The following is a 58047-nucleotide window of genomic DNA, read 5'->3' on the forward strand; positions in this document are numbered from 1 at the left end:
ACCCCTTCAGTCCAGGCTTTCAAGACTCATAATGCTTCATCTCCGAGGCTCAGGTCTATGGGGCTGAGAGGGTTGTTTGTTGGCAGGCAGGATGTCTCTTATCTGCGGCTCCCATGGGCTTACAGAGCATTCTGCTTGCATCAAGAGTTGCTTCTACTTGTCTACATATACTGGCTTTTTCACTAAGAAACAGCTGCATAATATGGAGTTCACTGTGGCTAAAATTGCAAAGAAAAGCTCAGTGCTTTGGTGTTGGGTTTTAAATGTTGCAATAAAAGCTTAGAGTTTAGTCCCTCTCCCAATGAATTCCATTGCCACAAGCTATATCAAAGCAGTTCTCATCCTGCATATGGCTTGATTTAGAGACTCAATTAAGAGGAAACATTAAACAGATAGGGAGAAGGGGGGAAGAGGGGATCTGTGTGAGCAGCTAATTATTCACTTCAATAATTCAGTGGTTTTTACACTAATAGGTTGGAAAGTAAATACCACTTCACAGAGATGTAGTATTCCATTATTTATACACTCATGAAATTGGGGTTTAATTAAGACTAAAGCCTAAGACTTTAAACCCTTAATGAAACTTGTTGCTGTGTATAGTCAGTAAGTACCACTGTCTGGTATTCCTTAACACAGAGGTGGGTTACACTGCTGTTACACAGAGCAGCATTTTAATGTCTGGAAGAAGATAATGACAGCTTTATAACTGTCATTTTTCTCTTTGTTTAGAACTTTTGTTTCGGGTATTAACTTTGCTGATTAATTGCATGTATGTAATTGTTTGTGCTGAGAAGAGGCAGGGATTGATGTTCTCTGTTCAGTGATATGTCAAGAACTGGTAGTGATCTATGATTGGCCTTTTGAACTCTCCCATAATGATTACGATGCTTGTGATTTAGTTGCTTTGTCAGCACACATCCATGTAATGGAGTATAAATGCCATCCGTGTTGGAATGTGAATACAGTACAGTAGAAGCATTCCTGGAGGATGTGATTTTTACCTCTCCATAGTGCTGGGGGGACACACAAAACCAAATGTCAAAAGGACATATTTTCACAATGTCTTCAACTCCCCAAAAGAACTCTGTTTTTTCTGGCCAGCAAATGGACTCGGTGCCTTCTCCACACAGATTCCCCTATAGTTTAGCTGAGATTTATTTAAAGCTCACATAGACGGGTGCTCAGTGAAAACCCCATAGTTTGGTCCTTGACTGCTTGTAGAATGTAGTCTGATTCGTCTGGGACATGTGAATATGTTTGTTTTTAAAAATCCCTATTTTAGCAAAATCTCAGGGATTCCATGGGAAGAAATGGAGAGTGGTCCTTTGGAACTACGCCAGTACCTTCAGGCCAGGATTAAGGCATGCTTTTTTAATAGCAAAATTAATTAACTCTTAGAATAATTTACATATGGATGGAGTGAATTTTTTGAAAGTATGGGTGTCTTCTTCCAGCCTAGCCATTACAGGCCTGGTAATGAAGTTACTGGATGTGGCTCTGCAATCTGCATTTTGTTAGAAAGTTGGCTGGGTAGTAATCAGTCCATTCTGGATTCATAACCTCTAAGCTGGGGGAAAAGAAAACAACTGTCATTTGCACAGAGCGAGTTGTTGCCTGGTTTGAGATGCTGTTGTATTAGTTTCATCTGTGTGTGTAGCACAGTGATTTATGCAAGTCCAGAAATGCAGGGATAACTAGAAAATCTCTGAAAATAGTGCATTTCTTTGTGTTAATACTTTTAAAACTCTTGATTTGTGCTGTTGACAAAAACTGGCATGTGGCTCGCCTGTTATGTGGGTATGTAATCAGGAACAAACTTCCTGATCCCTTACAGAATGAAGGGGAGTAAAAAACCTCCCTGATACCTGTTAATGCAGGATTCTCTTTATGTCTATCTCAGTATTTTTTTCTATGTCTATTTATGAATTTCCAGGAAGCCTGGAGAACAGAAACATGCAAAAGAGCCTTCATCTTTGCAATGCATGCATCTGGCAGTTGTGGCATGTGGGGACCGGCTGGAAGAGACGCTGATCATGCTGAAATCAGCACTTCTCTTCAGCAACCGGAGGCTTTGTTTTCACATTTTTGCTGAGGATTCCCTTAAGCCTGAATTTGAGAAGAAGGTGAGTTTCTTTGTCATTTGGTAAATAAATAAATGAGTCACAAGTCACAAATCTCTGAGGAAAATTAGTCTGACATCAACAGGTAGCAACTAAACACTTTCTGTGCTGTGCGCGGTTTATAAACTCCTTACAGATGCATATGTTTTGTTTTTAAAAAGCTATATAAATGTAGTGTCTAATTCCTCCCCCCATGTCTTCCAGCTGAAGGAATGGCCTGCCTCATACACAAAGAAGTTTGAATACAACATTTACCCAATAACCTTCTCAGTAGGAAATGCTCAGGAATGGAAAAAGTTATTTAAACCATGTGCTGCCCAGCGCCTTTTTCTTCCGGTAAGGCACCTGGATTCTGAGTGGGTTGCTTCAGGAAAAGGTTAATTCCACCAAAAGGAAGCTTTGCTAATGCAATATTAAAACCATTTTCAGTCTAAAACATCTGCTTAGAGATATTTTAGTCCTGTGCTTTAGCCACTTAAAAGCAAAACAAAACAGGAATCCAGCCTCACTTTTTCTCCTGCTAACAAAGGATGTGTGTTTCTTATTTGTCTCTAGTTCCATTAGGCTCTCAGACTTTTAAGACTCAGTGCAAGAACTCTTTCAGGGCAGATACTTTCAGGGTAGATGCTGCATACCTTCCATAAATAACATTACTTTCAGTGTGCAGGCATCATATCCTCTTTACCCACTATCTCCCTTTCCATATGTTAGTCCTTAGGCTGATGCTTTTGGCAATCCCTTTTCCTTGAGTTTTATTTCTTTTTCCAAGACTGTCAGATTTGCCCTTAAGGTACTAATTCCAATGTGTTCCAAGTCAGATTTCATGCAAAAGCATTGTGTATCCTGGGATCTTCAGGCTCAGTGGAAAGCTGTATTTTTGCTGTATAATACGTGTCATAAACTTGGAAAACATATAATGTTGCTGGAGAGAAGGGGGGTGTTGATAACAATTTCGCATACTCAGAAAATCAGAATGGAAAGAACTTTTGCATAAAGCGATTTCTGTGGAATTGAGAACATCTGTCAAAAATATCTTGTGCATTGCTGTTGATTGGGGTGACTCTAGTAAGTGACAGGCTATTCACATGATCCAGATTTCATTGCTGCCTTACCAGAAATGGGGGAGGATGACAAAGAAATCTCTACTTTCTCAGATGGAAACAATCAGGAGACAGCTGTGGGTCCAGAGACGTAGGCTATGAATGCATATGTGAGAAAATGTGTGCTGTCAGCAGTTCTGTTTATCTGCCATTTAGGGGTAGACTATCAAACGCACATAGGCCAGATGGGCTGAAAGTAACTCCAGCTTCAGCAGGAATCCTGTCTTCCCTCAGTAAATATTTACATCACCTGGAAAATAATCCCCAAGAGTTAGCTTGTTCAGTACAGATTGTTTGTAGGGATATACTCAAATGGGACACCTTTCTGTGCACAAACACAATTCTCTGTTCTTTCTGCGGTGATAATTTTTGGCATTTTGGTAGACTCTTGTCACAGAAACAATTTCACTTTTATTTGCCACCACGCTCCTGATGACAGAAAAGGGTTATGTATCCATTCTGATTCCTTTAGCCTGAGCAGTGCTTTTTTGGTTCCTTTTTTGCCACTCACATGTTGCCATAGTTCACCAGTAATGTTCTGTAAAGGAGTATTAGAGTGTTGCATATTGTCTTATCAAAGCTAGGAGGCAGCCTGAACTGTAAATGTTTGTTTTTCTTGGGGCAGTTGCAAAATGTTGTGTGTTCAGGGTGAGATTTATGGCTTCAAATGGGGGGGTTTGTCTGAGAGTAGTTGCAGCTGACACTTAAGTTGATGTGAATATAGTAAAGAAAACAAGTTGTAGTAATAGCTGTGGTGGCAAGAGGCCAGTTAGACTTTGGTATTGAAGTTCACAGGGTGACAGAACCTTGGGATGTTTCTGGGTGATTTCAGCCAGTTATTATTTACTTTGGTGCTTGATAAGGAGGTTCTGATATTGCATTTGAACGAGCCAATGCTGTAGAAATGCTGTCTGCGCACAGTGGGAGCAGAGGGTTGCTGGTGGTATTGCTTACAGAACTATTTTGCCTTAGATTTTAAATAAATACCAGCAGGATGTCAGCATCCTTTTTTTTTCTTAGCCTTCCCTGCAATAAGCATTTTCCCCTGCAGTGGTGGCATAAAATGTGCCTGGATTTAGGGAGGACCCCAGGAGAGCAGTAGTTATCAGCTGTTTAGCTCTCAGTTGTGCAAATTGTCTTTCTCCTGATAATGCTAAGCCTGAGTGGAATGTGCGTCTTTGATTCACAAGTGGCTCTCCTGCCAAAGCAATCTCTTCTGCAGCACCAGCAGGCATGTGAAAGTGGACTGGAGGGTGTGAGGAATGTGTTAAGAGAAAATTGCTCAAGAATCTTTCAATGGTTTTACTCACTGACAAAACTAGAGCTCTGGGATGTGATCCTGCAGCTTGTAGTAATGAACTGGTTTGTCCTGGAGAACAGGTTGATGTTGATGAAACCATTCTCAGTTTGTTGAATCTACTGGGCTTGCTAAAGTATTAAGATCATACAGCATCCTGCATTTTATAGAGGTGTTCTGTGTCATCTGATTATGTTTGCCACTTACACTCAGGGAAAGCAGATTGAGCCTCCACATAAGCTTAGAAGTCTAAATCTCTTGCAGGAGTCTACTGCAATAGAACAATCAATGAGATATGCAAAAACAGAAGAAGGAAGATGTGGATCTTAACATGAGCACAAAAGGAAACTTCAAAAATTAACTAGGAGGGTAATGCTCTCAGCAATCACCTGAAACTGTTTTGTATACTGATGTGGATGTTAAGACACCAGGTGAAAAACTGTGTTCTGGTCTCACAAATGTCACACACCACAGAGCTGCCTTACAGTTGCCTATGTCGCTGGTTTGAAGCTACCAAAACAATCAGTTAAAGTATCATGAAATGCTTAAGGGATTTTTGGATGATTTTAGCTCTCATAGTAACTAACATTTAGAACCCTTCTCATAACACTTAATCTACTTAGGAGCTTTTAAGGTAGATTAGCAATATCCCTGTATTACAATTGTCCTCTTGAGTACACTAAAGGATCCAACCCAGTGGATCAGTGGCAGCACTGGGAATTAGTGGCAGCACTAGGTAAGATACCCGGATCTTATCTAGACGAAAGTTTCTGCATCTGACTTAATTTCTTAATACAATTAAGTTTAGTAACTCAACTTTGTGGTACTGCTCCATTAGCAGCAAGATTTGTGATTTGTCCCTAATTCTGGTTAAAGTTCTGATAAACTGCCATGCTGGCCATTGCAAACCATTAGGTAGCACAGCTTCACAGTACACCAATATGTGTGTTATTACTTGCCCACCTTGCTGACACAGGGAGAATCCATGGAAACAGAAGTTGTGAAATCAAACTACAGGTAACTGAGTGTTTAAGTGAAGTGTTAGGCTAAATATAGGCAGTTCTGTGCAGAACTTTTTGACAGATTACTAAGATATTTTATGTAGCTGCAAGAAAATCACACCTCTCTTAAACTGTCCATGCCGGTAGCATGAGGAGGAAGACAGGCCCAGTCGAGCCATGTTTCTGACCAGTCGTTTCAAAAATCACAGTCTGTCAGGTATGTCTGCATGCTTTGAGCTAGCAAGTGTGAATCTGGGCTACCAGACAGTCTCATGTGGCTTATACTCCAGGTCAGATGCATGTCATTTTTAAGCTGCAGTCACGTCGCTCTGGTTGGCTGTCCTGGCAGGCTTGGAGCCTAGTCCTAGCTGTGCAGCATGTGGAGCAGGCAGAACAAGCTGGAGCTAAGTCTCTTGCACCATAGGGTTACCTTGTGGTACTCAACTGCTTTTGACATTGAAAAGCAGCAGGGTCAAAATTCATTGTCTTCTTTGCTTCTGAGTAAGTAAATGCTCGGTATTATTCTGAGGGCTGAGTAAAGCCTAAAATATTTTTTTTTCAAAACCTTCAATTTGGAAACAAAAGCTGTGGGTCACTGGGAATGCTGGAGTTACTGAAATGGAGTGTGTCCCCAGTGTAACTCCATTGAAATCCTGGGAGCTATGGGAGGAACTCTTAGAGCCGCAATTTCTGCAGTTAAATTCCCCTAAGCAAGGTGAAGTTAAATGCGCAGCCAGAAGGAGATGGGATCAATTCAAACTGACACCACAGGTTTTAAATAAGTCTTAACACTTCACATGTGAAAAAGTGTGAAGGGCTTAAAGGAAGTAGCACAGATTTTTTCATTAGCCTGTTGGGTGTCACTGCAGGGCAACACCTTGAACACAGGAGAGGGAAGAATCTTCTGAAAGAGCATGTGAATCCTGAGTGGAGGAATACAAGGTGCAAAACCTTAGGTCAGATGCTGCTGGGCACCTGCTTCTCTAAGAGCTGGAATACCTGCTTGGACCTGTCTGTGTGTAGGAAAATTATTACAGACCACTGACTTCCACAGTCTTAAATGAATGTGTAGATTTAAGGTTGCTGAAAGAACAGTTTTCTGCTGGAAGAAGCAGTGTCCAGGCTTCCCCCTTAACCCTCTGCTGGAAAATGCCCAAACTTGTCTCCCTACCAGGACAACCTTAGAAGAAACCTTTCATGGTATACAGTGTGCCATGGATCCCTCAGGCAAAGCCCAGTACTCCTCATGTGTTATCTTCTGTCTTGGACTAAATTTTGGGGTGATTTTTTTTCTTAATATATTTTAATTTTCTATGACTTCATATGGTAGGTCACTATGAACAGGACTTCTAGATGCTGTGGAATAGTACAGTATATCTAGGATACCCTTAAGTTGAAAAACCCATTCTTCTTTTCAACCGTCTGACTTCTATTCATTTACTCTTAAAGTAGGTGTCTTTTTTTACTTGGTTGTTTTTAGTACTGGATTCCAGGATACAGAACGTTTGCAAATCTTTACCTCTGAGCTCCTGGTGTGTTATTGAACTGTGTCACTCGTTTATTTATACCTGCACATGCTGGTTTGTATGGTTTTTGTGGAAAAATGGTGTATTGCTATAACCTTGCATCTAGCAAAGTGATGGGCATTGTATTGGATTGTTTTCTTGGAGTTTCTTGTCAGCATAACTTGTGTTTAATATGTAGAGACACTTGCCTTCTCCTTCTTGTTCCGATATGCAGGAAGATGATGTAGTTACTATGTCAGGAATACAGGTCAGGGATTTGTTAAACTTGGCTAAATGTCAGTCTGAATCCCAAAGTGTGCAGTCAGGTGAAAAATCCCCTTTAAGTCCATGCTCAGGGATTTGGCATCTAGTGAGTGCCTATTGAGCATGATTAAAGGTAATTTTTTCCCCACACTTGTTCAAAATCTTTGTTGCTCGCTCTGTTGCACAGGTAATTGTCAGTCACAATGCACTTCAAGTTATGTAAAATTCAATTGATGTAGTAGCATTTACTGTTACCTGCTTGAATAGAGTTTGTCATTAGTATTATTGCTTCATGGAGGAGAGAGTGATTGTCCTGTTCACTAAGTGGTGAAAATCAATAGCCTTTTGGATTTGCTTTTAAAGACAGAAAGAGAGAGAAATGAGGCTTTTGTCTGAGACCAATGTGAGAAATTTTTAGTCCTTTGGGAATTTCTGAATTTTAGCAAATAATGAAGAGCAACAACAATGCAGTTGGAACTGATGGTCAACTTTAGCTAATGATATTTATTACTTAACAACCATCCTTACAAACAGCTGGTGCAAACATGGAGGGAGTTTTCTTGGAATGTTGAAGCACTGTATCAGTTGCCTTACTCCAGTTAAGGAAGAATGAGCATGTAAGGATATGGATAGCCACAAGGGGGAACATTGTAAGCAAGACTAGGTGAAATATCCTGCATCTAATTGACAGTTTACGCCCTTCTGACTTGACTAACTCCACTGTGGTTATTTCTGATAGAGAGTCTGATAACAGAAATCAGAATCTGACCTGGTGAGTTTTCAATTTACCAAGCAAATTTTGGTCTTCAGGAGATTGCATGTACATTTTGGTGATCAGTGAGGTTTCTTAATTAATAGAGAACATTTGTATATATTAATACTGCACGTAAGTCTCCCAGGAGCACAGGGTTGTAATAGGAAAAACAGTCATCAGAAAGGCATAAGGAAATGTGATACCAAATGGAGATGAAAAGTCTTCTGTTCTGCCAGCTTACCCTTTCTGTCGGTGGAGCAAGCTGTATGTTTCACCACTTACAGATCTTGAACAGAGCTAATAAAGCTATCTAAATAAATACCATATGCATTTTATTTCTGAACTGAGACTAAATGGTCCTTGCAGGTACTTTTGAGAGCTCAGTGGATTACTGTTTCATATGAAGGTTAGAATCCAACTTCTGTGATCTGGTAGCTGTTTGCTGTGCAGTTCGAAAAACCCCACTAAACAAACAACAAGCCAATAACCTGATAACTGTTATTCCTGTGTGTAATTACATTTAGCTGATAAATCAATAACCTCTTTCAAATTATCCTTTTAAAATAAAAGTACCTTCTGCCAATAATCTTCCTGTTTGTTGTCTATTTTTTTCTTCATCTATTCCTCTCCTTGCTGTGCAAACCCTAAAGGTCATTTTGAAGGATGTGGATTCTCTCCTTTATGTGGACACTGATGTCCTCTTCCTGAGGCCCATTGATGACATCTGGCACATCCTGACAGAGTTCAACTCCACACAGCTAGCTGCTATGGCCCCAGAGCATGAGATACCAAAGATTGGCTGGTACAGTCGCTTTGCACGTCATCCTTATTATGGGACAACTGGAGTCAATTCCGGAGTGATGCTAATGAATTTGACACGGATACGCAACACTCAGTTCAAGGTGAGAAGAAATACAGCTGTTGCAGGAACGAATGAGCTCTGTATCTTTCACAGCTTGTAAAGCTTAGTATAAAATTACATAAAGTTTGTAATATAAGGAATCTGAAAAATAGAGAATATATATATAATGGGAACTAAAATAAATTATAGGGAAAATGATTATTGAAACAAGTGAAGCTTCCTCAAGAGACCAAAGCACAGAAAACTGCAGATGCGGTCTGTTAGCAGTAGTGAAACTGGCTTCTTTAACATTCCATTTTCGCTTGAAAGACCCATGAAAGAATGAACTCCAGGATCTCCAGTGCAGTCACTGTGTTGTTGTTGAAATTGGAAAGCTTGATGTCAGTACCCAGAGAAAACGGTAATGTTTTGCATCTGCTGTAAATAGAATTTTGAATCCTGCTGCAGATCAAGTGGCTTCATGAATTGATATAAATGAGAGGGGAACATTTTCACTGACACCTGACATGTCCCCTCTTTTGTGAAAGGCCTGACTTGTAGAATCTGTGTCTTTCATTGAGCATGTATTCTCTAGATCTTCTTTAAAACTTTATTTGCCCCAAGTAGTTTTGTTCCCCAGCCAAAGCCGGGGGTTTCCTGTATTGTTACAGGAACAGCTTGAGCCCTTGGTCTTGATACCATTATATCCAGGGAATATAACTTTTAGCCTGCATTTTTCCTCACTCAGTTTTCACCTTGTCCCTGCATTTTTGCATTTTTCCACTTTTTCTCCCTCCTGTTGCTCAGAATAGGAAGACTGAATAGCAGGAGCTGACATCAGAGCTAGACCCAGGAGACCTTGCTTTCCTGTTTAAATAAACAGGAGCACCATCAGCTCTGCTGTTTCAAACCTATCCAGGTCGAACACTTCCTGGCAGTTCTTCATTTTTTACCTGGGGATCTGAGGGGGTTCAGCAGACTTATAAGTAAGTGGTGCCACAGTCTGATTTATACATCACATCATGTCCCTCTACTAAACTATTGCTTCTGGTTTCTGCCCTGCAGAACAGCATGATACCGAGTGGTTTGACTTGGGAGGAAATGTTATATCCATTATACCAAAAGTACAAAAACTACATTACATGGGGAGACCAGGATTTACTAAATATAATTTTTTACTTTAACCCAGGTAAGTAATGACTCTTGGAGTCATCATCAGATTTGTTGAGAACATTTCTTGAACTTGATATTTTTTTCTTAAATGCTATTTGTTATTTATATGTATAATGTACTTGGGCATGAAGTTAATGAGTGAGCGCACTAGCATTTACAGCCTATGAAACTACTTCTGAATGTGGTGCTGGTAGTGGGGCTCAGACTTGGTTCTGTTGAATATGTAAATCTGTTTTCTGGAGATTCTGAGAAAATAGGAAAGTGTAACACTAATGATCAGATGCAGCAATGAAGTTCAAGTTTCATGTGTGCTTAAAAAGCACCACTGGACCAGGGCCTGGCTGAAGAAATATTTTTGTTTCAGATGTTTATCTGAATGTGAAATTGCCAAACATTCTCCAAAGCTGTGCTTTATTTTCCTGCAGTACAGCTGAATTCTGATATTTATGCAATGAGTAACAAAGTGAACACAAATGGACACAGCCATTGGAATATCTCTTCTAAGCTGACCTCTCTACTCTTGCTCCTTCACTAACAGTTATTTCTTGAGAAAGATGCTTCCAGCCTCTCAGCTGAGTGACCCTGCCTCAGCAGGCACCAGGGTCATGTCATCTATATTCTGCTCCTTACATTTATGCATTTTTTACTCTTCTGTGTTCTGCTTGCTCTGAGACTAAGAGCAGCTCTCTCCAGTCCTTGTTCTCAGAGAACAGATGGCATAACCCACCTATCCTAGTGTGGACCAGCATGACCAACACATATGTACTTGTCAGCCCAGCAAAAATGTAATCTTTGATTCCTGCCTGTCAGTCTTGCACAATGCCTCTGAAAACAGCACATAGCATTTCAGTTTGTCCCTTTCCCCTTGAACTGGGGTTGTACTCCCATGAGTGCATTACCAGGGAACTGACAAGTTTGGGCATCTGTGTTTTAAAAGGGTATGACTTTCTACAGGTGCTGAGACAGTTTCTGGGAATTCAGCCCCTTTTAAATATGTTGCACTGATGACACTGAAGTGACTTCAAGCACTTCCAAACCCAGGAATATCTGAGACATGCAAGGATTTCAAAACTGCAACATAGTACATGCTTCCCAAAGAAGCTAAGGACCTTATTTCATGCTTCTGAATGGATGCTGAGTATCCATTCTTACTTGCTTTTTCTGGTTTCCCATGTGACCTCATATTCACTCAAGTGATCTTAGGAACAGAATAAGTTTGGATTTATATTTATTTATTCTGTTCCCTTTTCTTTTTCTCTAAGGAGTCACAGGCTGGGTAACTGGATATACCCAAATCCAGGCAAATAAAAGGAGAAAGCAAAAGTAAAGCGATAAGCTAGCATCTGTTTGCTGCAGACAGGTGTCAAGCATCAGATGTACATCACTTATTACCCTCAATCCTAGGGAAAAAATAAAGTGGAAGAAATCTGCATTGTGAAATCGTAAATGAATTTCCCAGAAGAAATGAGTGATATGGGAATAGGGCCTACTGGAGGAAGAAGCAGCTGAAGCCAGGTTGGTTGTGAGGTTAAAGCCAAGCTGATAACTTCAGTGTGGAGGAAAAAGCAAAGATGACAAAAGTATTTGAATTCTCTATCGGATCCACATGTTGGGACTTTCCTGCACCACAATCTCTGGCCTTCCCTTGTAACTGGTAAATAATTTTTTATGAATGACGTAACATCAGACTGCACAAGGAAGCAAAAGAGCTGGATACAATTTAACCAGAAAACAAGACTTGCCCTAGGTTTTAAGCTGCTGAGTTGTTGAGACCAGTCTGGGAAAGGATCAGTTGAGATCCTGCAGGTGGCTTTTCGTAGATGCAGTGCATTAGCTTAAAAATGCCCAGCACTGTATAACATGGGGTCTGGAGAAATGTGCCCTTCTTCCCGTCTCTGAAGGCTGCTGTGATGATTGATGGGTCTGAAGGCTCCCAGAGCAGCTGGAGCCTGAGTCTGGCTGCACGAACACGTCATGGTGAGAAGGTCACGAACACTCGGATGACGTGTGAAAGCTCATGAGCACCTGGTGACATCCTTTCCCCACAGTGACCTGCTGTTGACTGTACTGGGAAACATCTGCTCAGGGTTACCAAAAGGATCCCTGTTACCTGTAGCAGGGTTTGGATCAGACATTACTGCTCTTTCAGCCCTTCCAGCAACACCAGGGAGCAGTTCTGGATGTGTGATGGATCAGACAGAATGGACACCATTTACAATCTTCCCTTTCTGGAGAAGTCTCCGGCTCTATAGAGGCAGATATCGTCCCCTCAAGGGAAGAAATGTTTCAGAAACTTTATCTCCTACGTCTTTAAGAACCACACAGGACCAGCTGCAGACTTCCTGGGAAGCTAGGAAAGGCCAAGTGAAGAATTCAGTCTTCAATGTGTCTGGCATGACCTGCCAGCATCATGCAATGATTCATTGTGCTCCATTTCTGAAGCAGAAAGGTCACAGGGACTGGTGTAATTTATTATAAGCAGATTGCAAATCCTGTGGGTGCACAGAGAGTTTAAAAAAGGAAAAAGAATTGGTAGGAGAAAGGAAGTTGTAAGCCCTTTTGAGAAATTCAGCTCATCTTTAAATAACCTAGACCTGTGAAACTAATGGGTGGCCATTTTTAGAAGGACTGCGGATAAAATACCTTTTACACTCTGCTGTATCTCAGTATAACAGATTGCTGTAGCCTCAGTGAAAGCTTCAGCAGCCAACCCCAGATATACTCTGCAAGTTTTCCCATGCTGTTTCCAGAAGGATTGAGGATTTTGCATAGCCCTGCTGTCTGTGTGTGCCTCCCTAGTCATTTGTGTAGCTCCAGAAACTTCTTATGGGCAGAGGGCACTGCATGGTGCCACCTGGTGCACACTCTCTGGGTTTGAGTGTCATTTCTAGCTTTGCAAAATGCTGCCTTGGTTTGTGTTTGCACCCAGTCTGTGTGTTGGCCTCTCATTCTGTTAGCTCAGGTCTAACAGTGCTGAGGTTTGTATAGTCATCCCTGAGGCAAGGAAGCTTCTCTGTGTAGCTGCTGTTTGGGGTATTTGCAGAAGAACTAACTGAATTTTTCCTGATATCAGTGGCTGCATTTCCACAGAATCATGGTTTAATTGGTTGTAACTCTTGTTTGATGTGTCTTTTTCTTTCCTTCGCCCCGTCTTCCTTCACCGACATGGGCAGAGTGTCTCTATGTGTTTCCCTGTCAGTGGAATTACCGGCCTGATCACTGTATGTATGGAAGCAACTGCAAAGGTGCAGAAGAAGAAGGTGTCTCTATTCTACATGGAAATAGGGGTGTCTACCATGATGACAAACAACCTACGTTCAAGGCACTCTATGAAGTGATACGTGATGTAAGTCTTCTGTCTCGACAGAGGCAGTCCTTTTACTTCAGTGTAATTATGGATTTAACCAGGTCACTCAGACTGCTCTTCCAGCAGATCAGGCTGAGCAGAGCTGTGCTGTGTGTGTACCCATCAGACACAAGACGTCAAGGTTGCTTTGGCCTCTCCTGTTTCACTGCATGCATGTATTGGAGGTGGTTTAAATAATCTTCATATTATAGTAAAATTCTAGTAAAAAAGGCTGATAAATTGCTTTTCTGTAATAATGGAGGTAGGAAAAAGAATTGTTTAGATGGAGTTATTCCTGCTAGTTCTGCAGCTCTGGTCCATAAATACCCAAAGCAGGCTTGTCCTCCCTGAGCACCTAGAGCCTCGGGGCACACAGAAGGCAAAAGCTTGCATATAGACACAGGTCCATATTCCCACCCTGGATGTTGTATGAGTACACCTGCACTCTCTAAAAGCTGTGTCATTACAGTATCCCTGTGTTAGCAAATCTCCTTTCAATGCAGACTCCAGAAGTACAGCTTCTGGGCAGTTGGCTGTTTCAGGTAATACACCTTTTCTGAAAGCAGGTGCCCTCAAGCAGAGCAGTGTTTGAAGCTGACAGGCTTTGCTGACACTGTGGGAATGTGGGGGACAAGTTACTGCCTACCTGCAGCAGGTTCTATCTTAAAGAAACTTCTAAAATGCCATTTTGTAACTGGTGAAAACTAATAATTCTTCTTTTCTTGTCTTTAGTTTCCATTTGAAGACAATCTCTTCCAGTCTCTGTACTACCCTCTGCAGTCCAAGTTTCTGGATACAGTGCACACTTTATGTGGGAGAATTCCACAAGTATTTTTGAAGCAAATTGAGAAAACTATGAAGAAGGTGTATGAAAATCGTGTCATTGTCTACTTGGGTGCTAACCACAGATACTAAATGTAGCTATATATTTTTAAGCAGAGTTTTTAAGTCTCGCACCCCATCTCATGAAGCATAAAAATGAAGAGTATGAACTCCTTTTCTGAAACTCAGAATTAAAATAGTTCCCTTACCCAATTTCCTAATAACCCCTGAAATTACAAAACTAGAGGAAATCCTAGGACTTAAACTGTCTTTTGTTCTCTTACGATGTTTACTTTTGGTTGTAACAGGGAGAGGTGAGGATTCTCACTTTCACTTGATGAGTTTAGTTTGCTTGTTTAAGAACAGCTGTATTCACTGTAGCCTGTACTGATCTTCGGCTTGACAAACTATGGTTTGAACTATGTCCCATCAGGAATATCTGAAATGACAGGGCAAATATTCTTGACTCATGAGAGCACTGAATTACAGAGCAGATCACTTGTGTGATAGGATCAGTTAAAATTTACTGTAGTAAAGGGAAAGAATTTGCTTAAAATTGCACTTCTGTCTCGAGGAGTATTATCTGCTGTTCTTCACATGTAGGACCTAAGATTTCTCTTACTTTAAAAGATTAGAGGAATAGAAGTGCCTCTTTGTATTTTACAGCACTTTTTGTCTGGTGATTGTAATTTTTTCCCTTCTGCTCTTCAGTAGTTTTGTGAGGGCATCTCATGAAGGAATTACAAGGAAAATAATTGCAGCATCAATAGGAAGACTCTGTACAAGAAATGTGAGGGAGATGCAGTGGAAGCTGTGGCACCTGCACAACTAGTGGAGAACAGCAACAGAATCCTTTCTTGTGGTGTATGCTCATGGTCTTCCCCTCCAGTGTCTTACAGTTTTAAGAATGTATCTATAACTTGATAATACTAATTGCATTAGACACAGCCCAAGAATATTGTGAATGAAGAGAACAAAACCAGGTACTGTTGATCTGGTTTCCTCTTTAATTAATCCTCTCTAATTGCTGTTGACTGCACAGTAACAGTAGTATGCAACTGACAACCAGGGATACTGAGACTGCTGCCTCTGACTTGCCTTTTCTGCTTCACCAGAAACTTGGGGTATAGACATATATTTCTGCCTGGCACTTTTGTTCGTGAAAGTTGAGGGTTTTATGCTAGGATCATAATGAAGAGCCTCAAAGTGAAAGACAATACAGGATGGCTTTGATGCTTATTTAAAATACTTCATGTAGTTTAGGTTTCACAAGTACGATGATCAACTGATGAGATTCACAGACAGCAGCTTATTAAAACTAGCAGTAGCTGAAAGGTGCTTGGCACAAGTCACTGGGAAAGTGAGGATGCTCTTAAAGAGTGGTGATACAAGAGCAGACTCCCAGGGGGCGTTTGCTAAGTGTAAGCCCCGAGGGGTGTGTGTAGGTCAGTGCTTGAGGAAGACAGCAGTGAAAATGATCTTACTTTTCAGGTCTGTTCAGCAGGTAAAATTAGCCATTGCTTGGAACTACTCATTTTAATAGGCAAAGTAGGAGAGGGGTGAGAAGGGTGAGATACATGGAGCTTTCTTGTACTGAAAGGCAAACTAATAGAGATTGTATATCCTGTACATGTAACATGCATTTATTAGTGATAACCATCCCGGGGGGTGTGAATGAGGGAAAAGGATACGTGTCCTAAGTTAAAACGTAGGATTTCCGAAAAATTGCAGTTTTGGGGGTTTCTGCCCTGTCCAGTCAGGACTGATGCACAATTTCATAAGAAAAGAGACTCCAAGAGAAAGTCCTTTTGGTTTGCACATTCCTCTATCCCTGTGTGGCAGCTCCTGAGCGGAGGGAAAGGCAGGCCCTACTGGCATCTTCAGCTGCAGTGAACAGCCTGTACACAGGATGAAGCGCCGGCAAACACTAGAGTGTGAAAATGCCTGTGACACATCCGTAAGTGCTGGGTAAATGACACAAGGTGGCTAACGGCATCACAAGAGTCATCTGAGTAGAGGAGGTGTTAAGATAGAGGCTTGGAATAAGGGACATACTATCTTGGTCCTAACAGTCTCACTGCTGCTCTCTGCTAGTCCTCACAGGCAGGACAGACAGACAGAAACTGTTGTTCGCAGGCTGTGTGCTGCAAATTCTAATCAGTGATTTGTGTGATTTTGGCTCAGATCCCTTCTCTTGCAGTTTGCCACTAATGTGTAAATTGACATGCAAAGGAGACTGGCAGCTCTGCATCTATTTTGATTGAAAGCATGGGACTCAGAAAGATACTTAAAGTGTAGGTGTTACTGTGTCTCCAACTTAGTATTGTCTGGTTTAACTGAAGTTTTAGTCGCCACTTAAAAAGAACAGAACACTTCTAGTTACAGAGAGGAATCTGAATATGTGACCCAAACGAACACTGAAGACTTCAGAATTGGAAGGCAATGAAAGGAAAATTCAGCGTGCTGTTTTAAAAAGTTTAAGATCATCTAAGCCTAACATAGGACAGGTAAACCTTTCAGGATAGCAATACTGAGTACTTGTAAAAAATAATAGCTTATATTAGCTTGCTTTTTGATCTTTGTTTTCAAGTATCAGGGTAAAGCTGACTGTGGGTCAGACAAGGCCAGATGAGGCGCATGCTGGGCACTCTGAATTCCGCATTTCTATGGTAGCTACAAGCCATGGAAAGTTGCATAGCAAAAGTCCTGTTGCCCAGACAGTTGTAACTCTGGTGCTAAGCCTCTGAAGTTTGGGAGGCTGGGATTGTGTAAGCTGTGATTCAGCAGAACCCAGCAACTACGGGCACATTAAAAGGAAGGAATGGAATTCATTACAAAACAAAAGCATTTTTGCATTTAAAATTATTAGAGATGAAACCAGTGCTTTTTATGTTTACAGGAGGTGCTACATTATGTTTAGAAGGAATTGTGTTATATTCTCAACAGCTATTAAAATATATGAAGTATATGCTTTAACATGAAGACTTTTTTTAATGTAATATCAACTTGCAGGAAGAAAAGGGGAGGCTCCCCCCTGCTGAGCTGCTTCTGAGCTCCCCAAAGTGGCTTAAAACAATTCTGTAACTTCATTTTTGTTGCTGTTAGAGTTATTAATATATGTTTTATTACCGCTTCCAAAACCATGTTATATTTTTGTTTTAACAGTAGTTGATTCTAGTATTAATCTTATTTAGAAGTCAGTTTTAATTCCTTTCCTATTTCATACTTGTGGCTAATTCCTTGTTAATTAGCCTTCATTTATTTTAATAATGGGATATGTAAATACGTATATAGACTTTATATCCTCACTCCACCTTCCTCTCATGTATGTTAGTTATTTCCAATGACACAGTGTAATGAAACCACCTTTGCTAATGTAACACCCTCAGCAGTGTCAGGCTAACGTAGGGGGGAAACAAAACCAGTTTCCTTTACACTCCAGCACATGGAATGTATGGGTAACAAAGGGAAAGAATCCCCTTGCACACTGAGAAGGAAGCAGCAGGGTACGGCAGAGAACTGTGCCTGCTTCATCTGAACTTAAGCCCCAACCCAGCAAATGTTGGATACTCTGAATTTTGCCCATGTATTCGGGGGCTTATGTGCTAACGCTGAGCATGTAACCAAGTCCTTGCTGTATCAGCGCCAGATATTCAGAGTTTAAAGTTGCTATATTATACTTGAACTTGCTGAAGACAGATAAATAGGGGCTTTGTAGTAAGTGCCGCTGAGCACCTTCTTTTAGCTCAAAGCCATTTAAAAGGCATCAGGCTACCAGTGCACGTTGTACAACAAAGAGCTGCCGGAGCAGGAAGCATTTGGTCGCATCATTTCTCTAATGTGAGAGTTTCTCCAGGCTATTTGCCTGCATGTTACAAAGCGGGCTTAGATAGCTCCACTGTCCTGTCACTTACAGGAGGAAACTGGAAACTGCTCTGTGTGTGTGTGTGTGCGCGTGTGTAACAGGAGCATGTGCATAAAGAATTCTGTACCTTTTCTCTGTCGTTTAGTTGCTCATGTATTTTTGTTTGACGAGTGCACCAATTGTTTATAGCTCCCAAGGAGGCCTAGCAGTGCATTTCTTTGTTAAGATCCTTCGGCTTACAGTACAAATAAATGAAGTTTTAAGCAAGCTCTGTATTTTGATAGTTTCCTTTTAAATACAAGATTTTGTGTCTCTGTGTGTCAGGGCGTGATGGGTTTGGTTGGGATGGAGTTTTGTGTTGGTGATCATACAGGGTGTGTATACAAAGTATGTCTGCATTGAGCAGAGAACAGTGTTCCCCTTTTACAATTTCACTGTAGCAAGAGACCATTATATTGGATATGTTACTGAAAGAGACAAATCCATACCTTTAACTTGCCTCAAAGTGCCTATGTGTTGTGCTACGACTCCGATTGCATTACGGTGGCCATAGATCAGAACCTGATCTCAAAGGAGACCAAAGTTTTGCCTTTTTAACATTTCTCCATTATGGTTTGCTCCCTGGAGGATTTGGCCGTTTAGCACCATTTCCCTTCCCTTCTTCTGGTATTAAATCTTAACTTTTGACACTGTTGTATGGTCACTGCTGCAATCTCCTTGGTTGTGCCACAACATCTCTGTGTGACAGAAGCTCGTGAGGTGTCTGTTCAGCCAAAGCAGTTGTCAGCCTGGTGATGAAATTGATTCCTCACTTGCTCAACTGTTTGGTATTTTGGGCTCAGCCACGCTTGCTTTGAAGTCGGGAATAAAACTCCCATTGATACTCACAAGAAAAGGTAAGGGTAGCTGTAAAACAACAGTTCTCTGTCCAGTGCTGCTCTGTCCATGCCCAGGTGTGTACTTGTGTGATGTTTTGGTTACATACTCCATGATCAGACTGGTCGGTGATGTCCTGATCCAAGGTTTTTCACTCGCAAGCATGGCTTCAGTCAGTTTTGCTGTGGGCACGAGGCACAGTTTTTGTGAGGTAGGGGCTCTGCAGAAGTATCCCAGGCACAACAGCAAACAGGATGGGCACTTCCCTGCTGCTGCTGAGCTGTGATTTTCCCTGTCCCCACAGCTGTACTGCTGGGTGTGTTACATCAGTCTAAGTCTCAGTGGCTGCAGCTCTCCTTGGAACAAACACACTTGGTTCACTGAGGCAATGCCTTGGAGCTCAGTTACCCACAGCTGAGGGACATGGATACTGGAATCATTTCCTTCTTCCCTGCCCTCACTACTGCACACACATTGATGGCCATGGCTTGGACTCCAGGATACATCAGTGGAGCATTGACTCTAAACAGAGCTCAGCTGTGATTTTACATTCATCCTGTAAGTAGGTTCCTAGCAGAGGTAACTTCTCTGTGTGTTCTGTGACATTAAGAGCTGGGAATAAAGTACAATTGACTGAAGAAAAATGGAAGACTTTTAATACTGTGATAAATCTTGACATATTACCAACTTCAGCACAATCTGTCGATCATTTGATTTCAAATAATTTCCTTCCCACTGCTTCAAGAAGAGATTCCTCTCCCAAGAATGTAACCATAAAGGAGCCAACTGTCAGAGAATGTTCTGCTCCTCTCCATTAGATACAAACATGATGCCATTAAAGGGACACCAACTACCCCCCCAGAGGTGGTATGGCACAGGTACATGGGCTGTCCCCAGCAGAGGCTGGACTGTTCTCCCACTGCGCTTAATGAGGCCAGTGCACATCTACACTGGGATCCATGCAGAGCACCGGCTCCCATTGGCATGAGATAAGGAATTGCTGTTTGTGCTTCAAAAGAAATAGCAATGTTTGGAAATTTTGCTTTCATCTCTGCTCAGACTAAAAACCAAACTGTCAACACTTCCTTTGAAATGAAAATGAAAATTGAAGACAAAACACCAAGATGAGAATGTCCATTTAAGATTAACAAAGCACTTGGTTGTGTTTTCTTTTGAAGTAAGATGTTTTGTTTTGATTTCTACATTTCTATAAATAAATTGTAATTGCTTTTATTTGAAAATACAGTATAGTCTGAAAATGTGTAATGGAGTCTTAGAACTAACCCGTTTTGGTCATACTGAAATAATGATGCTGAAATGACACGGCCCTTTTTCTACAGAATAAAGTGGCATCAGTTGACCTGTTCCTGCAGAAACGTCCTTCCCAAACCTTTCTGGAAGTGGTTAATTCCCCACTGTGGTGGTTAGACCAGTGCAAGGCAGGTGCCCTCACACAGTACACACCTTTAAACAAAGCTCTCCCACCTCTTCAGCTCAGAGCTGCTAAAAGGCAGCTTGTTTTGGATATTGGCTTCCTCACACCTGGGGCTCCGGGAGGGAAAACAAGTCTGGTTTTAATCTGAATGATCCTGCAGTTTGTCAAGCAGTCGACATGAAGCTTTCTGTCCTGGGGATGCACGGGAGGAAGGTGTGAGAAAACAGCTTGGGAAGGAAACTGCAAACCTGGCTTGCCATGGGCTCAGATTGATGCAAGAAAACATGGGGACTTGACTTGAGCTGGACTCATGTTGTACATGTGACCTGGACCTGCTCTCTTTGAAAAGTCTCAAAGTGTCTTGCAAAGGCTTGAAAACAAATACAAAATGTAAACCTGAACAAGGCTTTGTGTAAGTTCAGTGCAAGAAGAAAAACTCAATCTGGATTGTCAGACAATTTCTCCTTGTTCTTTAGTTAAATGTTCAAACCCACCACATCTCCTCTCCAAACAAGGTGATTGTTTTCACTGTTGATTCTCAGTAAATACCAGCAGCATTATGAATTGACACCAAATGAAATCGTACTCTCTGTGCATGTTATTACAAGGTGTGCCAAATACCTTATGAAAAAGAGTAATTATTATTCCCGTTTCATTAATGAAGAAAGACAAGATGACTGCCTAACCCATTTGCTGGAGATCACACAACACATCAATGAAGATACCTATGAGCTTTTTTGTATTCTAGGGTTGTATTTAAATGTTTCTCCTTTGAAAATGGAAGGAAAAGCTCATTTGCTGTGAATTGAAATATGATTCAGTTAGTTAAGGGGATGTGGGTTTCAAAATATGCAAACCTCCCGCAAGCTGACTCCATCCTGAAATGCATGTGAAATAATCCTTGCTACCACAAAAATACACAAGTCATTCATGCGCTTTCTTTGCTTTATTTCCATAGAAATAATTATGGGTTTTATTTTGTTCCTGCTCCAGAGGATATGGTTCTCGTTTCCTCAGAAACAGGTAGATATTATTTGTGTATCTCTCAACATTTTCCCTGAAATAAAAAAACAAACAAAAGACAACAACACACCCAAATGAACAGTGTTTTCATTAAATCTACCTCTGTCATTGAATTCCCAGGACCTCTTCATGTTCAATGTTTGTCTCGCCCCCCCAAGAATAATGCAATTTAAAATGTCTTTCCTATAGAAAACAAAAAGCTTTCAGAGGTCTGTTATTTGGTCTTTTTTCCTCTAATAGGAAGAGGAAGAGAGAGAGGGGGCTGGAAAATGGAAAGTGCTTTCTCTTACTGCTCCTCCTGTGCTAGGAGGGCGGGAGATCAGAAGATAGGGAATGTGGCTTTAGTGTGTATTTTCTGTAAGTTGGGAAATTACATTTTTTATAATGGAAGATTCTTGTCTCCCTGAAATACTTTTTCAGTGCAAACAGAGTGGCTGGTAGATGCATGTGCACATTCTCTCTCAGTGACCAGTATCAAAAAGAAGACTTCAAGAAAGAGAAGGAAATAAGAGTTTCTGGTGTGTCAGTGCCCACGTGGATGTGAAGGCACATCAAACTAAAACTGATCAGAAGCATTGCTTTCCACAGTCTGCTACTACTTGCAAAACACAGTCATATTACTGTCTTTTGTTTTTAATGGTTGTCAGTGTTTTGTCATTTGAATTAAAAGGTACTTGTAACCAGCACATTAACATTTTGTCTGTCCCAGATGTTTTGCCTTTGGCTGGCTAATAATAAGGAAGCCGGCATGAGCCCACGGCAAGCAAGGGTTGAATTAAGCTTATGGCTGAGTGGTAGATTGTAACCCAGTTGTTTCTTATGCATCACTCATGTACCTGTGTGAACTATAAAATGCCGTCATCTTTTAGATGTAGAAAAGATTTGCCACCTAGTCTTACTAGATGGGAAGAATTAGAAAAGCTTCTCAGCAATGAAAAGTCAATATTAACATACAGTTGGTTCACTTCTTGTGGATTCTGCCAAAATATGAAACAAAGATCTTCCTTCAGCCCCAACGTAGCATAGTGATAATTTATTTGATGTATGACAGCTGTGTGATAAATGCTACTTTTCAGAAAATAAAAGTTCACTTTTAATAAGAAATAAAAGGGTTGGAATGAAACCAGAGGCATTTCGTACCAGGTAAATCCTGTAGAAACTGCCCTGTTAGCTGATATCTCACTTTTAGAGACCAGCCGTGTCCTCCAGTGGCTTTACCCACCCTTGGAGCAGGGTCTGTGTGACTGAGCAGCGCCAGGGAAATGTGGAACTTGTCAATAGCAAAGGTGCAGAAAGTCAGAGGGCTGCAAGCACACACACTGCACTATGTAGCATTAGCATCAAACCTCACCTGCAACTTGTGGAGTGCAAAGAAGCGGCTCTGAAGCACTTAATGAAACGGTTGAGTTTCTTTTAGTCAATTACAAACTGTGGCATTAGTTTTCTATTTCTCCATAGAATGTAGTACAAGAATTTAGAAAGAGTGTATTTCTTATTTCTTTCTCCTGCCACTTGCCTTTTTAATGAAGCAATGCTTTGTTGTCCCAGTTTTCAATTGTAACTCCAGGTATCTTAGAAACAACTGCATTTGTTTTTTCTGTTTTAAAGGAACAGGCTAACAATACAACTTTTCAAATTGATAAGTATGAGCTTTATTTAGTTGTTGGTGACACCTGTAAATGGAATGGGATATTGTTAAGGATGATTGAACTTGCTCTCCTAGGGTTTTTAGAGTGAGTTGTGTAACTATACTAGACATGAATATGCATGTTTCTGCCTCTCTAAGCTTGTTTTGGCTGGTGGGATTCTTTAAGACCAGTCACGCTGGGAAATGCAGTTCAGGAGGAGCTGAAAATTGAGAGCATGTGACCAGCTCTGAGAATTATTACAAAGAGCAAGCTGGGCTAGGATATCCCCTTGCTGCCAGGGAAATGCGGTCAGCTGGGCTATAGAAGTCATATAAGAGAAGCTCTGCTCTAGGAAAGGTATGGTCTCTGCTCCTCTGTTTTGCTGAGGGTTGCAAAGGTAAGCGAGTATTTTTGTTACTTCAAATGGAATTTGATACCTCCTTTAAAACAATAAAGTGGACTTCAAGGAAAAGGGTGTAGACTAACCTGTAGTCCAAATTGCACTGCCCTTTTCAATTGCTGGTATATATGCATACAGGCCTCAGTGCTTCTGTTTTCAGCCCAGTATACACTGCTTGCTTTGAAACCCTGTCCCATCCTCTTCCAGCTCTTCTCATAACGCAGGTTTTTTTCTGTGTTGAAGAGATTTTTCACTTGCTCTCCATGTAGAGTGTTATTGTCTCATTATAAAAGCAGACTAGTGTAGCTTCAGTTAAGAGAAATGTCTATTACTGTAAAGGTACATGTGCTACAGAGGGCTTCAGGCAGGGAGAGCACAGCTGCAAGGGCAAGATGGCCAGTAATGACCACTGGTAACAGTGTCCATTTCTCTATGATGAACAAAGTGGTCAGAAGCAAAACAGCAGCTAAATTCACCATGGTTTTAATGCCATCTCATGCACAAGAGTTTGCTGGGTTTTGTTTTGTTCCTTCCCTACAGGTTTGGGCAAGTTGTACCTTTGCCTCTCTCCCATAACGTCAGTTTGTTAACTCGTGCTGATGCTTTTCCCTCCTCTTGTTGACCCGCAGAGGGGCTGGAGGAGGTTCATTAGCTCCCCTCTGCCTGACCACAGCCCTCATAGAGAACAGAGAAATTTCCTTGTAAAATCTGCTTATTGTAACAAATGTTTTCATAACAGTATAAAACAAACATTTTGTATGGGCATCTGTAGATATGAAACCTTAAATATCCCTAATAGGACAATGTAGTCCTCAAGCTGTCAGAGACTTGAAAGGTTCTTTATAAGCCATACATTTTCTTAAATACAAATTCTTCCCTGTGAGGGTGCTGAGGCGCTGGCACAGGCTGCCCAGAGAAGCTGTGGCTGCCCCATCCCTGGCAGTGTTCAAGGCCAGGTTGGACATAGGGGCTCAGAGCAACCTGCTCCAGTGGAAGGTGTCCCTGCCTGTGGCAGGGGGTTGGAACTGGTAAGGTCTCTTCCATCCCAAACCATCCTATGATTCTATGGAAAGTCAGTGTTTCTATGTGATGCAGTTGCCAGTGAAGACCATTACTTGTACAACTTCTGGATTATCTCCTGCATGATAAAATCATCACCAGGGGTCAAAGAAAGCAGCTTGCAGCACAGGACCACTTGCTATGGGTGCCAAGTTGGTCTCAGCTATTTGGGATGGTCCACAAACTGTGTCACTGACATTAGGCAGCATTTCTAAGAAACAGAGCCATGTTGGAGGTTCTCTGTTGTCAAGGTGGCACCTGGAAAGTGTAGTACAGCTGCTAATATTATGACCATCTCTTTGTACGCTCCCCTGTAATGGTAGGGCTGAGTCTGTTCCTGCTGTGCACAGCTGACCACTTTTGCCTGCCATCAACTTTGTGCTCTGCCAGGCCAGCCCCAGCCCTGAGCACAGCAGGATGTGCCCGCAGGGGAGCATGGACAAATCTGGGCGCAGGGCTGCTTGCAAGTGCAGGCCTCGGGAAGAGACCAGGACATGATCCAGTGCTATATCAGCATTTTACCTAATAGTGAATCACCCCAGATGTGCCAGCTCACATATGCCTGGAGTAACAGTTGGCACCGGTATCTGGCTACCTTATTTACAACTTCTTTTTTGTGTGTTAAATCACCATTTCCCTCTCCTTCCAGCAACAGCCACCGCATGTCCCTCAGCCCTACTGGAGCGTGTGGGGTGGACAAGATGTATGTGTTCGGCTGGCTTCTGCTTACCTGCTTTGTGCCGGGCTCCCCGCATGCTGAGGTGGTGACAAGAAGCTGCTTGGACTTCACCTCCTCTTCGCTAGGAGGGCACAGGGTGGTAGAAGGGCTCATCCCCTGAGCACAGGTACGGAGCACAGCTGGGGGGCTTGAAGAGCGAGAGGTAGGAAGAGTGAAGAAGGGGCAAAAAAAGCTCATTCTTGACAGTAAAAGGGAGTCGGGCGTTATCTGTGCGCTGGCTTCGAGGGTGGGGTAGAGCAGCCGCCTCAGCCTGAGGCGGGAGGAGGAGGAAGGCGCAGGAGCTCCCTGAGGGGCCGCCGCCCGCCAGGTGGCAGCTCCTCGTCGCCGTCGCCGTCCCCTTCACCCAGGACCCGCACGGCTGGGCCCGCGTGAGGAGGACGAGAGCCGCCGGCCCGAGGAGATGAAGAAGGAACGAGAGGCCGACGAACGTGAGACCAGCAGCTGGAGCCCGCCCAGCGGAGCCGCCCTCGGCTCCTCCCTCCCGGTTCCTCCCTCGGAGCCGCCCCGCGGCCCCGCCCTCCCGCGCGCCCCCGCCCCCCGGCGAGAGGGAGGGAGGGCTGTCGGGGCCGCGCACGGGGACGGCCCGGGCGCCATGTTGGAGGGTTGCTGAGCCCGGGGTCTCTGTCTGTGCGCGGCGGCTGCAGCCCGGTTCCTGCGTGGGGCGGGGGGGGGGGGCTGGAGGAGGGGAGCAGCGCGCAGCGGGGGGGAGACACCCAGGCGGATCATGGACATCGAGAGGCTGCAGGAGGCTCTGAAAGGTGGTGCCGGGGTTTGCGGGGGGTGGGGGGAGCCGTGTCCCCAAGCTGAGGGAGGCAGGGGCTCCTCGCAGCCCGGATCCTCTTGTGGGCAGGGAGCCGCAGCTCCTCTCCACCGGCGGACGAGGGTCGGGGTGCTCGTGCTGTGGGGAAGGGGCTGCTCGCGTAAGAGGGAAACGGGTCCCGCAGAGCGGGGAAAGGCCCGGGGGGTTCCCGGTGGGGCAGCGGAGCGGTGAACCCCTCGTCCGCGCTGCCCTGGTACTCTCCCCGGGCTTGCTCTGGGCTGCGTGAAGGGGAGCAGCGCAGGGAGGTTGGTGACCCCACTGGCTGCCCCCCTCTTGCAGGCCCGGGGCTCCTCTCGGCTGCTGCCCTCTTGGCCCCTGCAAACCTGCCTGCCTTCCGTCCCTGGCCCTCGCCCCAACCTGCTCTTCTCCTGCCTCCCCAGCACACTTCTGTGCTAGCTTGCCTTGTTGGATGCAGCCTGAGGACACCAGCCTCCTTCTCTGTTGTAGCTGCTCAGAAGAAGTTGCAAATCAACTTTTGCTAGTCAGATGCATGTTTCTCCACATGACAATATTAAGTGTTTTACAGGGCTGGGGAGCTGGTGAAGCTCTTGGGAACAACTGAAGTACTGTGAAAGCATGGAAATAATTTTGTGGGAACTGTACTGATCACTTGGATAACTATTTTTAATTTTTGTTCTATTTTCTTTTACCATTCTTTTGTGTCATTCTCATACCAACAGATTTTGAGAAGAGAGGGAAGAAGGAAGTGTGTCCAATACTGGATCAGTTTCTTTGTCATGTTGCTAAGACTGGAGAGACGATGTAAGTGAGACTCTTGGCAATCTTCAGTTGTACCTTAGAACATTTCTGCATTCTAAGTCAATGGGATGCTACCTGGGTTCTCTTTTTGCCTGTATATGGCTTCCATGAGCTGAACAAGCTTGCCTTAGTTCCCCTTTAATTTTGGATGGAGTAGTTTTGTTTGCTGGTAGCTTTATCTGACAGGGTTTGTATAGCTTTGTTCAGGGGGTTCTCTCAGGTCGTCTTGTCCTACTCAGTGCAGGAAGCCTGTTGCTCTTTGTACATTTTATGTGACATCTGGGGGGTTTTAAGTGGAAAGTTTAGCTCACTGTGGTAGTGTCTGTTGTATACTGTTGCAGTATCTGTTGTATACAGTATCTAATAGTATTATTTACATAAAGATACGAATGGTTTAGATTATTTCTTTCCAGGCTTTGTACACCACGCTGTGTGGTGACTGCATCTAAGTGCTCCTGATGAGGAGGGGACAGCCAGTAGCTGCCTTCTGCAGAGGAGATCTGTGGGAACTGCTCTGTGTTTCCGTAGTCTTCCGTTTTCCAGCTCGCAGGAGTTTCGCTTTTCCCGGGCTTCCTTTCGCAGCTCACGCTGGCGGGTTCTCGTCCGGAGGTGCGCTGTGGCTGGAAGCAGCCGTGCTCCTTGTCAAGGATGAGCGCTGGTGCTGCGCTGGGTGACTTCCTTGGTGGATCACTATTTGGCAGGAAGGGGAAAGGCTTCCCTGGGTGCGTTGCTATAGATTTGCTCACTTTCTGGCTCCCGAGCTGTCTCCTTGTTTTTGAGGCCTAGTGCCAGACTACAGGCTTCTGCAGGAGATACGTGCTTTTACCAGTGTTTTGTTAGTAACCAGTGACTGCAGGGGCTTTGTCTGAGTTTCTAGAATCCCTCTGACTGGTTTGTAGCTTTTGGTGTGTGTGGTTTTCCTTTTTATTAATCTTTCTGCAGCTTGCTGGTACTGCTTGAATTAATGGTTTTGAAAGAAAAACAAGTTCTGAAATGTTCTTTGCTCTTTGAAGAGAAGGCATTGGCTAAGCAGAAACACATAATGTTTAATATTTTGATGTAGTACTTATTTTAGAATGGGCTCACTATGATGTATTTGTGTTGTATAACACGTTTAAAGTATTTTCCTTGTTCTAAAATATTTCTTCAGGCTGTTTGTATTGTTCTTGCCACTATTACAACATGTATTTCAAAGTAATTTAAAAAAGTGATTGTATAGGGGCAGGTTCTTGGGAAGATGTAAAACTTGGAGAATGAGCAGACTCCTGACTTTTTTTCCATTTAGGAAATATAGATTATTATTTATTGATTATTACAAACTATTGCTTAAACCTAAACTGGCAGCTCTTACCTGGAACCTCATGCAGACCCTGGTTGCCATGGATTTCTTTGTTTTTTTTTTTTTTTTCTCCCAAGTCTGTGGCTTGGAAAGAACACTCTTCTACAGCGTTCTTCAGCCTTTCTGTTATATTACATAGTTTAAGAACTGTAATAAACTGATTGCTTTGGAATGAGAAGATGAAATCTAAAGTAATACTTTGTAGAGACATTTCTTAGGATTTTTATGCAGTTCAGAGCTCAGTTTCTTAAAATTATGCTGAAGTTGGGGGTTGTGCAAACACAAATGGTTTGCAGACTTATTTATTGAAAAACAATGGATCATACTCAGTCACAGCTTGTTCCTGAAGTAACAAACAAAAAGTACCCATTTGAGGACCAAGGCAAATAAGGACAAGTGAGATGCGAAGTATTTTTTGCTTTGAGCTGTTGTTGTTTCTAGCAGTTGCACAGTGTTTTTCAGCTCTTGAACTTAGTCAATGACAAATGCTGATTTTATTTATTTTAAAGATCATAGAATCATAGAATGGTTAGGGTTGGAAGAGACCTTAAAGATCATCTAGTTCCAACTCCCTGCCATGGGCAGGGACACCCTCAGTAAGGCAGGTTGCTCAAAGACCCATTCAACCTGGCCTTGAACATTTCTACTGCAGTTCATGTGTTAAATGTAGATTGTTCTCACTCCCCCTCCCCATTTCTTCTGCACATAGTTGCAGCAGGTCTTGTAAGCAATTAGTAAGCTTAGTTTGAAAGGGTGTAATGGACTAAATTAAAATTACTTTTAAGGTTCTCATCAAAGCATGACCATGGCATTCTTAGGTTGCTTAACAGATTGAAAGCAGAGGCTCATCTGAGGCTATTGGGTACCTCCCTGCCCCCATTTGTTTCAATGTGCTTATTCATCCGAGTGAGTTATGAACAGGTAGATGCAGGTTTAGGTTAGGCTGTAATTTTACTAGTATTTATTTCTCTTGGCAGCAGTCTTGGCTAATGCAGCTTTTGTGTCACTATTTCACTGGGGCTTGTTGAACTGTTTATGTAGCTGCTTGGTAACTAAGTGTAGGGAACTGCTCACAGTTGAAACTAACTTTCTTTTTGGCAGTGCTTGTTTTTAACAAGGTTCAGTTCATTGATCCAGCTTGTTTTGTCCCTGTAAACTGGTATGTCAAAGCTCAGCGTAGCTGCAGAGGTGGTGTGGGGGAGGAACAAAGGGTTAGAGTTGTATGAGCCAGCACTGCAACTATGATAAGGCTCTTCAGAGTATGTCTTTATTGTAATTAAAAGTCTTCTTCATTTACAAGGAAGGTCTTGAATAAAAATGTTGCTAAATTTGGATATATTGTGAGCATAAATGTAATTGTGTTATCAGTACATTGCAGTAAAAGCCTGATCATGCAATCACATGTGTTAACTTCATCTATTTGAAGTTTAAACTATCTTATAAAAAGTTAACCATTCACTTAATGGTTTGCAAGATTATGGCTGTGTTTGCAAGAGCCAGTCTAAACTTCCCTTATTATCGGGGAACAGAAGCACAAGTTTGTTTGCTTGGCTACTTCCAAGTGTTTTTGTTTCTTAACAGTTGCTATGGTAAGACTTAGCCTTAGGTGAAATATAGAGTTTATGGTTCAACCTCTTTTAATGTTGTGTTGAGTCTTAGGACTTTCACAAGTGATGTACTACTTAAGTGACTTGATGTTTTACTAAGAAGCTAACATGGAATTTCATTAGTGAGACCAAGTGTAGTTAGGGAGAATTGTTATAATCTCCTTTTCTCTAGTTTGTGAAAGATCAGTGTGACTGGGTAAAGTGAAGAGATATAAAATTTGTTAGTCTTAATACTTAACAGTGGCTGAAAGACCTTTTTAAAATAGGGTATGTTTTTGCATTTTTTTGCATAAGAAATCCACTTATCTGTTTTTTTCTGAAGTAGAAATGGCTTTAAGAGACAGTACAAAAGTCACAGCACTGCAGCACTAGAGGTGAAATGCAAAAATGAAATACTTTTTCTTCCAAAGAAAAATTATAGGATATGAGGATCACTTATCAATTGTGATCTTGTATTTAAAATCTGTTTTCTCTTATCTGTTAGGAAATTCTCTTAGATTTAAAATCACTCTGCCCTTTCAATAGCAACAGTGTTTCTAAACCATTTATTTAGGTACTCCACCAAGAAAATATAATTTATTGGACTAGAAGGGAAAACTGTAATTTTTCTTTGGTTCTAAAGCTGAAAATAAAACTTTGTGTGTGGGGGAAGTAAAAAAAAAATTTATGTCATTTTTTTTTCCTGTGTTTTCCCCACTCCTGCCCTGGGGCTGGCAATCTATAAAGCACAGTTTTGATGGCTTACTATAGTGGCAAGTGTCATATAGATGCTTACTGACAATGAAGGAGTCCAGAAATAAGTAGTGGAGTACCAAAATCTGGAGAAATACAATTTATAGGCAGAAGTGATTAGCTGTAAAATAGTTCTAGGTTTAAGTAGAGAACAGTGCCCTGGCCAGGATGTAATGTAGTTCTACCAGTTCTTGCCCTGAATGCAGTATAAACAGCCATTAAAATACATTTTGTTTTTATTTCTTCTAGTAGTCGGATTCTTTCCTCAGAGTTTCCCTGGAAGATCTGAAATACTAATTTGTGCCTCATCTAAGCCTGAAGACAGAAGTTGTCTTTTTGCTGCTTTCCTTGAGGACCAACTTAAATACTTTTCTGTGTAGTTTCTTGACTCAAGTTTAATACGTGTCATTATAAAGCAAATGTAATAGCTATAGCATCATCATGACTCTGAGCAACGCTGTCTGTAACTGATTGCAGTTACAACCACAAAGGCTGCTGTGTTGGACGGATGGTCCACTGAGTCTGCAGCTACCTAGCTGAGCTGCAGAGATGCTAGGGGAGATGGTGCTGTATGTCTTGCTTCAGTTAAGTGCCCCCAGGCCTGTCAGGTAGATCAGGGACAGTTGTTGTTGGTAAATTATATAGTTGTAAACCTAAGTTACGTAACTGTACTTCTACCAAAGATAATGGCAAGAAATATTTTTAACCCTTTGATACTGTTTCATGTACCCTATGTACCAGTGAACTTTCTTTTTTAACTGCATTTTTTGAGCACTTGTTTGGATTAGCTTAGCTTTTATATTATTTTGTTACAGCAATGAAATAGTTTGTCAGCTGGAGGAAAGATGTGAGGGGAGATATCTTGGCAATGAACATGAATGAGAATATGTTCCTGTTCTTGGCTTTAGTGCTTTAATGGTGTATTCTGAACTCCTGTATAGCAGTTTCCTTATGTCACAAATAGGCAGCAGTTTTGTTGCTTGCCATGTGTATGCTAGTATTTTTTGACTAGTTTGAAAACTTTGTTCTGATTTGGAGGCGCATCATTATTTGGAATTCTGCAGAACTATTGGGGGAATGTAATTCCATAGGATTTTTAAAAAACCCTCTAAATCCTCAAGTTGCTGCAAGAAGAAGCAGGATAATACTTGCTGAAGCAGTCTGTGTGCCTTTGTTAGTGTAGGCCTCTTCCACTTCCATGTTCTCAGTGAAGCAAGAGATGTGAGTAAACTTCCTTGCATTGTTTCCTGCTATTATTCCTCACTAACTCCATTCTACTAAGCGGCTGGAATTATTCCCCACTAATTCCCATTCCACTGACACTGTGCTTTCTGTCTCATAATCCTCTAATGTCTCCAGAGGACAGGAGACATTTGAAAAGCCTGCTGATATATTTTTGTCAAAGATGGTTTAGCTTTCTTGCTCTTTTTACTGATATTTCAAAAAAATATATATACTCAAATGTACAGTTGTAGTATTTGAGGAGAGTTAGTTGTGATACAGGTGAGATCATTTGCTACTTTAGGAAACATGCATTGTCGTAGTGTTTCATTTTAAATGCTGCCACTTCATATCTGTTGGGAGTGGGGTTTACAGTATAAAGGTCAAGCTTTAACTGCCATCATAAAATATGCATCATGAACCGGTCCTAATAAACTTTACTCTCTCTCTAGAATACACATGTAAGCAAAGACAAAAGACCAGCTTCTCATAGAAATGATAACTTTTCAGTGTCATTGGACTATTATAACTGCAAATGTAATGTATGCACATGCGGACTTGCAGTAGTAAGTACATTTCTTCCCTGTTGCTATATAGTCTGATCTTATAAGCATGCTCCCTGCTAGTCTTTCTGCAGACAGTTCACTGTTACGTTGCACAGAAAACCACCCTGCCACTTACTTCATAGCAGTTGGTACAGCTGCATGTGTTTCTGATTACGAACTTCGATAGTATTCTTTTGGCATCCTAATAGTCTTAAAGCTCAGTTCTCCTTCATTGTTCAACTGGATTTGTTCTCATCCTCAGAATTTCGCTCAGTTCTTACCTTTAGCTCTTCGTAATGTTTCTTCACAGCTGTGGTGGCTGCTTCAGTATTACCTCTGTCTTTTCCAGTGGGTCTCAAGCCTCCTGTTCCATGGTGGCCTTGCTTGTGGCTATTTCATTTGAAGTACTTTCGCAAACATTTGGGGGATGTTCCACTCTGTATTACACTTTACAACAGCAAGGATGTTTTTGTGTTTTGACCTTGCAATTGATGAGCCTTGGTACTTCTTCCATCTGCAGATTTTGGAAAGGTTCATGCTCAGTGGTGTATGCTGGGGCGAAGGAACAAGGTACATGCAGAAGGGAGGATAGAAGCAGTCTGGTTGTCTTGGGGGTGATGGAGTATCAGGTTTTTGGATAAACAAGACTTGCCCTTCTTTTCCACAAAGCTGGTGTGTGTCTGGCAGGTCTCAGTTCTAGAAATACTACTACCTGAAGACAGTTACAAGCTTTTCATGTTGGCTATACCTAATGAGACTTTGCTCAGGAGTGGTAAGGGGGTGTGATGACGCAGAAACACCTAATGCCTGTGCATTAGGCCACTGAGGTAGGGTACACCTTCTGAGCCCAAGCTTAGTGTCTGTCACCTGAACTGTCTTGTGTAGAAGTCAATTGTGTGGTGCTTTTGTCCTGGTTTGGAAGGAATTAGTAATAGAAGTGCAATTTACCTGATCCTAGTAGTGCTGCTTTCAGACCTGAGTGAAGCCTGGGTTATTGAGGACATGCATGAACTGGCAGGCAGAGGAATACAGGGCAAAGTAAGTTCAGATTCAGAAGAAGCTGCACAGGGTACATTTTCCTTAATCTGGTTTCTCAGCTTAATTTTTCAATATAGAAAAGATCTGATAGCATTATCTCAGTGTGGTCTGCTGCTCTTCTGTGATAACCTGTGGATCTGTATGCACTGGTCACTTATCAGTGAAAGCTACACTTACCAGTTGAGTATTAAAGCATTTCTTTTGTTCATTTGATTATTCTATGCAAACTGGTGATACCTGGAGCCACTTCAGTGTCCTGTATTAGTGCGTATGTGGAATTTAGTGTATGGAGTAAATGATGTATTTATATAGGAAATTATCCAAACATTAATTTTATATTACTCGGAGTTAGTTTTTTACAGGGAGCTCCTTGCTGCAAGTTCAGAAAAACTAAAATATGCTTCACCTATTACATACTTTTCTTGAACTTTGACTCCTGGGCTTCTTCTATACAGGTTTATTGAGAAAGCATTACCTATTTAATGTTTGTGTATTCTGCCTGCATCCAATCCAGAGTACTACAGAGTTATATTGTGCCTTTGCCTGGTATTTTTCTGTGCAATATCTATTGAATGGGCTGCACTCTGAATTGTGCTCTGCTGCAGAATCTCTGTTACACAGTGCACAGCATCACTTTTGAAACATGCCTCGGCAAACACTGATCTGTTCAGTCAAATATGATCTGGTATAGAAATAAGTAAAAGCTAAGAATAATCCACAGAATTGTTTGAGTTGAATTAAATATCGTTGTCTGAATTTCAGCTAAATGTCCAGTTGTGTTGAAGGCAGATCTGAGCTATGTGTAAGTGGTTTTAGGGAGGTATTTTGCCACAGATAATGCCTATCTGCTACTGCCTGTCTGTTTGGCTGGTGCTGTTCAAATGCAGCTCCAGTTATCTTTGGTAGAGCAGATGAATATGAATGTTGTTAAGGCTCCTGTGCCTGTAACTTATGAGAGAAGTCAGATAGCTTCCCTCCTCCTAAACTTTTTATGCTGTTTGCTATTGGTTACAATTCTAAGGTTGATGTGAGTGTACTTTAATGGAAGTTTAAAGACAAAAAGTTAAGTTTCAAGAATATAGTCACTGGGATCATGCCTCTGAAATTATTACTACAATAAACTATATTAGAAATAATTATGCTAGAATTTGATGCAGTTAAGTGTTGCAGAAATGTGTAGTCACCTAGTCCCTGTTCTGAAGACCCATTCTACAGAAATGTGGCAGGAGAGCAGCTGCTGCACACAAAGTGGTTACTGAGAGTTCTGAACCATTTTGTGTGTTTTGTAATTCAGTTATGCAGGAAATACTGCTTCGAAGATGATCAGTCAGATTAGAAAGTGCATGGAACTCAAATGATTTAAATAATCCAGAACAAAGGGTGTAACTAAATGATTTTCACAGGTAAATGTAATAATTACACAGAACATGGGTAAAAAAAAAAAGATCCAGAACTAGAGAAAGAAAATCTGTTGGGGTAGAGTATCCTGTAAAGTACAGCAGGAAGATACTAAGTGTGCCTATATAGTTTGGCATAAGTTTGGTGTTCACTAAACTGGTCAGCTAAATTGTAAATAAGTGTGATTTATGCTGCTCAGATGGGGGGACGTGGCTGGTGTTTATTTGATGCTTATTCAAAAGTCTGTGTTTGTAAGACTTGGAGACCTTTGTAGCTGGTGTGCAGTTCACTGGAAAGTCACTATGTAGGGTGATCGTTGTACTTGTAATAAAACTTGAGATTTGTAAGAAATGTTACTTGAATACGCGCGAAAGTGAAATTACATGAAGAAACCAGAGTCAGGTAAGACTTAATTGGTACAGAATGCAGAAGCATAGTAAGTGTGATAGTCCAGTAAGTACACCAGTTCATTCTTACCAGCTAAAGGTAACTTCAAGTAAGTTTTCAAGTGGAAGAGGGAAATTTAATGACAGTACCATCTACTTTTACTTTTGTCTTTGTAGATAAACCACTGCCAGTGGTTTGTGGAAGTTCTGAAGGCTTTCGGTTTGTGTGTATTGCTTTGCCCTCTGCTATAAGGAATTGAATTCTTGAATGAAGACTCTGTTTTAGAGTCTTCATATTGTACTTCATAGTACAATAAAAACTTGTACTTTTTTATTTTGTTGTTGTTCTGTGGTCAGTTTTTGCTTTTAAAATGGAAAGTGAAAGGTACTTGAGCTTGTATTTAGATAACTATGCTAAGAAATGTAGTTTCTGGGAAAATTCTGAGTCCTGGTCAGATTTTCTCTGTCTTGTGAAACAGCTGTATTCTGTTGGAGTCGGCTGAATATTTATCAGTAGAGATCAGAATTAGTCCCTTGATGATTACAAATACTACTTTAATGTTTTCATCAGCTGTCTGTTTCCATAATGAAGTCTTAATCTTTGTTGTTCCTGGCAATAGCAGGAGTAAATTGCAAGTAGTAGAGAAGTGAAGGCTCATTCTGCTGAAGTAGTTGTAGTTCTAATGTATTACAGTTTCTGTGGTTCTGGAACAGGCTCATTGTGCTCACAGGAAGGAGAGCAAAGACTTGATTTAGGCTGACGACAATCAGCGAGTGAAGATGCAAACCACCTCCTGTGCTTGTGGGAAATAACCAGTTTTTCCTCTTCTGAGCTTTTCAATATATTTTTAATTAAAGTGAAAGGTAACATGAGGTCAAATGCTACTGAAGATAAAATGTGAGAGCGTTTTACATGAGTTATGAGGTGAAAGTGAACAGGATGCTCCCCCTGGAGGGATGCTTGCTGGTGTGTTTCTGAACAGGAGCATACCCTTTACACCAAAGCACACTGGTTCAGTAAATTCACCCTGCTTTATCACCTCAAGTTTAACATTTATTGCTGTTTTAGAAACACCGATAAAGAATCCAGCACTTGCTTACGGTTTTAATTTAAGCCTTAGGTTGAAAGGTTTGTCTGCTTGCCAGAAGCATTTAAGAAACTAGTCTGCACTGATGCACGGGGGATTTTACTATATAAATCTGTGGTCAGTGTTTGAAATTCCCTGTGTTAATCTGCGCTGTGTGGATGGTGAAAATGGCAACAGTGAGCAAAACGAGGACCCTAAAAGTAAGGAAGTAGAAAAATAAGTTTTAAATTCAAAGAATATTTGAAGCGAGAGTGGAATTATGTAAGGTGCCTTCTTTTATCTAGTACTTGAGAGCAGCTGCTTAAGGGAATGGCTCTGCTCTCTGCGAGTCACAGCACACATCTTATTCTTCCTTATCTGTAGCATTAATTTTGTGGTTAGATTAGTGATGTGCTTCACCTCCCTGTGTGTGGGATCACAGGAATGTGTGGGAGCAGCAGAGCAGGCTTGTCCTTTTTGGTGTAGACCGGATAGAAGGTTAAGCATGTGGTGGAGCAGCACCTCCCTCTGTGCTGTGATGAAATCCCTGCAGTATGGCTCATCTCCTGCTCGTGGGAGTTCAGTGCTGCCACCTTTCTACCCCAGAACTGTTCAGAGGTATCTTCTGAACAAATAGAAAGCCATTTCTCTACCAGCAGGTACTCCTCATTAGGGAACAGTCTTTATTATTTTTATAATAAATAATGAAATAGTAATTCCTGTATAAAAAGCTGTTGCATTTCACACTTCAGATTTTTTTTTTTTTGTTTTATTTTAATGAAAATGCTGGGGTTGTGTTTTACAGAAGCTCTTACCAGGATTTTTAGCTTGTGCACTCCCTTCTGTCTAACTGCATACTTCCAGGTATCCCTGTTTATACCAGATCAATGTTATCTGAAATTGGGGTGTGCTAGCTAAGGTGAAGATTAAAACAAAACAACAAAATAATGGAGGGAATTGGCTCTATCTGCTGCTTTTCTGTCCCAAAGAACAGAGATAACGGAGTAGGGAGGTGAGTGAGGAGCATGGCCTTAGTCTCCTTTCCCCCAGAGGACTGCAGTCTACCAGTTCCTCTGCACTTTTAGCTACTGACTGTCCTGAAGAGTGTTTAGCTTGCAGTACTGCTGCCTGGAAGTGGGACACTGGCTCCCTGGGGCTGCCCTTTCTGCAGCCTGGAGGAAGGCAACCAGCCTGCAGCAAGGTTCTGTGCTCCTTGGTGGCAAAGATGGGCTACTGTTTTGAGAAGTGGTGTGTTTCATCTTGTCCAGAATATTCCTGATTGCATACATTTTGCATGGAGGCTGTGGAAGAGCACGCTGGAAAGCTTTGCCACCTTGTGCTGGGATTTGAATTGGATATGTGATTGCTAGATGTGCTTCACTCTGTACCTTTGACTTTTCACAGAGTTTTGGGGATATCATTGATAGACCTGAGTAGAAAAGGAATTAACTTGTTTTGGGTGAAACTTTAATTTCCTTCTGACAGCCTGGGGAAATGACTGTGTCTTAGAGTATATCTTCATCTTCTAAGAGCTCTAGAGCAAGGCACAGAAGAGAAGAATCGGTTATTAAAGTTATTTCACTTAAAACCACCTGTTTCCTACTACAGATCTCTGTGGGAGTGTAATCTAAGTCAGCAATAAATGGGGGTTGGGGGGGAAGCTAATATAAGTGACTCATCTCTTGTTATGTGTTAAGTGAATCCCTCAGAGATTATCCTCTGTGTTCTCAGGAGTTTGCCTTAAAATCAGTTTAGTTCAACATTAGATGTTTGCCTCCTAAATACACTATTTAGTACTTTAATTTCTGCTTGTTAGAGAGCTAACAATAGAAGGGTGGAGAGGGAAATGCTGCTTTGTTTTACTAAGTTCTGGCGTTTCTTTTATAGCCTGTTCAATGAACAGGATCAATAGTAGATCTACTTTGTTTTCATTTAATGTTCCTTGTGGTATATCACATCTCTCCAAAACAGATGGCATCCTCTTTAAAATTTAAACCAAGTAATTTTGTAATGAACTTAAACACTGAAGTCTGAAGGCAGACATCCCACCAGGACTCCTGGGACTCTTAATGTTTTAAGTACATAGCTAAGTCTCTAGAAGCTTAATATCCCTTCAATATAATGTTTTTCTTAATTAAACCTGTAATCTGTGAAGCAGTTCCAGAAAGATTTATGAAATAATTGCAGTACCTTCATTTCAGGAGGTTGCCTTATTTCAGGCACTCTGAATTCTTCCTCTTGTTTTTCAGTTAATGTTAGGTTTTGTCCTGTTTCCCTTCCATGGGGCTTACTGAAGTTTGAAACTTGAAATCCTTTAATATCTGTCAAAAGTGTGTGTAAGCCAAATGTACTTCGTTAGTGTTATGTCTCATATCTGAATAGTCTTTTGCACTTGTGGAGACTTGCAGTGCAATTTACCCTCTATGTTCCAACTCATGTAGTAGTGTTGGGGACCACTGTGTTGTAGTAAAGCCTTCCAGTATAGTGAGTGCTACATACACTTGTTTGACAACAGTAGTTTTCCTTAAATGTAGGGGAAGCACTGTGTGTGTAAGAAGGAGGTGGGGATTTGCAGTCACAACTTTGCTTTTCCTTGTTCTAGTTCTCTGAAAGTTCATGTGTTCCTATGATTCTCCAGATTGCAAGACTTTCCCCTCTGTTTCAGGTTCTTAAGGTGCCCTTCGCTGTTATTTCTGTTACTTGGCATTTAATGTTTGTTAAATGTTTCAGGCTTTTTTGCTCTTTTTGAGATTTCAAGTCTTCCAAAGTGAATATACCAAGTGACAAAAGAATCAAATATAAAAACTTGCCCAATGCTTTGAAGAAAATAATCAGTTAATTCAGTGGCATTCTATGATACCATCTTGATAGTGCAGGCTATTGACAGAGGGTTCTCCTTTTTCACAATTATCAGTGCTGTAAGGGAAAAAGCCGCTTTCTCTGTTTCATCAGTGCAAACATTTTGAGTAAGCAGGAGATAAGGGAATAGGGCAAGTCTTTTGTGCTCTGGGAGTGATAGGATTAGATTATTTCCATGTAAAATGTGATTTTGGTTTTGATATGCATGTTTGGAAAGATTAATTCTGTGCAAATCGTGTTAGTAGAGAAGCAATTGTACCTTGCAGGCAACTTGGTGCTAGTAATTCATCTTTTGAATCAAAGCATAGCATCAGGTTACTTGAACTGCTTTCTGTGGAAGGTGACTTCTGTCCCTTGTTGAAGCGTGCTGTTTAGCAAATAGAATTGACGGATTCCAAATTTGGTTGATGTTGCTTGGCCAACTTCGGTTGATCTGTACTGAAAGGATTAGTTCCAACAGTAAATCATGTAGTTCAAGTACAGGCGTGAAGCGGTTTGCTTTTATTGGAGAACAGAGTTACTTAGGATTGTGTTTTGCCTTGTATCCACCCTGGGAATGGCAAGGAATGTTCCTTGTTTACATGAGTCGGGGTTTCGGGGTTTCTTGGGTTTTTTTCTGATTTTTTTTTTTTTATTTTTCCTGCCCTGTTCAGTTGCTTTTTTTTGCTGCCTCATCAACTTCCAGTGAATATGTTAGGGTAGTACCATTCTGACTGCGGAGTTCACTTGCACTCCTTTGTGCCTTACTTCATAGAGCTTAACTTTCCTGTCCTCACTGAGTAATTGTGACCCATCCTGGTGTCTTGTGTAGTTGTAGGGTGTTTTTTTTTTCTTTACCTTTTATTACTGGGAGGTGGTTTTTAGCATTTTGTCATGTTGCTTCTCATTATATGTAAATATTCTCAGAACTTGCTTATGTTTCTCATGTTGTTGGCTGTTTGCTCAGGTGCTGCCTGCTTTCCTGTTTAATTTCTATAAAACAGAACTAAGCATATTCAGACACCAGAGTCTCTTCTATCCATGTTTCTCTGTTATGTTTCTGATTTTACATAAGCAGCAAGGTCAGGGGCTGCACTCTGGTACTGTATTATGGTGTTAGACATCTTTTCCTACCTTAAAGCACAGTTACTGGCATATGTTAACCCTGGTATCGTATGTAAGTAATGTACAAAGCCTGAAGTGCTGGACTCCAATATGCCTATGCTTTCCTCTGTTGCTTGACTATTAAAGGTGCTTTTTAAAGAAAAAAATAAATTGTTGAGTTAAGCTACTAGCATTTACATTGGTCCTGGGAGAATTTGAGATGTGTGGCTCTGCTATGTTATATATCTATCATGTATATATATATATTTATACAAGCTGTAGTTGTGAAGTGTGCTTTTGGGACTTCTTTTCAGCCATTCATTACTGCCTGTGATGATATTTTTCCTTGCTAAGTGCTTTTTTAATAAAATCAGTTTCTTCCTCTTACTCCCTGTATGTCAGTGCAAAACCTTTAGGTTGCTATAAGGGAAGGATGGTGCAGGAGCTGGCCCAGGGGAAGCAGAGGACTCTTAAGAAAAAATGCCAGCTTATGATGATTTGGAGTATCTGGAACTACAGACTCCTTAGCCCAGGAGAGATGTCCTTGTACAGATATATTTACACAGGATGACCCAGGTATTGTAGTGAAAGGTGCTTTAGATAGACATAAAATGTAAACACCTTCAATGCTCTCATTGTTTACAATAGAATGAGAGTCCACTGAACCCAAACACTGATTTTTTTGAAGCAATTGTTTCTGAAGATAGTATTGCAGATCATACAATGTTCACAGGGTTTTTATTTTCTAAGTGACTATAAAAGAGCTCTCAAAGTTGCTAACAGCAAAGTTAGCAGGCAGGCGAAGCATGTTTTAGAAGACATCAGTGTGTGTTTAGAAAAGGCTGATTATGTACAATGCTGAGTGGGAAGAGCAAGTATTTATTAAGAAGCCTGCTCAGAAGAAAGCATGAATAGCATTTTCTCCATAGAATTTCTTCAGTTTGTTTTTGTTAAAGAGTGTTGGTCAGTTATTTTCCAGTGTATGAAACTTAATGAGCTGTACATAAAGCTGTGCAGAAGAGTGATCTTCCACTTCCATTTGGCTCTTGATTTAACTGCAGAAGGTATTGACCAAACCTTGCTCATTTTTAGTGTCTCCCATTTGGTAACAAAGCAGCTACAACAGAAGTCTTGCATCCTAATGCTGGAATTGTGCTCGAGGAGCTTGATGCATGTGGAGGAATTTTTCTTTTCTTGACAACTGGTGTTTGCCATTTGTTTCTCTCTTCTCACTACTGCTGTCCAGCTGTCTAAGTGATCAGGCTTTCAGTGCATGCTGATAACTTAATGTGTAGAGGTGTAGCTATGGATTGCTGTGATAATTAGGAGGATATGCCATTTTTAATCTTAAATTTTATTCTGTATTGGCTATTAGTTCTACCCATTGTTTATGAATGAATTGTTTTTCTCTGGGGACGAGATGTGAGTTTCAAGTATTCAGCTGATACCAGCTTCTCCATGGCACTTTTATAGACTGGTAAAACAGGAAAGGTAACTTCCTCTTTTTGATCACTTCCACTGGAGTAAATGGAAATTAAGCAAGTCTTACTGTCCCTGCAGAAATAAGGGGTTTTGGTCAGAAGTGAGTTAATTTAAAATAACAATTTTGTTTCAGATACAAGCCATATTCTTTTCAGTTTTGTAGGTTGATTTGAGTGTAATGTTTTGTAAACAGTTTTAGGTGTTCTGACTTTATCACAAGTGTAGGTGAGTTTCTTTAACAAATGCATGTAATTAAGCTTGCTTGAATTAAGATTCTTTTATGTAAATCCATCTTGTGTATTATGTTTCTTTTCTGAGTACTTGTTCAGAGTTACCTTAAGATAGAGGTAGAGTACACGGCTGTATAGGAGGCAGGCAGACTGTCACTGTCACATAACATTGTGCTAGATGCTGCTGTTGCAGAGGAGGGGACTGGATTTGAAGGAAAAGGAAGCAGTTGCAGTTCTGGGGGAAAGCAGAAATCAGCTTTCCAGCACTGCTCCCCTTTACTTTTCAAGTATTTTCTTATGTAGGAATAGTGTGTAGTTGTGCTCCTTTTCTAGAAGAATGGCAGAGAGAAAATGGTAAGTAGATAAGGTAAGAAAGAGGGGAAGAGGGACTGCTTCTTCCTGGCTTGGCAGGAAGGAGGTAACTGAAGGATGGTGTGCACAAGTTAGAGATTCTTCATCTTAGGATAATGATAGAGGTGTCAGCCCTAAAAGAGAAAAGTGGCCTGCATTGTAGACTCCAGAAACCTTTCCTCTTCCTGCTGTCCAGGAATCCACTGTGTTTCCAGTGCAGGACTAAATTTCATCTACACAATCGATGAGTCTGGAGCTGACTCAGTCTTCATGGTACAAATAGTACTTCCTGTTGAGTGGCTGGAGTTCGTGTAACTTTCTGCTACTGGGATAAAACTGTTCGTTAGAAACTAGTTGCGTAGATTGACAGTGCTTCAAGACCATCCTCTAAGCGGGAGTGTATTTTAATGTCTAAATTACAACACAACTCAGGAGATCTAGAAGCATGAGACACCTCTGACTTGTAACTGCATTTTGTACCATAAACAACTGCTTCCATCTATGGTTTGAAATGTGAACATACCACTTGGTTTTAACTGGTTAGCTTTCACACTGCTAGTAGTGCTGCCCCAGCAGCAGCAGTGGTGAGAAAAATCTGCTTGAGAAACAGAGTAAATGCCTGAACTGCAAGCCTGGCCTAAGCTCCTGCTGCTGTGGTTACACTGCTGCTAGCAACAGCTCGTTTAGTTGATCTGAAGTTGGTGTTGCTATGTCTGGGTTAGCTGTAGTCAGGCTTGTGACTGCAGGATCAGTTTATCCTTAAACTCTGCTGTTTTTGTCTGTAAGCTGGACTGTATCACTTGGTTGGCAGTCACTTACTGCATGTATTTGAAGTACAGGATGAAGGAGTCTTTTTATATCAGTAGTGCAGTGTATTGCAGATGCAAGTTCTTAGTCTTTTTATAATAGAGGAAATACGAAATCAAATTACATGGGTTTAAAACAAGTGACAGTTTTCTAGACCTCAGTCTGTAAAGAGGAGCTGGTGGGTTCTGCTGTCAGGCAGTAGGTTGCCATTTTAGACTTTGGTTTATTTCAGCAACACGACAGTGGGTTAATAGTCTGTGAAAAGAGAAGTCTTAATATTTAGCAAGAAAGAAGTAACAGTGAAAACAAAGAACAGCTCAAGTTTTAAAGCGGGGAAAAATATCCAAATGGGAATGTCAAAGAATATTTAGAATAATGGTGGAATCTCCTTTCATGAGGCAAGTAAAGCTCTTGGGATGCTCTCTTGGGAGTAATCCTACTGTGGCATGGGGTTATTTACTGGGTCTTTTCTGTGTGTGTTTTGTGATGCGCTTATGTCTTAAATCTGTGGCTTATTATGCAAGCTTTGGTATCCTGGTGGTAGCACTGCAGAGTTGGATAGCTTTTTAATTTAACGTTTGTAGTAGTAATGCCTGATATTGTACACTGGAAACGTAATATTCAGCTTTGCCTGTATAATGCTGATTGGAGCAATAATCCAGTTGTTTTGCTCAATGATGCTGTTTAATATATCTATGACATTCCCTTCTGGGGCCTTGTTTCTTATTACTTTCCATTTTAGTTTCTGGTTCTGTTATTCACTACAGCCTGTGCTCTCTGTTGTGAGGTGCTTAATGATTTCTTGTAAGGAAAATGGAAGTAGCTTTCCCTCGTGAGATTCCCCCATTCTTGCCAATTTATCATTCTTAATAAAAGGCCGGGGGTTATTTGAATCTCTGTAGGTAAACTTGAGGTAAGCTTTCCCCCTTTTTATCTCATAATCACTTCTTTGACACCAAGGAGAAAACGAAGGCAAGGAAAACATGGCAGTGTGTTTCTGGAGAGGGTAGGCAAATGTGACTTCATTGGTGTGTGGGTTTATATTTGCTAGTACCAGTGCTTGGGAATAGTGTGCAGGAAAGAAGCGTTGTCACTTTGCTGGGGAGTCACCAAATGTAGCTCACAGCACAGACAGTTGCATCAGCCCAACAGAAGGTCATATGTTACAAAGGGTTGAAAATAGTCAGGGCTGTTTAAGATAGAACTGCTACCAGTGACAGCCTGTAGAAGTACAGCCTGTGGCTAAATAGTATTTCTTTCAGCAGCAGTTCAGATCTTATGCTTGTTTGATCTGAACCTCTTCTTCCAGATTGCATATGCTACAGATAAATGTCAGAGATAGTTACTCTCTTTCTTTACTGTTGAATTGTTATTCTCCCTGTTTCTTCTTTGCCTCCATCAGCATCAGCATTAAAACAATAAAATTGATAGTAAGTGAACTAAATCAGTTGCTTTCAAGTTGCTCCCTATGCTGCTAAAAAACACAGTAGCCAAAGGAGGCCCAGAACTACTTCTGGCTGTTGTGTGGGGTGATGGGTATAGAAGGGCTTTCTCAGCACTTTCCTGCTTTGCCCATTGTATGCAATGTGAGACACATTTGCTTGAAAATCTCTCTATATAGGATTGAATAGAATGATAAAGCTTCTAAGTGCTAAGGCAGAAGGTACTTTGGAAAGACCTTAATTACTTACTGTTGTGGGAACGTTTTTCAGGAGTCAATTGTTTTGCTCAAATGTTCATCAGCAAGTTCTAACTGTTACACAAAATATTTGCATTTCTGAGGAAAAGAGGTGCTATTAAGTGCCTTTAAGGTACCTGGATACTGAGCAGTTGGTTACAAAAAGCCTTTCAGTAACATTTTGTAACTGAAGCAGATAATGCTGTACAATTGCTGTGTGGTTTCCAGATTGAGAACACTTCTTTCCTTTTTTTCTTGTTTTTGTTTTTCCCCCTTCTCTTGGGTGCTCAGTGAAGGCTTTAGGTGGCATGTAGGCTTACTGGTAAACTGTGTAGAATAAGCACATATTTCACATTGAGGTTTGAATTGTAAGTGGTATTGGTTCTCTAAGGAAATGGCGTACCCTGTTGTTAATGGAAATTGACTTACATAATACTGTTCTTCTGTAATTATTTGAATAGTTACCATGATTTAAATTCAGGAAGCAAAATAATACTGCATTACTTGCCTCGTTTATCTTAGAACTGGCATAATCAGCATGAATGTTGTTTTGCAAACATAGTTACACTGGTTTTCTGTGGGTTTAGGGCTGACTTGCATGTGTCTTGTGTTTTCTGCAGGGTTCAGTGGTCTCAGTTTAAAGGCTATTTCATATTCAAACTGGAGAAAGTAATGGATGATTTCAGAACCTCAGCTCCTGAACCAAGAGGGCCCCCCAATCCAAATGTGGAGTATATTCCTTTTGAAGAGATGAAAGAAAGAATCCTGAAAATTGTCACTGGATTTAATGGGTATGTATAATTTGTTTTATAAAATCAGGATAACAGCAGTGTTTTCCCAGTTTTTAACTTACTATCTATCTCTGACTATTCATTTTGCTTCCTCAAGTAGATGGACAGAAGCAAAATACATACCTTGGAAATACGTGGTAGTATTTTCAGAACTTTTACTTTATTTTTCTGTCTTTGAATGAAAATTAGGACATCCTGTGACACCTCAGTCACTTTGGTGTTTTCAATATGTAGCTAATTTTTAAGTAACGCAATTCAGTGAAGCATGGCATCACTCTGTGCATTTAACAGGTAAAAGAGACAGTAAAGTTAGGTTTCTTTCAGTCTATTTTGAAATACCCAATTGGAAAGTCTTTTGTGTTCAGCTCTCAGCTCCTTTGTGGCAGTTCAGTAGCTTTTGAAGACGTGATTTTGTGATGAACCTGGCGTGGCCAGGAGGCAAACTGTCCCTGGCTTTGAACTCCTAAGTTGTTCCAGATTCAAAGTTACAGATAGAGCAGTACTTGCTAACTGAGAGACTTGGGGTATTTGATCTATTGCTGACAGTGTCTTAAAGTGTATCCCCTTTGCTGGCTTCATAATTGTGGAAATTTTGTTTCTTTTCAAATAAAGCTCCTGATTGATTTTGGTGTCTCACTTGGTGTGTCTGTTTTTTAATAGCTCATGTAGTATTGTTCTTGTTTCTAGCCTAGATGACTTCCCATAAGCTGAGTCATCCTGCTGTGGGTCTCAATGCTTGCAAAAGAGTTTTTCAGCATTTTTTCTCAGCCTGTCAGTAAATAACCCTGTAACCCTGATGTTCCAGATTTGCAGGTGGTACTAACATGTCCTTAGTATCCTGTTTTGATGCTAGGTTAATAACTTCTACTGTCATTGTTCCATGCTGCTTAATTTATTTGCAGTTTAAGTGTCTCTTGTAAGTCAGATCTCATCTTCCCTCCTGTTCCCCATTGTTGTTGTGTAGGACACTTCTAAGAATGGGAGATTCAGCAAGTTCTCAGCTACCCAATATTTACACCAGGCTACTTCACTGAAGGAATTTAAAAACAAACCTATTCTTTATGCCTCTCTCCCACCTCCCCCAGCTCTTTATTAATGCTTCTCTGCCCACAAAATTTGTGATGTTCTCACAGGGAGAGAGCTAATGAATGGGCTGCTGTTATCTTCTCTTGTTTCGAAGTGCACTAAACAAACCTCTGGATAACAAGTCTGAAGAAGCTTACTCTGTGGCCCTGCTATTTTGATCTATTGCTGTAACACTTAAGTGCTCAACTTCCTCATACTTTGAAGTGAACCACCCAGTCTTTGAGGAAGCAAGCTGTGTGCATTAGTTACCTTAAAGAAAATAATACTTCGGGATGTTTCAGGAGCTAGGATTGTAGAATAGCTAATTTAGTCAATCCTGCAACTCCTACAGTGGTTGTTGTGAAAGCTGAATCATGTGGTGATGTGTCCAAAAGGCATCAACAGCAGGCTTTGGTTCGTTCGATTGGATATACTCAGGCTTCTTGTTTAGAGTTGTTGATGCCATTTCAGGGTGCTGTAGTGGAGAAGGAAGCTATTTGATGTAACTTTATTATTAGGATGGTTTTATTGGTGTTTGTATAAGAGTTAGGGAAAGAGTTCAGTAAAAGTACCTAAGGATTTTAAATTTCCTTTTATAGTCAAGGAAGCAATGAATTAAGAATGACCCCTGGTTTGGGGTCTTTCTAGAGGAAATGTCTTTCAAAGAAACCACAAATTGGCTGTTTTAACCTTACTGTACCTCACTTGACATTTTGTAATATGCTTGCAGAGCCAAATTCTCATGCTATCTGTACTTTAGAATGCTTTGGAGTAGGAACTTCTTGAAAGACTTTGCCATTTTCTTTATCTTTTGCTCGTTATTGGGGATGTCTGAAAGAGGAGTCTTCACAACATGAATAAAATAGACAATATCATAATCCAGGTGTTAATTTATGTATATTTTTTTGCTACTATTTAATACAATTGTTAGAGGTCATTTTCCCAGATGCCTCTTGAATCCTGTCCATCTGATGAATCTTTGGTTTGTAATTCATTCTGAACTATAGTGCTGTTTTATGGTGTTTGTATAGGATTTGAACTGGTTATCTTCAGTAGGCACATCAGGACTATTCATGCAGCTCATGCACCGAACTAATTACATTTCTGAGCATTGAAGATCAATTCCCATAGTGCTCACAAACTTCTGCATTGGTGTTCATGTATAAACTTACACCAAGTTCAGTTACTTCTGTTTTAAAGAAGTTAAGTTTTACTGAAAAGAATTCCCTGTGTGAAAGTTAACTTTGTTTTGCTAACCAGAAACATTGACGAATGTTGAACGGATGACATGCAGAGATGATAGTGTGACACTTGGTGCCATCTGCTGCTCAGTAAACAAAGTTCAGTTTGCAGTGGAAAATTTTGGAGGGAAATGAACTGCTTTTGGCTTTTGTTTAAACAAACCTCTTACAACTGAGAGTAAAATAGGAAGGCAATTTCTGGAGTTAGCTGCAGGCTGCACACTTTGAGTATGCTTATTCCCCATGTACCCAGAATTATTGATCTTCACAAAGTAGTTGCTGTATTGGCACTTGAGGTGTCTAGCCAGGTACAGCTGGATAGATATTAGGCAATAATTCTCCAGGACACTTGCTGATTTAGCTGTGTATTTTATTTCTGTGAAATAAATAGATTTTGAAAGAACAGTATAATCCTTCTAAAAAATTACAAAGTCTCTAATATGGACTTGTCAACCCAAAGCCAAACTGGCCATCAGCGAGAAACAGGAGATACAGTTAGTGGTGTACCCATGTGGAGAAGTTAACAGACAGGTAAATTCTTTGTGACTGAATTAGAGTTAGGAATTTCGCTACAAGAGGTCATTACACAGAAACTGAACATCATAATGAATTTGGGTGTCAGAAAGAGCACTGATTGATCAAAAGTTGCTCAACAGCAGCACAATTTGATTGATACTGAGGCAGCTTTAGGAAATGAATAATGTCAGAACCATTGTCAAGCTTAAAAGCTTTCATGTAATAAACTGAATTAAAAAGAACATTTCTTTCTGGCTTGTTCTTGTTTGTACTTACCGTTTTTTTGGGAATGGGGGAAGAGATATATTTCATCTCTCTATTTTGACCCAGGAATATCTTGCCTGTGTGCCAAAACACTTGGTTTCTGCCATTTTACTTACTTTTAAGCAATAACATAGTAAGACAAATGTTTTGGAAAGCCTGTCGTCTTAGACCATTACTTTCTGCAAGTGTTCATGTATTTAATGCTTCATCAACTGTATTTTAACTCTGCACAGCTGATAGATGAAGTTAATTTTTGTGTTCTCAGAAGTCAAGTAAAGCTAAGTTGGTGTGCTGTAATTTGGGGCACATAGCAAGGGAAGGCATTAACTGGTAGGGTAAATGTGGTACGTACCTTCTGTGCTGTGCTTTCAGATAGTGGTGTTGGAACTAGGGCTAAAGGTGGCTGCATTGTATCCTACCTCCTTAGAGTCTTCCAGTTGAGGGTTATAACTTCCACAGTAACATGACATGCAGACAGTTCTTTAAAAACAGAATTAAACTGTTGACACTGGGGACTGATTACTGCTTGCTTTTAGTTAAAGTGTCACGTAGTATGATTTGTCATGGCTATGCTGGCTTGTTTGCACTGAACTAATGGTAGATCTGTGCATCTTTAAGATGTGGCTTTTTAGCTAATGACCTAAGCTTGAGGCACATACTGTGTTAGCTAATGAAATAGGCTTAAGAGTCTGTACAGAGTTCATCAGAAAATAAAAGTTAAACTTTTACAAAATTTACAGTATAGGGATACACACACAGGTATGTAAGTCTCTACACATACTGCTTTGGATTTGGTGTATCAGTCATATTCCCAATAAAAACAATGGTTCTTCAGTACTGTATTGTATCAGATATTCTTCATAGATTGATTACTGAAATGTTTATGGCTTCAACTTCAAATAGCAAACTGTAAAAATGTATGATTCTGTGTTATTTTATTGAAAAAACTTTAATATTTTACTATTTTGTCAGAAGTTTGTTAAAATGTGATACTGTGAATGTGCAATGAAAGTGTGTGACATCTCAGGTAACTAGTAAATGTATGTAAAGAATTGATTGTCTAAAAGGTCGCTTTCTCATGTAAGTAGGGATGAAATGGAGTGCAGAGCTGTCAGGAACTGGAATGTGTGAATGTGGTGCATATGGGTTTATGTATCTTGCTCTGAATTTAGTTACTGTTACTGAGCTGTTCTCTGATAGATAAGTATACTGCCCAGTTGTGGCCAAGTAGAGTATTTGTAATAGCTAAAGACTTACTAGTTTTACTGATTCCGATGTTTAATGCTTTTTCTGTAAATGTATTTTGTAAAACATGAAATAAACTATGAGTTGAGAGGTTTTTTTAGCTCTAGTGTATGACTCAGATTTGTTTGGCATCATTTACCATTTTTGTTCCATACATTTGAATAATAAATACAATCTTAAACGATTTTCCGGTTGACAATCTGATTTCCTTTTCATTGTTTTAATGAATCATTTGAGTTGTGGGATGATATATTTAGGATTCTACCAAAGCGTTTTGTGGTGGTGAGCACAAAACATGGTGCGTTGTTACCTCAGTGTATGAGATGGGGGGGAAAATGAGGCCTTGAATTACTGTTCTGTATTGCTGCTGATGACAAATTGTCAGTACTGTTTTCTTTCTGTTTTCTCAGTAAGAGGGAGGAGGCATTAATATTACTTCCTCACAGTCATACTCATTAAAATCATATTTAACTGTTGTAAATCTATTTCCTTGCAGCATCCCCTTCACTATTCAGCGGCTCTGTGAGTTGCTGACAGATCCTAGGAGGAATTACACAGGAACAGACAAATTTTTAAGAGGTGTGGAAAAGGTATGTATGTTTCTGAGAGAGAACACAGCTAAACAGGCACAACTACTGCTTAAGTAACTTCTGAATTGCTGCCAAAGGTCTGTTAGTTTCATTATGGCTCGTAGCCATAGTATAGCTAATAGCTACTCCAAGTATATAAGTTTGTTTCATAACTTACCTTTTAACATCAAAAAGCAGTTTTAAAATAAGACAGACATCTCAGGGCTGTAACTGTTGTGGTTTCTCCTCTCTCCGCAGTACTCAAACTGTAGTCTGTAGGGGTGTTATGTCACTTTTTGTCTCAAGTTCGAGCTAAAATGAAATAATCAGCTGAACTAGTTTTGAATTTTTTGGTCAGGCATTTCCTTCCACATTGGGTTCAGATTAGATCCAGCAGAAGAAGGAGAAGGGAGGCCTCTTTTCCCAGTGTCTTTTGTTTCAGTATTTAAATCCTCTTTGTAGAGGACTGGGCCTTCATAAAAGCATACAGATGTCTAACAGTATTTTATAGCTTATTTCAGAATGTGGGATCGTTCAAAAGTAGATCATGGTGTTTCAGGATGTGGTTCCACATAGGATTTTCTGGATGGCAAAATTGGCTTGAGGTTCCTACTTCAGCTTCTTGGTCAAAGAAAGTTCAGCTCATAAATGGAGTGATTTTTTTTTTTTTCCCTGTTACAGTGGATGCAGTCAGTTGTGTTCTTGGAAGATAAGATGGGAAGGAGATGGTCAGGAATAAATGAGATGGGGATTTCACAAAGCTGTTTCTTAGCCAGTAACAAGATCTGTGAAACTACATCTCAGGCTTTATGAAGAGCCCTCATCAAAGTTCATCTGGGTTAATTCAGCTGGCCGTGTGATAAAAGCCCCCCTGTATAATTGGGCTATGTATTGATTTGAAGAGAGAAACTTGCCTGACTTTTAAGCTAGGTTTCTGGATGTAAAACCTGACATAGTTTGCAGTGTCATGCAGGAGGAGAGGTGCTGAGCAAAACATACTAAATTAATCTTTATCTCTGCTGGTTTTATGTGGGGACAAAATAATTTAACATTGGAAATTCGGCTGTGCCAAAAATAACTAATAGTGCTTGTGCACTTCTGAAAGCAGGACTTGTGTATGAATAGAGAGAATACTTCATTTTCCAGAGATACTTCAGTTAGAAATTACGAACACTTTGGTCTGAGGCTTAATGTGCTGGTCTCATTGTGAGAGCAGCCCACTTATGAAATACTGACTTCTAGTGCAATTATGGCCTGACCTTGTGAAGGGGCAGTAGGGGTATTTTTTTATGTATCTGTCATCTGCTGGTAGCTTTCAGCCCAATTTTCTGTAGACATACTTTAGCAGATACGACCAAAGTCCTGTAACTCTTTAGTTCTGGGGTGTTGTCAAAAGCTGAAGCTTCTGTTTCTGAACTTTTACATTGTTTGTGTATTACAGAATGTCATGGTTGTCAGCTGTGTATATCCATCTTCAGAGTAAGTATAACCTTTTTTCCTTGAAGCTTTAAGCTTGTGTTAGAAGGAGGGAGAATGTGTCTGATATATTTCTCTCACTGGCAGTAGTTGTATCGAGAAGACAGATGTGCAGAGTTCAATTTTCCTTATCAATAGTTAACAGTAATGATAGTGGTCTTGCAAGCATTACCTGTAGTAATCTGGAAATGAACAACCAGCTTTGTAATTGGATATGGTACAGTTTGGTATTATCCTTGAACACTAAGCTCTTATTTTGTACCATAGCTGGTGGTGGAAAAAATCGATACCCCTCTAACTGTTGCACTGTGAATTCATATCCCAGCCTGTTTCCCTGATATAGTGTACAAGTAGAGAACCCTTTGAGGACTGACAGTGGGGGGGAACTCTGTGCAAACATATAATTTAAAATTCCTTTATTAATAACTTTGTTGTTTGTTTTTGTTAGAAAAAATAATTCCAATAGTTTAAATCGGATGAATGGTGTTATGTTCCCAGGAAACTCACCAGGGTATTCTGACAGGTAAGTTTAGTTTTGGGAGTCAACTTTTTCTGGATAAAAGCAAGGTAGTTCTGGAAATAGTGGGTTCAGATCCCTTATTGCCTATTCTGATCAAAAATAGGTAGCTTCAAAAAACGGGGTGTGACCTGGAATACTGGGGGAAGGAGGGTAGAGGAGCCATGAACATACACACTGTTCACTCTATTCTTTGATCTTTTTGTGACTTTGTTGTTTAGAATTATTTTTTATTTCAAGTTCTATCATAGTTTACATGATGTGAGTGAGGAGTTTTTTAAAACAAAGTTCTAGCTGCTTTCTGCATATTACGAACAAATCACTGCTAAAAGGATGGGTTGTTTTTGTATGGTTCTTTTTCAAGGTCTAATGTGAATGGTCCTGGAACTCCCAGGCCAGTAAATCGACCGAAGGTTTCTCTGTCAACTCCCATGACAACAAATGGTTTGCCAGACAGCGCGGAACATAAAGACTCAAGCTTGCAGCAAGCAGAAGACAAAAAACACAGGTTGGTGAGGAGGATATATTGTGAGGTTTTATTATTCTCGTTTTTTTCATTTACATACAAAAAATATTCTAAAAGAGAATGGCCACCTCAGGTATGCGTAATAACATGTAATAACTTAACAGACAAGGATCTGCAGCAGGATTTGATGTGTACTTTTGCTGCTGTTTGGGTGTCTAGATAACAATTAGCTCAAGTTCCCACAGTTGCCGTAACACATCTTGTAGGTGTATGCGATGTATGGTAAAAATGAAAAGTCAATAATAGAGTTCAGGAATCCACAATGTTCTGTAATGTGGACCCACCAGAATAGCCTGACCACTCTGTATTTTCATCAGCAATCGGGAGGAGCAATGGCTTTGAGGTTTTGTTGTCTAATAAGTGAAGTAAGTTATACCATTAACTCTTGCAGCGTGTTTAACTTGAGGCAGCTGCTACTTCCTTGTGTGTGATGATACTGAATGTTTTACTTCTGTAATAACTACAGCTGCTCTTGTTGTTTATAGTGAATCACCAGCATCTGAATCAGAAGGTGCTCAGAGCAGCCCAGTAAAAAATAAACATTCTGAAGATGATCCTGCAGAAGCAGAAGGACATGAGGTAAAAAGACTTAAATTTGACAAGGAAGGGGAAGCCAGAGATGCACCTAACCAAACTGCTTCCAGTGAAGTTTCTGTAGGCATGGGGGAAGAGACAGAGACATCCTCTACATCTCAGGATAAAGAAAAAGATGCTCCTTGTGCCAGGCAGCACTGTACAGAGGAAGAGGAGGAAGGTATTTCAGATTTTATTGTCTTTGCTGTGTACATTTTCTTTGCTGGAGGCCAGTGCTGTTGGGATTGCTGAATGTCTCCAGTTGTGCATAAAATTCATCCTTCCGTTTTGCATTACTTGGCAATCTGCTTTCTTTCTTTGTCTTACATCTCTATTAAATTTACAAAATGTACTTAAAATCCTCTTGGGCAGTAAGTGACAAGAGGGTTGTAATGATGCACAAAAAGCTTGAGCATCACTACTTTGGGGTATCATGAGATGTTTTCTTCTCTAGAATGGGGGTTGGTTCTGTCTATGACTGTTAATAATATAAATTACTGAAATACAGATTAAATTTGTGTTCTTTCCATGTTGAAAATGAATTATGTTCATTTTCCATATGAATTGAGGAAGCTGAGCAACAATCTCTTCAGATCCTTAGAACAGTAGAAACTACCTCACTATAAGGCAGGCCCTGTACCTAATTTAAAAAAAAAAATAATATTTATTTCTTACATATTTTCCAGAGTTTCCTTTTATTAATTATTTTTTTGGGACTCATGCATTTGGAAAATATTCCTCTAGATGGTGGCGGGTGTACACTTGGGACACTGATGTCTTCAGTGCTTCCGAAAGACTGCTGCTGAAGACAAGTGAAGGAGTGTGGGGAGACAAGGAAAAAATACTTGTTACAGTATCACAGTATCACAGTATGTTAGAGATTGGAAGAGACCTCAAAAGATCATCTAGTCCAATCCCCCTGCCAGAGCAGGAACACCTAGATAAGGTTACACAGGAATGTGTCCAGGCGGGTTTTGAATGTCTCCAGAGAAGGAGACTCCACAACCTCCCTGGGCAGCCTGTTCCAGTGTTCTGTCACCCTCACTGAGAAGAAGTTTCTTCTCAAGTTTAAGTGGAACCTCTTGTGTTCCAGTTTATACCCATTACCCCTTGTCCTATCATTGTTTGCCACTGAGAAGAGCCTGGCTCCATCCTCATGACACTCCCCCTTTATATATTTATATACACTAATAAGGTCCCCCCGCAGTCTCCTCTTCTGCAAACTGTAGAGACCCAGCTCCCTCAGCCTTTCCTCATAAGGGAGATGCTCCACTCCCTTAATCATCTTTGTTGCCCTGCGCTGGACTCTCTCCAGCAGGTCCCTGTCCTTCTTGAACTGAGGGGCCCAGAACTGGACACAATATTCCAGATGCAGTCTCACCAGGGCAGAGTAGAGGGGAAGGAGGACCTCTCTCGACCTACTGACCACCCCCCTTCTAATACACCCCAGGATGCCACTGGCCTTCTTGGCCACAAGGGCACAGTGTTGGCTCATGGTCATCCTGCCGTCCACTAGGACCCCCAGGTCCCTCTCCCCTACACTACTCTCTAACAGGTCGTTCCCCAACCTATACTGGAACCTGGGGATGTTCCTGCCCAGATGCAGGACTCTACACTTTCCCTTGTTATATTTCATCAAGTTTCTCCCTGCCCAACTCTCCAGCCTGTCCAGGTCTCGCTGGATGGCAGCACAGCCTTCTGGCGTGTCAGCTACTCCTCCTGTGTCCTTATGCACTGAAGCTTAATTAAGCAAAGCAACCGATTTGATTAAAATCATGGACTTTATTTTATGGTGTATTAGGATGGTTTGGCTGTCCTGATGATGCTGGCTAATACTTTACATCTTTTAATAACATCAGAGATTGTCCCAGGCTATGTTGCAGAAGTATTGCTGGGGATAGAGAGTAGCAGGGTTAAGAAATAGTTAAAATGCCTCAGTAATACTGTGCTTTCACTGTTTCTAGAGTCCTTCATGTCTCCCAGAAACATTGGTCCAGACAGAAAAGATCAAGAAAAAGACACTGAATCCTCAACTGTGAATGAAGAGACCTCTGAGGAGAGCAATCAAATGGAGGAGTCTGATCAGTCTCAAGCAGAGAAGGATTTACACTCGGATGACAGTGAAACTAGCGGATCTGCCAGTAGTGGAGCTGACTGCAGTGAAGCAGAGGAGTCAGGGTCCTATGCTAGTGAAACTCCAGAGACATCGTCAGAGACCCCGATGGAAAACAGCAATGAAGCCACAGAAGCTGCAGATGAACCTATGGAGCAAGACTAATTTAAATACACTTAGATGCAGTATTTTCCATAAGGCTCCGGTTTTACACTGTATAAATAATTTTATGTAATAAAGTGGACCTTTAGTTTTACAAAAAAAAGAGAAAAAAAAGCAGGTTGTAAAATAAACTTCTCCATGGATTGAACCTTGAAAGAGTTGTACATGATAAGAACTGTGACTACCAGCTCCTTCAGGTCCTGCTTACCGCTGAACTTTCGTTTGGTCAAATCAGTGGTTTGTGTATAGTTTTTTTTATTTAGAATAAAAGTTTTTAAACTGGAAGGCAATTATAATTTTGACAACTTTTTTGGAGATTACCACACCTAGTTGTATGTAAGCAAGAAAGCTTTTTTTGTCTTTGTCTTTTTCTGACAGCTCTAGCAGTTACGTCATGTTTTGGTTACAGTTTGAACATTTGACATGTGAACTTACGGGGTTTCATGCTGGTTTCCAGATTTTTTTTTGAATACACACTATGAAACCTTATGTTGTGTGTTTCAAATTTGTTACATTTCACACACATATATATGCACGCATGCACACTTATGTGTACCCTCACTGTTCTAAGGGGGAAATGGTATATTTTTCTGTTCCTATAAGAGATAAACACAGTAAATACTTTTTTCTATAGGGAAAGACTGAGTTCACCTCTCAAGGCACTTTGTTTTGCCTCTGGAAAATGAAACAAAGGAAATCTGGCCCATGTGAAACCCTGGAACTACTAACGTTGAAAACACCAGAGTAAACACATTCCAAGAGAACTGTTCAGATTACAACACTTTTGTATACTTCTGAGGTGCCTGAGTGAAAGGATTTCATTTATTTATGAGAAAATGTGCTTTATGTTGAGAACGTTGTAATCAAAACATTAGTTTCAACTTTTGTAGGAGAAATGTTTGAAAACATGATAAGAAAAATACCTTGGAAGAAACAAAACAGGTACTTGCCTTTTTGAATGCTTCTTGGAACATTGTGAACATTGTAGAGAAGTCTCGATTACCTGAAGGTAGGCGGATAGCATCGGTAAGCTCACACCACTGTATTGGAAGGATTAATCCATGACCGTAGTTATATACCTGAGCTGAACGACTGAAAGGTTTAGGGGTGCAGAGAAATCACCATGAATTTGTACAACATTTTGGAAGTGAACTAAATATTTTTGAACATGCTCCTTTGACAGCCAGTGTTAACGTTTTCTTTTCCAGACCAGCTCAAAGCACAAACTACTGCTTTAAACCCTTGGTATTTTCCAGTTTCCATATTTAAAGACAAGCAAGCTGCAACCTCCCGGTCACAATTACTGGCTGCCAAATTTCTACCTGTTTCTTCAACTGTACCTTTTTGATATTTAGGATTTTTAAATTTCTGTAAAGTAGATTTTTTGTAGATTGTAATGAGTGCTCACTGCCATTGTGGAACGGTATATAATTGTATAATTCCTGTGTGTAAACTGAATGCTTGGGCTTTCAATACAGTATTCATATAAAGCAATAAATATTAATGTTATGAAATATCCGAGTACATTTTTATCAGAATTGTCCCTCTTTTTGGTTTTTAAGTTCAGAGCTGAAGGACAAAAATGATCTCTAAAATGCATGCTGATACTTTCTTGTACTACTATGTGGTATGCTTGGGATCAGTTGGGGTGAATCGGAATAATTTGGCTCAGAGGGAGTATTTATAAAGCTATTTCTTGTTGATGTTAACCTTTCAAGTTCTAAGCTGATGGGATTCAGGGAGGTGCTTGCCAAAACAATAAACATCTCATTGATGGAGATCCCCTTACTGAAGGAAAATTGTACTGTGACTCACTAACATTGTGCTGAAGGGTTGGATATGCATTGCAAAACTAAAGGACTGAACCAAAATGTTGGCACGAGGAAAGTTTAAAATACAGCGACATCTTCCACTGCTTTGGTCTTGGGTCTTTCTTTTTTTAATATTTTGCCAATGAGACAATTTTAAGATTTCTAAGTTCAGAGATTTCTGAAGTTTTCTTTAGAATGTTTATTTGTGAAGATACTGTCAATAAACTTCTTCTTTAAGCACCTCTGACCTTCCGATACGTTTGTTTTAGCAACGAGCAGGCCTTGCAGGGAACTTTGACATATAAATGCACTTAAATATCTGCTGCTGTTGTTGCCATGGCTAATAAAATGAAATCATGCTTTAACATCATAGTAAACATCTTAGTGTTAAGTATGGGCCTACAGTTAAAGATTGCATTTACTAAATGGAGAAGATTCCTTCTCTCTGGATTTAAAGCCCCAAATGCATGCACTGTGTTTTAAGCAGCTGCATTGTGCTTGGATACTGTTCATGGGTATGTTTCCTAT

The 58047-nt window shown here is 40.7% G+C and overlaps 2 protein-coding genes across 3 annotated transcripts in view; both read left to right on the forward strand.

Moving 5' to 3' along the window:
• GXYLT2 (glucoside xylosyltransferase 2) overlaps window positions 1–14316 on the forward strand; it is a gene marked incomplete at both ends in the record, with an annotated part of 20162 nt that extends 5846 nt beyond the window's left edge. The window contains 6 exons of the mRNA XM_080625519.1: window positions 1934–2123; window positions 2325–2456; window positions 8692–8943; window positions 9948–10071; window positions 13229–13401; window positions 14134–14316. Of these exons, the coding sequence (XP_080481645.1) occupies window positions 1934–2123; window positions 2325–2456; window positions 8692–8943; window positions 9948–10071; window positions 13229–13401; window positions 14134–14316 (1054 nt within the window). The remainder of the gene's footprint in view (window positions 1–1933; window positions 2124–2324; window positions 2457–8691; window positions 8944–9947; window positions 10072–13228; window positions 13402–14133) is intronic.
• Window positions 14317–25932: 11616 nt separating this feature from the next.
• On the forward strand, window positions 25933–57759 carry PPP4R2 (protein phosphatase 4 regulatory subunit 2). 2 transcript variants are annotated; one of them, XM_080625375.1, is made up of 9 exons: window positions 25933–26006; window positions 26749–26830; window positions 45271–45441; window positions 50269–50362; window positions 51783–51820; window positions 52266–52340; window positions 52699–52842; window positions 53346–53614; window positions 55398–57759. In XM_080625375.1, exons 1-9 carry the CDS (start codon window positions 25973–25975, stop codon window positions 55709–55711), a joined length of 1221 nt encoding a protein of 406 aa, XP_080481501.1. In that variant the 5' UTR covers window positions 25933–25972; the 3' UTR covers window positions 55712–57759. The 2 variants fall into 2 exon arrangements, with proteins under 2 accessions (XP_080481501.1, XP_080481502.1); XM_080625376.1 differs by lacking the exon at window positions 52266–52340.
• Window positions 57760–58047: the final 288 nt, after the last annotated feature.

Source organism: Psittacula echo (genome assembly GCF_963264785.1).
Source record: "Psittacula echo genome assembly, chromosome: 9".
Lineage (NCBI taxonomy): Eukaryota > Metazoa > Chordata > Aves > Psittaciformes > Psittacidae > Psittacula > Psittacula echo.

Bases quoted from the DNA above. Each gene is read 5' to 3' on its own strand.
- PPP4R2 (XM_080625375.1), top strand. From the start codon at position 25,973: ATGGACATCGAGAGGCTGCAGGAGGCTCTGAAAG. The intron at 51,821-52,265 runs GTAAGTATAACC...TGTTTTTGTTAG, and splicing joins TGTGTATATCCATCTTCAGA to AAAAAATAATTCCAATAGTT. The intron at 52,843-53,345 runs GTTGGTGAGGAG...TGTTGTTTATAG, and splicing joins GCAGAAGACAAAAAACACAG to TGAATCACCAGCATCTGAAT.